The 59,077-nt window shown below is 34.5% G+C and overlaps 3 protein-coding genes across 7 annotated transcripts; 2 read left to right on the forward strand and 1 right to left on the reverse strand.

The window, feature by feature from the left end:
* Positions 1 to 3,089: 3,089 nt before the first annotated feature.
* On the forward strand, positions 3,090 to 6,793 carry LOC113119829 (cilia- and flagella-associated protein 20). Of its 2 annotated transcripts, none has more exons than XM_026289500.1 (6): positions 3,090 to 3,537; positions 4,759 to 4,838; positions 4,923 to 5,034; positions 5,111 to 5,299; positions 6,449 to 6,559; positions 6,643 to 6,793. In XM_026289500.1, exons 1-6 carry the CDS (start codon positions 3,454 to 3,456, stop codon positions 6,643 to 6,645), a joined length of 579 nt encoding a protein of 192 aa, XP_026145285.1. In that variant the 5' UTR covers positions 3,090 to 3,453; the 3' UTR covers positions 6,646 to 6,793. The 2 variants fall into 2 exon arrangements, with proteins under 2 accessions (XP_026145285.1, XP_026145284.1); XM_026289499.1 differs by having other exon boundaries at positions 3,096 to 3,537; positions 6,640 to 6,793.
* An 85-nt stretch (positions 6,794 to 6,878) lies between these two features.
* LOC113119828 (diacylglycerol O-acyltransferase 1) lies at positions 6,879 to 24,537 on the reverse strand. Of its 2 annotated transcripts, none has more exons than XM_026289496.1 (17): positions 24,211 to 24,401; positions 21,819 to 21,906; positions 17,095 to 17,135; positions 15,746 to 15,831; positions 15,529 to 15,581; positions 14,720 to 14,825; positions 14,409 to 14,537; positions 13,697 to 13,771; positions 13,464 to 13,567; positions 13,364 to 13,402; positions 13,234 to 13,275; positions 9,806 to 9,850; positions 9,351 to 9,463; positions 8,451 to 8,516; positions 8,234 to 8,321; positions 8,068 to 8,130; positions 6,879 to 7,990 (listed from the first exon to the last, which is right to left on the reverse strand). In XM_026289496.1, exons 1-17 carry the CDS (start codon positions 24,399 to 24,401, stop codon positions 7,841 to 7,843), a joined length of 1,479 nt encoding a protein of 492 aa, XP_026145281.1. In that variant the 3' UTR covers positions 6,879 to 7,840. The 2 variants fall into 2 exon arrangements, with proteins under 2 accessions (XP_026145281.1, XP_026145283.1); XM_026289498.1 differs by having other exon boundaries at positions 7,696 to 7,990; positions 9,351 to 9,424; positions 24,211 to 24,537.
* A 946-nt stretch (positions 24,538 to 25,483) lies between these two features.
* Positions 25,484 to 50,445, forward strand: LOC113119830 (TBC1 domain family member 20-like). 3 transcript variants are annotated; one of them, XR_003294523.1, is made up of 9 exons: positions 25,484 to 25,716; positions 26,451 to 26,636; positions 26,727 to 26,807; positions 27,934 to 28,120; positions 28,456 to 28,557; positions 35,440 to 35,581; positions 39,150 to 39,334; positions 49,067 to 49,502; positions 49,623 to 50,445. XR_003294523.1 is itself a non-coding variant. In XM_026289501.1 (8 exons), the coding sequence occupies exons 1-8, from the start codon at positions 25,653 to 25,655 to the stop codon at positions 49,317 to 49,319; spliced, it is 1,200 nt and encodes a 399-aa protein (XP_026145286.1). In that variant the 5' UTR covers positions 25,484 to 25,652; the 3' UTR covers positions 49,320 to 50,445. The 3 variants fall into 3 exon arrangements, 2 of the variants coding, with proteins under 2 accessions (XP_026145286.1, XP_026145287.1); XM_026289501.1 differs by having other exon boundaries at positions 49,067 to 50,445; XM_026289502.1 differs by having other exon boundaries at positions 26,456 to 26,636; positions 49,067 to 50,445.
* Positions 50,446 to 59,077: the final 8,632 nt, after the last annotated feature.

The following is a 59,077-nucleotide window of genomic DNA, read 5'->3' on the forward strand; positions in this document are numbered from 1 at the left end:
TGCAAACACTGAATGTTTTTACATTAATGTTCTGTACAGGGCACACTGGTGCTGCTGACACTGAATGTTTTTACATTAATGTTCTGTACAGGGCACACTGGTGCTGCAGACACTGAATGTTTTTACATTAATGTCCTGTACAGGGCACACTGGGGCTGCAGACACTGAATGTTTTCACATTAATGTTCTGTACACTTGTTCTGAATGTTCTGAAACTTGTATATTATATTCATTCATTACACACAGATTGATATATTTCAAATGTTTATTCCTTTTAATTTTGATGATTATAACTGACAACTAAGGAAAATTCAGTATCTCAGAAAATTTGAATATTGTGAAAAGGTGAAATATTGAAGACACCTGGGGCCACACTCTAATAAGCTAATTAATTCAAAACACCTGCAATGGCCTTTAAATGGTCTCTCAGTCTAGTTCTGTAGCATACACAATCATGGGGAAGACTGCTGAATTGACAGTTGTCCAAAAGATGACCATTGACACCTTTCACAAGGAGGGCAAGACACAAAAGGTCATTGCAAAAAGGGGCTGGCTGTTCACAGAGCTCTGTGTCCAAGCACATTAATAGAGAGGCGAAGGGATGGAAAAGATGTGGTAGAAAAAAGTTGTACAAACAATAGTGTAGCCGCACCATAGAGACGATTTTGAAATAAAACCCATTCAAAAATGTGGGGGAGATTCACAAAGAGTGGACTGCTGCTGGAGTCAGTGCTTCAAGACCCACTACGCACAGACATATGCAAGACGGGTTTCAGCTGTCGCACTCCTTGTGTCAAACCACTCTTGAACAACAGACAGTGTCAGAAGCATCTCGCCTGGGCTAAGGACAAAAAGGACCGGACTGCTGCTGAGTGGTCTAAAGTTATGTTCACTGATAGGTTAATTTTGCATTTCCTTTGGAAATCAGGGTCCCAGAGTCTGGAGGAAGAGATTAGAGGGACACAATCCATGTTGCTCGAGGTCCAGTGTAAAGTTTCCACAGTCAGTGATGGTTTGCTGTGCCATGTCATCTGCTGGTGTTGGTCCAATGTGTTTTCTGAAGTCCAAGGTCAACACAGCCATATACCAGGACGTTTTAGAGCACTTCATGCTTCCTGCTGCTGACCAACTTTATGAAGATGCATATTTCATTTTCCAACAGGACTTGGCACCTGCACACTGTGCCAAAGCTACCAATACCTGGTTTAAGAACCATGGTATCCCTGTTCTTAATTGGCCAGAAAACTCGCCTGAAAATCTATGGGGAAATGTGAAGAGTAAGATGCGATATGCCAGACCCAACAATGCAGAAGAGCAGAAGGCCACTATCAGAGCAACCTGGGCTCTCATAACACCTGAGCAGTGCCAAAGACTGATCGACTCCATGCCACGCTGCATTGCTGCAGTAATTCAGGCAAAAGGAGCCCCAACTAAGTATTGAGTGCTGTACATGCATTTGCCTGGTAACTTTACAAAAGACACTAGTACCTTAAAGGGGGGGTGAAATGCTCGTTTTCACCCAATATTCTGTTAATCTTGAGTACCTATAGAGTAGTACTGCATCCTTCATAACTCCAAAAAGTCTTTAGTTTTATTATATTCATAAGAGAAAGATAGTCTGTACCGATTTTTCCCGGAAAAACACGACCGACTGGAGGCGTGACGTGTGGGCGGAGCTAAAGAATCACGCGCGCCAGTAGGCTTTTGCGTTGAGAGCGTTTGGAGTGACATTACCTTGAGGAAAAAACCATCATCCAAAACAAACCATGGCTAACAGTCAGATTCAGCCGTTTATTTATGACCCAGAATCAGATCCCGAGGCTGAAACTTAACGAGAGCAGCAGCAGCAACGACTCGCTCCGAGCGGGGCTCGAACCCGGGTCTCCGATGGGAGGCGGACGCACTAACAAGGAGGCAGAGATATTTGAAGCAGTTTTACTCACCGCCTGTGGTTCCAACACACGATTGTGACCCTTTTTCGTTGGGATTGCATCATCCTTAAGAAATAAACGATACGCAAATCCGTCGTCAAACTGGGCCTTGTTTGTAAAACAAGCATCTTCGAAATGCAGGGAACAAACACAAACACTTGCACAACTCCGTTGATGCTCTGTAAAAATAAACTCCATCCACTGGTCCCTTAATGCTGTTTCTCTTTTGGTAATCTGTGCAGGGTTGTCTTGCCCTGGCAACCAAAAACACACTCCTTTTGTGACATTTCGCTATGCTCTCGCTCTGATCAGTGAGTCTGTGCTCAGCCTCATTGCTCTGCTATACGGGAGCGCTCGCTCTTCCGGCAGAAGTGCCTCAGGACCCATATAAGGAAATTCCGCTCCATCTAACGTCACACAGAGCCATACTCGAAAAAAACTTTCCGAAACTTGTGACAAACCGGAAGGAGTATTTTTGGAACAAAAATACTCCTTCAAACGTACAACTTAATTTTTGAAACTTTGTCCATGTTTAGCATGGGAATCCAACTCTTTAACAGTGTAAAAAACTCAGTATGCATGAAATAGCACCCCCCCTTTAAGAATAAGCAGTAGTTAATGAATAAGCACTAGTACTTAATGGAAAAGCTACTAGTATCTAAAAAATAAGTACTAGAAACATGAAAAAGATACTAGTAAGGCTTATAGATTAAATGTTACTTGGCTTGCCATAGTCAGAGCTCCTCCTGCTGTTGTCCTGTATCCGGGTTTGTTTGTTTTGCTCATGTGTGTCTGGGACTGATGTTTCTAGGTCATGAAGAACAGATATCAACAGACCAACAAAGCTGTTTATCAACTCAAAACTGCTTGGTCATCATCTAGTCATCTGTGCACATCATCAAAGGAATTTTTCATTCTTTAATGCAATTATGTGCAATCGTCTACTGTTTCCCTACATTATCAATTGCCGATGTCATGTCACTCAAAATGGTTCTCTGTTTCATAGTCTTAAGCATCTAGGATTAGTTAATTTATAAATAAATCAATGCAATGTGGTTGAACTAGTTGTCACGGTGCATCAGTATTCTCTATAAGACTTTTTTTTTGTAAATGTGTCCTAAAAATGTACGCACGAGGATAAAGAGATGTCTTCTCTGAATATTACCTAATTGTTTTAACATAAAGCTCTTTTCACACCACTGGGATCATAGAGTTCTACGTTACTTTAGCAACAGCCGTGTCAACATGAAAGGGTCCGATGTGACAACCAGATCACGTCACGTCTCCTAGCAACTCCCAAATAAACTCAAGCTCGTCGGTGTCGCTGTTGAGGAATAATCAGACCAGACGCGATATTTAAGGCGTTATTAAGTTTTATATTCGACGGTTATCTGATGAATACGTGTGTTTGTTGTTTGTAAAGCGGAACCCGAGGTCTGGAGTGCAGAGATCCAGCCGGACGCGTTCACAGCAGAATAAACTGTGAATGGTGTGGAGTCATCTGAATTAAAACTGCAGGATTATGTTCAAAAACACATTTCAGAGCGGCTTTCTGTCCATCCTCTACAGCATCGGCAGCAAACCCCTGCAGATCTGGGACAAGAAGGTGAGCAGACGGCGGGAATGATGCTAGATTGACTGATGGAGCTCAGCTGCTGCTGATGCACTGCTAACTCACACCAGTCACATATTCAGACTAGAATGATGCTCGAGTTTACACTTCATCCGCTTTAAGTGTGAAAGATATAGCCTCGGTAACGTTATACACATTCTTGCAAAAAGTACTATGATATTACCATGGTAACAACATACCATAATGATACTGTTATAGCATTCGTTCAAGTACCTACAGAGTGTTATAGTACCGGTATATGCTTTGGTATTTATTAATTAGTTATTATTATTTACATTTATTTTATTTTAATAATTTAGTTTTTAAGATTTAGTTGTCATCAACTTGAAACTACATGAAAACGATAAATGTTTCCTTGGCAAGTAGCTGAAATTAATAATTTTAGTTTGTATATTCTGTTAACGGTATTTTATTTTAAGAAACAAAAAATAATATTATTTTTAATGGGTATAGTTTTAGTTATCCATAATTTTTTCATCTGTTAATTATTATTAATTATTATTGTTTTATTTTTCTATATATTTTTGTTATTTTAAAACTTTAATTTAAACTAAATAAAAACTATAAATGTTTCTTTTGCACGTAGCTGAAATAAATAAAAATTTCTGTTAACAGTATTTTATTTTAAGAAACAAAAAATATTATTATTTTAGTGGTTCTAGTTTTAGCTATTCATAATTTTTTAGTACATCTCTTAATTATTATTATTTATTTTTTTATATTTTTGTTATTTTAAAACTTAAATTTTGTTAATTATTATAAATTATTATTATTTTATTTTTTCTATATATTTTTGTTATTTTAAAACTACTTTAAAACTAAATAAAAACTATAAATGTTTCCTTTGCATCTAGCTGAAATATATATTTTTGTAATTTTATTTTAGTTTATTTCAATTAACACAAATGATTTTTTAATAGTTTTAGTTAACTGTAATACCTCTGATATATGAATTATTTTTAAGTATGTATATATAGTTTTTATATTATTGTATTATATTGTTTATTATATATATATATATATATATATATATATATATATATATATATATATATATATATATATATATATATATATGTTAACTGAAAAATATACACACACACACACACACACATTCTGTTATAACCTGAAGGATAAAAGCTAATAACCTAAAGGATAGAGAGGTTGATGTAGGCATGAATTATGCTGTTGCAGGTCAGAAACGGACACATAAAGCGCATCACAGACAATGACATCCAGTCTTTAGTTCTGGAGGTGGAGGGGACGAATGTGAGGTGAGTCTGTCTCACACTGAATACACACACACACACACACACACACACACATGATCAGACCTGACCCGTGTGTGATCTCCACAGCACCACTTACATCACGTGTCCCGCCGACCCCAAGAAAACCCTGGGCATCAAGCTGCCCTTCCTCGTCATGATCATCAAGAACCTCAAGAAGTATTTCACATTCGAAGTTCAGGTAGAGACCCGGTTCTTCAGATCAGTCAGAGTTGATTAGTGATGTCAGACATGTGTGAATGTGTGATGGTCTTCAGGTGCTGGACGATAAGAACGTGCGGCGGAGGTTCAGGGCGAGTAACTATCAGAGCACGACCCGTGTGAAGCCCTTCATCTGCACCATGCCCATGCGGCTGGACGACGGCTGGAATCAGATCCAGTTCAACCTGTCTGATTTCACACGCCGGGCGTACGGCACCAACTACATCGAGACGCTGAGAGTGCAGGTGAGAGGCGGATCCAACCACCTCTTTTTAGGTTATTAGGTTTTTGAACTATTCCTAGAACACGTCTTCAGACAAGATGTGACCGTGTTTTATGTGTTGTGACTCCAAGGCTATGGAACTCACTTCCTTTTACATCAAAAGCAATGGGTTCTGTAGAATCTTTTAAAAAACACTTAAAGATCTTTTTGGACAAGCTTTTAATTAACAATATGGTTTCGCTGGTATTTAATTTTGTGGTATTTATTTGTACAGCTGGTGTTTTGATTTAATAATTTTTATTTACTGTAAAGCACATTGTGACTCATTTGTGTGTGAAAGCTGCTTTATAAATACATTTGACTACTTATTTCAGCACAACATCAAGAGGAAAAATATAAGACAATCTACTTTACATAAAGAGTGCTATTTTGGGACTAACTTTAGATGTGCTCAATTGCTAGATTTAACAGCTGATTTATTGTTTATGGTTGTTAAAAACTAAAACTATAAAAACATGTTTGTTACTCAAACATTTACGTTAACTAAAATAAAATGTATAAAAACTTTTTTTCAGATAGTTTCCAAAGCAGCTTATAACTTCAACCGAAATAACTATAACTTAAAAATAATTAATACAACAATAATATAGGGAAAAAACCTAATAAATATATTTACCCAACAAAATTATTAAAATGTCAATTGAAAAAAAAACTAATTCAATAATACTTAACACTGCAGACAGTGTGTATATATATATATATACAAACGATATAATATTTAAGCATAATTTAAGCATCAGAGCATATCAGATTTGTTTACATCATAATTTCTTTGTATTACAGTTGACTTAATTGTTTAGAAAATAATAATTTATATAATATAGATTTTAAAAAAGATTTATGTACATTTATATATATAAATAAAATAGTATTTATAATATTTTATTTGCTCTCTCTCTCTCTCTCTCTCTCTCTCTATCTATCTATCTATCTATATATATATATATATATATATATATATATGAAAGAACAAATAGCAGTGCTTTTAAAATCTGCCAATACAAAAATAATTTCTAATGTCTGCAAACCTTCATGATCAGAGCTGTTATTAGAAACAGCTTGAAACTAAAGCTGTAAGACTGATGATGATGACTGTCCTGGTGTCTTTCAGATTCATGCAAACTGTCGCATCAGGAGGGTGTATTTCTCCGACCGGCTGTACTCTGAGGACGAGCTCCCCGCTGAATTTAAACTCTATTTACCAGTACAGAACAAAGCAAAGGTGAGCTTCACCAGGCCTGCTCGTGTGCAGAATCATGTTTTTCTATCGGTGTGTATTAATCTTGTGTGTTTTCTCCACAGCAGTGACACAGCAGATGGGATTCCTTCATTTCCTCTCGGTTTTATCTGCACACGTTCATATTGGATGGTCTTTTTGTTGTTTTTCAAGTGCTGTTTTGGATCTGTGTGATTGGTTTCCATCTGCTGAATAAATATTTTATATGCACAAAGTGAACCCTGATTTTATTCGGATTATTTTAAGAACAAAGCCATTTTCTCTAAATATTGTCACATCATGTTTAATGCGAAACTAGATATGCTGATGTTTGAAAAGATTTATTAAACTGGAACACGAGCTGCCGAAACCGTACAGGGAAACTGTAAAAGGTCTTCAGTAACAAACTTTGGCTTTCTCAGGAAAAATCAGCTGGTTATTAAATCTATCAAATGTTTTGTAGAAAGGTACTTCAAATGTTATTCAAAAACTCTTCAAACAAGTCAAACCTGATTGCAGCAGTTACAGTGGAATAAAGTACATTTACATCTCAGTATTATCATAACCATGGTCAATTATGAGATCAAAAATACACACACAAATAATGGGAGCAAGCACCGGAGCAGTCGAGATGTTTTAGACAGATAATCAGAGAACAGAATAATTATTTCTGTATAATCTCTTCACAGTATATGAGAATATGTTATCTAGGACATCTTTCTTGGCCCTATTGCTGCTTGAATCCCATTAAAATCACATCTAAATAACACTGCAGGCAATTTAAACAGAGCAACATTACATTTTGGCTTTAACAATTTCACAGATTCATGTTGATATGATCTGTTTAAACTGAAATTTATCAGGTAATATCGAAATTAACAAAAGCAGTTACATTCTTTAAAATGTTGACAAACGTCTTGCATTTCTGAACAAAGTGCAACAGCTCAAAAATTCAGTCAATCACAACAAAGCAACAGCACGAAGAATTAAAAAAAACAACTTAACATTTATATTGCAGACACAAATGAGTTCTGAAATGCATTTGGAAAAGTACAAACACTTTGGATTTTGTGCCTTCAAATGTCAAGTATGAAACATTAGTGAGAAGGCATTGCAATGATGTGTTACTCTGGCTTGGCAGTGTTAACATCAGATTGCACGTTATAAAACACTCCTGCTCTGTTCTTTCAGATCACATTTAGCATGGGCTGAAGTCTGTTAAAAATTTAATATCTCCCTTTCTCCAAAATATATGCATTGTGTTTAGATTCAGCAGATGTGGTTGTGTCATGCCGCAGTGCTCTCATAATGCAGCACGTAATAGTCGTGGACGTACATGAGCACGGCGATCGGCTGACCGATGATCAGTGACATCCAGACGGCGGCATTGCCGTAGTTTCCCCTCAAGAATCGGCCCACGAGATAGGCCAGCGGGATCTGAAACAGGAAGTAGAATGAGAAACGAGCAATTTTATTTGATGCTCAACAAGCAATATCGAATATTTAAGGCTGACCTGTGCCATCATTCCCAGAAACGCCCAGAACCGAAACATCTTTAGAGGAACACTCACTAAATACTGGCAGAAATGACACAAAGCATCGTCAGGACTATTAGAGAAACAGGAAAAGAAAAAGTCTGACTTTAAATTGTAGTGTAGGAATGTAAGTGTGGAATGAAACCTCATGGAAAAACGCCGACAGGAAGAACACGGCTAACTGAGCGGATAACTTATTCACTCCTTTCACCAACATGGGCTTATAAAAGTGTCTGAGGAGAGACAGAATGAGAAATCAATGAACAAACTGCAGTATGACGTGAACACACAACACAAACTATATGTAATATGAACACAAAGCTCAACACATAACACATAAAGTGATGATAACCCCAGCTCACCGCAGGCACCACTTGTGAACAGGAATGTTCCAGTTCGACCAAAAATACGGAATCGTTTCAGAGTTCCTGCGAACAAAAAGCTCATTAACTACTACACTCTGGACTATACTGAAAACTTTTCTCATGAAATGCATCTGCAAGCTGTTTTATGTCTGTAATGTGATGCATTCAAAGCAAATATATAGAGTTGTATATGGATCATGCACAAATATTATTAACATACATTTAAAAGATTTTATTTAACACATTTTTGAAATGTAGTTTGACTTTTGGCTGGGAATAAATAAAAAAAGTGACTCAAAAAAAGTGAGTAAAAGGTCCATTGATTCTAATGATAGCTATAAAATAAACAACGTAATAATAATTGTTTCTCACAATTCAGAGTGAGAAAAGTGAGGAAAGAAAACTCAGAATTCAGAATGCAAGTTTAGATCAGTTTGAAATGAGAAACAAAGTCTGAATTGTGAGAAGAAAAGTTGAAATTACCTTTTTTATTATTTTATTTTGTTACAGAAACAGGCTTTTATATCTTTGGAAGAGGATAAGAAAAACAAATTAAACCATCTCGATATTAAAATCATTAAAATTAGAGAAATACTTTTGTTAAATTTCAAGAAAACTCATTATATAACAAGAAAAGTTGTTAAATTGCAAGAAATTTATTTTAGAAAATGCTGAGAATAAACTCATTAAATTATGAGAAAAAAAGTTGTTATATTTCACGAGAGAAAAAAAAAGTTGTTGTAAAGAATGCTGTCCTTGTTTTTGTTTTATGGACTTCTCTCCTCTATTCTCATAGAAGATATTTGTATAGTTATCATCCTTGGTGTAAACAGACACTTTAACACACTGCAGGTTTAGCTAGGTGTAAATCAGCTCTGGACGGAGGAAGCCACTCACCACCAGTCGCGGTAAAACTCACGGTCTCCGAACCGCATGAGCTCAGCTACGAAGTTCATGGAGGAGTGGAAATACCAATAGAAAAAGATGAGCCAGATAAAATGATTGGGCACCTGTAGAGGGACAGGGAGAAGGGGCGGGGCTTGTGCCATTAGACACTCTGAGGAGGAGGGGCCACAGACATGACATCATCCAAAGTGACAGCAGGTGTTCGTGCGAAATTCAAGCAGCCTGGAATGCTTAATTTTGATTGGTCAATCATGGCATTCAGCACTTAAATGTTCTGGGAAATGCTAAACTGTATAACTCGGTTTTCAATATTTTTTGTCAATTTATTTTTGATTTCAAGGGCCACAGTGAAAGTCATTTCAGCAGCACCTGCAAAAGCTCTAGCAACAAAAGTCCATCCACGACAACAACAGCATCTGTCTGCATTGGGTTCTCTGGACACTTACAGCGAGCTTCAGCAGACGTTCAACGATTCTAGAGAAATCCATGTCCTGTTTAAAGAGACAGATATGGAGTCAATTTAACGCCGTATATATACGCAAAAATAATTATGTTTTGCAAAAAATAAGTATTGAGGAAGATAAATTTGCTTTTAGCAAACAAAAATTAAGAATTGCAAAACATAAATTAAACAGAGGGAAAGCAATGATTTTGCAATAAATATTTTCATGGTCATATCTATTAATTTATTTGCAACGCTGCTTTTATTTCGCGTGTCAGTCTAGTTTGAGCTTGCGATACCATTTTTCCTTTGCGCTTCACTTTTCTGCACGTCTCTCTTTGTGGCACTGTTTTGACGCGCGGGCGGAGTCAATGGACGGGGACGTGTACAACACGACTCCCAGGAATTGACGTCACCGGCCCGAGACGCAGCTCATTGATCCAGGTCCTGTCATGATGAGCAGAGACTTTCGAGTGGAACGTTTATTTTTATTCAGTAGCATTAAAACATTCATGTTTTCGTTTTATTTACTTTATTAACAAATGTACACTCTTAGAAAAAAAGGGTTCATTGGGGTTCTATATAGAACCATAAGGTTCTTTACACAACTCCAAAGAACCTTATATGCTAAAAAGGTTCTATAATGACAAGAAAGAACCCTTTTGGCACAAAGGTTCTTTAGGCTATTATTCATTCATATATTACATTATTCTGCAATATTTTGTATTTGTAATTAAATTATTGTTTGTAGTAACTTAATATCACATTTTAATCATGCTGATTTTTGGAGAAAAACTGAAATGGCACTCTTCGTGTGATATTGATTAACTACATACAATTATATAAATATATACATTTTCTAATCCCCATATCTTGAATTTTGTGATCATTCACATGCATTCATAAATGTATTTGAATACACCGAATAATGCAGTGAAAGAATGCACTCAAAATGCACAAGCGCACTATATGACATCATCATGTAACTTTACATTATCCTAGATGCGTGCACTTTTTTAGGCACGATCTGTTTAGGTTTTGAATATACTTGATACTGTTAAAAGGCAAATCATTAAAACAAAAAATACGAGTTCACATATCACACCTAAACACGCAATCCCGCTCCGAACTCTCGAATTGATGCAAATGATCCGCGAAGCCGCTCCGAACTCCCGAACTGATTCAATGATTTGCGATCCCCAAACTGACTCAAATGATTCGCGAACCCGCTACGAACTCCCGAACTGATTCAATGATTTGCGATCCCCAAACTGACTCAAATGATTCGCGAACCCGCTACGAACTCCCGAACTGATTCTAATGATTCGCGATCCCCAAACGGACTCAAATGATTCGCGATTCCGCTCCGAACTCCCGAACTGACTCAAATGATTCGCGATTCCGCTCCGAACTCCCAAACTGACTCAAATGATTCGCGATTCCGCTCCGAACTCCCAAACTGACTCAAATGATTCGCGATCCCGCTACGAACTCCCGAACTGATTGAAATGATTTGCTATTCCGCTTCGAACTCCCGAACTGATTCAAATGACGCTGCTAATACACATATAAATTTGTTAATAAAGTAAATAAAACGAAAACATGAATGTTTTAATGCTACTGAATAAAAATAACGATCCACTCAAAAGTCTCTGCTCATCATGACAGGACCTTTTTTTTTTTAATGATTTCTTCTTTAGCATACATTACATAAAATGTATTAACAATACATCCAAAGTCAACAGAACTAATGGAAAAAAAGGAAAGATACAAAAAAAGAAAAAAGAAACAAAAATATCTCATCATATCTCCTCAAAAAAGAAACATTTTTTTTTTTATTAATTAGTCTTAGTGATTTAATTAAATATTCTACTTCACATATGAATTCTATAAAATTAGTTTTTTTTCTTAAGAATTCTTTGTTTGTAAAAATAGAACTTTGCTACAAGGATAAGAAAGTTAACAGATGATTCTAAAGATTTGTTTGGGTTTTCAAAAAAACAAACAACATCCTTAATGAGTAAATTACAATTCATTTTAAGTTTAGAAAAACAGTAGACACTCAAATCTTTCCAGAAAAGTGATGAAACATTACATGAGAAAAATAAATATGACAGGACCTGGATCAGAGCTGCTTCTCGTGCCACTGACATCACTTCCAGGGAGGCATGTTGTACACGCCCCTGTCCCTTAACCCGCCCCCACGTCAAAACCGTGCCACAAAGAGTGATTGTGCAGAAAAGTGAAGCGCAAAGGAAAAATGGTATCGCAAGCTCAAACTAGACTGACACGTGAAATAAAAGCAGCGTTGCAAATAAATTAATAGATATGACCATGAAAATATTTATTGCAAAATCATTGCTTTCACGCTGTTTATTTTATGTTTTGCAATTCTTAATTTTTGTTTGCAAAAAGCAAATGTATTTTCCTCAATACTTTAATTTTCATTTGCAAAACTTTATTTTCTTTTGCAAAATGTACATTTTTTGCATATATATATATATTTTTTTTTTGTAAAGTAATCTCTGAAATCAGATTTTTGTAAAGTAAACATAAGAACAACTTTTAAATGGTTAGAAACATTTCAAGACAAATACTTGCTGGACTGAATCTAATTATATTTACTACATCATTTATGAGAAAATCATGTTCAAATGTGAGTCACATAAGATCGTCAGGCTTTTGAGAAAGGTAATTGTATTGCATTGCACATATGTGACCATGGACCACAAAACCAGTCTTAAGTGTACATCTTTCAAAATTGAGATGAACTGTTTCCATTGATGTCTGGTTTGTTAGGATCGGACAATATTTGGACAACTATTTGAAAATCTGGAATCTGAAGGTGTAAAAAAATCTAAATACTGAGAAAATCGCCTTTAAAGTTGTACAAATGAAGTTATTATAATTATATATATATATATATATATATAATTATTATAATTAACAATATATCGATGGAACATGATCTTTACTTAATAATGATTTTTGGCATAAAAGAAAAATCAATCATTTTTGACCCATACAATGTATTTTTGGATTTTTGCTACAAACACACCCCAGAGACTTAAGACTGCTTTTGTGCTCCAGGGTCACATATTGTTTATTGATAACAGTAAGCATTTAAATCTTATCTTATAAGTCATTTATTGAGTGATAGCTGGTATTTATATTATTTCATGTCATTAGTCTGGCATATTTTTGTTCAGTTTGAGCTTTTGAATGAAACTGAGGTATTTGTTTTTCTTCATATTCTCACTATATAACACTATATTAGCCATAAAATCCTGATGTATCAGATATGATACTAAACAAAAACCCATATGCAAAATCATTTTTTTTTGTCTAAAGGTTCAATAAACTGTCCCTTTAAATAATTAGATTTTTTTCTGACTATTACTTTATATGATTGAATTTACAGGGTGCTTCTACCTGAAAGGGTTTCATTGAGTTCTGAATCGTCGGAACCATCCACTATTAAAAAATAAAAAAATAAAGTCATTAAAAACATCATGCCACATACACACACAAATAAGCTGTTTTACAATGACTCGTTGCATACCTGCTGCATTAATCCAAGCATTAACTGCATTAAAAACACCTGCAAGAAAGACATTATCAGAAAGTGCAGACTGTAAACGTGAGTCTCTGCTGTCTCTCACCATCTCGAGCAGTCGGCGCAGTAAGAAACGCTTCCGTATCCGCCGAGAGCGCGGGAAGTTCAGATCGTAACACAGAGTTGGGACGAAGATAAAATAATACATGTCTGTAATTAAATACATTTCAATTAAATGCATTATTTATTAATTCAATTCAATGATTTGAACTGATATTTTAATTACAAGCGAGCTGATATTCCTTGTTAAACAGGTTGAGTTGTTGTGTAGTGACTGACCTCTGTGTGTGAGGTTTGCTGGATAGCTCACGTGTGTGTATTCAGTCGGGCCATTGGCTTTGTGCACAGACGGGCCTAGAGGAGAAAATCAAACATTAACACACACTGAATACATTCAGATATTCTCTGCCAGGAGACCAGCCACAACAAGTATAACAACAGGACTCACTGATCAAATATGAAAATTCATCACACTTTTTTTTATAATGCTGATGGTGAAGCTGCATTAAATGTGCTGTTGTTCTGTGTCCAGCATGTGGCAGTACAGTACAGCATTAATGCTCACGCTCAGACACTGAGCAAACATAAACCGTGCAATGCCTCTCACATCTCAGTCTGTTTGTACAGATTTAGACAAACACTGAAAGCCCTTCACAGCAAACACCAGATGAGAAAATACAGGGTTTATGAAGTGCAGGTGCTGCAGGAGGACAAGCGGCAGGTATCACTGCTGCAAAATAAACAACTGGATGCAAATCAAAACATTGCATTCAAACCGAGAGGAATATATTGCAATGATAGTTCTAATGCATTCTATACATGCATTAAGATTTGTGCAATGATGCGTTTCACAACAATGACTGTGTACTGTATCTAGAAGCATTCATGCACAGAAATGCATGTGAATGTTAGAATTAGCTTGACGTCAGATATGAATGCATGAAAATGTGAGTTTGTGTGTGGTTTGTGGTGAGGCTGGAGGGTGACTCACAGGACTGAGAGCGGGACAGGGTTCGAGCTTTGGCCTGTCTGATCTCTCTGCACCATTTGTTGACGTCTCTGTATGAATACAGCTTCAGGAAGAGAATGGTGAAGACACTCAACGCCAGAACACTACCCACTGAAACACAGCCACGAGACAGCAATACATTTCCAACATGCCAACAAATAAATAAAAACATAATATTATAGTTATACCCACAACCCAATCACATGCTCAGAAGGCCACTGATAGAGGTTTTAGTAGTTAATGCTTGAAAAAAACTACTTTTTCCTGTAAGATTGAAGGTATAAGTGTTATACCTGGGGTTATAGAGGTCAGGCTGAGAACTGTCCCGGCCGGGACAAATAACAGAGCTGCAAGATTGATGCAGTGGAGGAATGTCCCGGTGCCCTCGGAGATGATGCCCTGGAAATTCAATTACATGACTTTATTAAAACAAACCAGCAACGAAAAGCACCTGTGCTAACAGATATACATTTAACCTGCAATAAATACTCAAATCTTCTCAGTGGAATCTCAGGAAGAAATTTCATCTCCAATACAAACGTATATTATAAATACAAAATAAATAAATAAATGTGAAAAATGTATTAAATTTTTTAAAATATATATATTCATATATAGTTTTTTCAGATTTATTAATTATATATATATTGCATAGTTTTTGTGTTTTATATATAACATATAATAATAAAAATCTGAATTTATATGGTAGATTTTACATTTATATTCTATCATCATTTAAATTTAGTTTATCTATAAATAAACAAATAAATAAATAAATAAATAAATATAATTTTTTTTTGCATTATAGTAATGAGGATGGGATATTTTCACATAGCACTATTAAGAATAAGATAAAAGTGTGCTTAACTGTCATGTGAATAATGTCATAATGCAAAGAAAACCTTAAAGGTAAAAAAGAAAAAGAAAAAAAAAGTTATAAAAATTTTAAATAAAAAGTTTTATTTATACAATTTATTTGTTTTTATTTATTTATTTTGAGGTAAAATGCGATCTGGATTCTGAGATTCACTCTTCAGTGTAACTGGTTATATTTGTAATCCATGACTGTAATCACACAGTTCATTCCCAGCATGCAACTCACCACAGAAAGCTTTCTCTCTATGTAGAACGCTGCCATTATAAAGACGTTGGAAACTGCAAAAGCAAACAGATTAGACGCGGCATATTGAAGTGAGCATGCATGGAATATTGAAGTGGATTTTTATGATCTTACATTATGCATGACAGAAAGTGTAAATGTGGTGTGAAATGATGTCTTCAGCTCGAGCTGATCTGCATGTATCACACACTCATCATACCAATGATCAGGCACGGAGCCGGCCAGCTGTACGGGTCCTTCAGGAAGAGAGAGATGATCTGGATGGGGTCCACCAGAACACCATATCTGAAGAAGAGAGGAGATCACGTCATTTAGAAGCATTTCTAATGAGAAACATGTGCTGAGTAAACACTGCCTTCAATTTTTCATCATACTGTATATAAATATATAATTATATGAATATAATTTGTGGATTTAAATCAATAATTAATTAAAAAAAATAATTTATAATTTTATATTACATATATTATGTATAAATGTATGTCAATATAATTTATATAAATGTATTATATAATTTATATATTATTTTATAATATAATTTAGAGTAATTTTTGTATATAAAATCATTACATATTTATAACAATTGTATAAATGCATTTATAATAAAAAAAAACATTTATATAATGAAATATAATAAATAATACATTTTATTATTTATAATAATTTATGATAATTACATAGTACGTGAAATCATTTTACAGAGAGAGATTTTTTCACTGTGACACATATATGTATGAATGTATAGGAAATATGTGTATATAATTTATGTCTTATAATATAATTTGTACAAACATGATATAAAAAATTATTTTATATATAAACATTATACTATTTATATATAACATATGACAAATATTTAAATATTTGTAATGGGAATGTGATTTTTTTTTCTTAAAGCATTAATGAGAATTGGTGAAAAATGTGTGTAATTGTCATTAAAAAATAAATAAATAAATAAATAAACGCCACAATGCAAAAAAAAAAAAAAAAGCTATGCAATGCAATGCAATGCTAAAAAAAATGTTTGTTTTTTTTCCAATTTCAAAACATTTCAATTTCACATTTTCTACAATTTAGCTCCATTTTATGTATACAAACAAACAAACAAACAAAAAAATGGGAAAATAAGAATGACTGTATTGCTATTGTTTGCTTAAAAGCCTCAGATTTGCTAATGCTAATGTTGAATAATGTATAGTGAGGCTGGGCTGAAAAATCCCAGAAGCCAGAGCTCATGCATTCAACACCTGGTAGAAACACCCATCAAACCGCACAGTTTCTTCATCATTACTACAGTGTCTTTCTCCAGAGGGACGAGCCCAGCGATTAGTGCACTATATGCTGCTCTGGATAAAAGTGCTTGCTTAATGACAAGTAACAAAAGACATGCATTTAGTTCCTGCCGGGCACAGTCATTATCTGTCTCATTCAGATGCTTCAGCTGGATCATTAGCCAGGAATTAGTGAGTCACTGAGCGTGAGAAATCAAATTAGCATAGCTGCTTTATTTATGAATTAAGCAACAAATGATGGTAATGATATACTTACTTTATAAGGTTCTCCAGGACCAGCCGTGCATTGGACAGAACCTGAAACACAAACAAATGAACCAATTTAATGCATCTGCAGCTCATTTGTATCCAAGCTTACAGCAAAACGAAAGGAAAACGAGTTACACTGGAGGACAACTGATGTTTAACTCTATAAACGGGATGATTCAGGAGGTTTTGTCACATTTGTGTCTGTTTGGTAGAGTATGAAGATGCGATATTAAGCGTTTGCTCTTCTGGATATGTCGATAAAACATTCCTGGTTTGATAATAAAACCAAATGACTATTCGAATGACTTAGTAGTTTATTATTGCATCTCATATCTTCCTGTCTGCTTTTTCTGTTTCTTTCAGATAGTATAGTTTCACAAAGCTAGTCAAAATATGCAGTTTTCAAAACTATATAATCTAACTTAAATAAAAAACTGCATGATTGCAGCAACTCTGTTTGGTTCATGATTAAAATCCTGCGGTTGCCTCGAAGCAAAACTTTAGTTGACTTAGTAGATTTCTTTAATTTTGTATCATTTATTTTATTTGACATTTCAATTTCACAAAGAACTGTGCCACATTTTAACTGAGAAATAATAAAAAGACACCATTTCATTTATAATTTGTCTTAAATCCCATTTTGTTGATTATCAGCTGCTTGGACTCTCATTCTGACACATCTGACCTCTGACCTTTTAGAGCAGTTTTCATGCTTTAGCTTTCTGCGCTCGAATTTCAGACCCGGCTACTGAAAATCAACTTCTGAGTGTTACATCAGCTTTATTTAAACCAAATTCACTGTGATTTGGTCGTTTTATTCATTAAAAGCATAACAGAGCACCTGAAGGCTTTAATATTTAATCAAAACACAAGGCCTGAAGACTTTGAACCACCTTCGATAATATACGACAGAAGAGGATTTGCCGAAAGACTTTCTCATTCCAAAGGCCATTTGATTAGATTTGCATTGGGAAAACTGCCAGACTCAACCCTGACCTCATTAAAGGCATATTGCTAATTAATTTAGCACATAGATCCATGCTAGGGTAATTGCTTAAAGGCTGTGGGACTCTGGTTCATTTCAGCACAAACACACACACACACACACGCGCGCTCTTTTCCAAAAGACTTGCCATTGACTTGAACCCTCAAATAGTTAGACCTAAATTTAAGATTTATATATTTGAATTGCACATAAAATTTCCATCCTTCTACATAATAATAAACATAATATGGTGCATATTGAAAGTCATACATTAATGAAACAGGTCAGATTTCTGCACTCAAAAATCATGGTTTAGTTACTAACCATTTACATTGATTCTATTGAAATAATTACATTTTCATTCAAAACAAGCAATATTTCATTAGTTAGGATGCAAGAGATTGAAACAAGTTGGATTTATTGATGAGAAACATATAAACCTGGTTATTGTGCATTTGAAACACAATCCGTTTATTAGAATTATTACAGAAATCTGACCTGTTTTCATTTATGCATGAATGACAAATATGAATCACATTAAGTTTATTAGTTTATGTTAAAACTGTGTAATGCAAATGGATGGAAATTTTTTAACAATTCAAATAAATACATCATATTTTCTGAGGGAATATAGTTTAACAGAGCATTTGGTTTTTAAGATCATTTTATTTTACATTCTTTAAAGAGTGAAATTACTATAAAACTATAAAAGACCCATGAAAAAAAAGTACAACATACAAGAATAAAAATTAAAAGAAAGAAAAAAGAAAAGACACTGAAATCACCCTGATCTTTTATATAAAATATTGTCACTTTAAAATCTCCGAGCTCTGTTTTAAAAGGTTTATCGACTATTATTAAAAATGTCTTTCTCTACGGAGAGACGAATGAGAGTTTGACTTTCAGGACCCTGCTGTTCCTCTCCATCTATTTCCTCCAGCTGAAATCACTCAAAAGCAGTCGCCTTTCTACTGGACTTTCATAATTATCCATTAACGGATTCAAAGCATTTGAGGATGTTCCATGGGAATATGGCAAAAAGAAAAATGAAGTAACAGCTAAATCCCACAGAGAGCGTGGATGTGATGGCGTTTCAAAGCGAGGATTAATACTGCTTTCAGAACTGTGATTTGCTTTCCCTGGCTTTGAAGACGCTGCTCCAGTTTCTCAGCGGTTCAGGGTGAAATAGATGTTTATTTTTAGAGGACGGGTGACATTTCTGAGCGTTCATTAAAGTAATCCCAGGAAGTGTTTGACTTTTCATTACAGCAGAGACTCGGACGCTCGCTCTGACAGACTGAGATGGACTTGAAGTCTTGTGATTGACATCTCATCATAAACAACGTCCATGTAGCATTAGCGTATACATCCTCCGCATATTAAATGTCAGAGTCATTGACACTGTATTTATAGACTGAGATGGAGCTGGCAGGATCTGTTAGTGGGTCAAAGGTCAGTCTAGAACGGCCAAAGGTTTTCAGCAAAACACTTTCCAATCTGCAATGAGATTTATATACATATTATGATGTCTTATAAGTGTATAGGTCCAATAAACAGTGTTGTTAACTAAAACTAAAACTATTATAAATTATTTTGGGTATATAAAATAAAATACAAATATTAAATTAAAAACTTAAAAAAACCTTACAACTTAAAAAGGGGCTTTGCAACTAGCTGGATTAAATAAGTTAAGGTTGAAGTACTAAAATTACTAAATCTATAACTATTAAAATAATTTTGGGTAACTGAAATAAAGCTGAAATATAATAAAAACAAATATTATATGTCAATTTGTAAGTTGCAACTTATTATTATTTTTTAATTACCTTGGAAAAGTAACTGAAATAAGTTTAGGTTGAAGCTAAAACTATTCAAAATCATTTTCAGTCACTGAAATGAAAGGAAATAATGTAAAATAATGAACTAAAATAAAATAAAACATAAAACAAAACAAAACAAAATAAATATTAGATGAAAAACATTTAAGTTCACAACCACTAAATATAAGTTGAGTACTAAAATTACTTATATTACTACTAATTTTTTTTATTTCAACTAATATGGAAATAAAATACATTAAAAGCTAAATAGAAACATTTAAAAAAAGGCAAAAATCATATAACAAAATCACTAAAACTTAATCTAAAACTTAAATTGAAAATATAAAAAATAATTCTAAATATTTATATTAATATTTATAAATATTGCAATATTATATAATTAATACTAAAATCAAGCTGAAATCAAATAAAACATAAATATTAGATGAACAAACAAAAATGAAACCTGAAATACCTGAAATTAATGAGTTTAAGTATAAAGTACTGAAATGACTACCAGTGAAATAAAAATAAATGAAAGCTAAATAAAACTAATGAAATAATATTTAACAAAATTACAAACTAAAATTAAAATACACTGAAAAGGATAAATATAAAAAAATATATAACATTATATTATATAAATAGTACTAAAATAACACTGCTGATAAAACAAGTTATGCATGGTAAATTTTGTTAGTCTTGCTAAGCAGACGAGTCTGAACTCTCTTTGACACTTAACACAAAATGAATGCATTAAACCTCAGACAGCATGCTGCTTGTTTTGAGAGGACAAACAAACATACAGCGAGAGATCGCGGAGGAATAAACACCCTCTGGGTTGAACTGTACGGTTTAATGTGGGAACTCATGTGAATCGAGGCTGTCACAACAACTTGAGCAAAACTTCAGTCACTTCTCTCCGTCTCCACTGCAGAAATCTGACTCTAACTCATACGTCTGGCATTGTTCTGCATGTCACGTGTTTATACGAGACCGGAGCCAAGGATAAAGGTCAAACTCTTACTCGATTCAATCCTAGTTCTTCTCAATAGCCCAGAATGAACTTGACGCAACTGACCGCGATGAAGGGCAAACATAGTCTTTTTGATCATTCAGTCAACTGCATGGTCAATTACTAGATCTTTCCATCTAGATTTCATTTCTGTTGTTCCAGATCATCTGAGGACAAACACCGGGAAAGATTCCAGCAGAAGAGAGAACAGAAATAACCAGTGTGATAAGACTGAAGCCATCCAAAGGTTCAAGTCCAACTGAGTGACAGTGTTTATGTTCAGGTAACAGCGAGGGCCTAAACTGAGTCATCTTACAACACCAGCACACTTCAATAAAGTCTTACTTTTACATGCTTTTTCAAACCAATAATAGCTTGAATGTGGGTTCTTCATGGTAACAGATTTGTAGAAGTGTAGCATTGCATCACTTGCTCAACAGTGGCTCCTCTGCAGTGAATGGGTGCCGTCAGAATCCACAGCCCTCCAGTCCATCAGTTAAGTGAAAAAGCTGCATGTTTGTAAGAAACAAATCCTCAAAGACATTTTTTACTTTCTTCAGACTAAAATACGAGTCCTATCCGTAATATTGCTTTCTCCATTGAAAAAGTCAACTCGTCTGAATCAGGTGAGAAATACGCACAGATCAAGCACTGTTTATAAGTTAAAATACCTTATTGATGAATTTGTTTCTTATAAACATGCAGCTTTTGGATAAACAAGATGATATTGATGGTGTGGATTACTTGTGATGTTTCTATCAGCTGTTTGGATTCTCATTCTGACGGCACCCATTCACTACAGAGCATCCATTGGTGCAATGCTACATTTTTCCAAATCTATTCTCATCTAGAGCAAACATGGGTATTTTCTGGACCTGTAATATTGGACCTTACATGTGCTGGAGACTCACCAGCATGACCACACACCAGTTGAGGATTCCTCTGTAGTTGCTGTAGCCGCTGTCGGAGCTGAGCAGCGACTCCTGCAGCTTATGGCAGCTGAAGAGACAGACAAAATGAGTCAAGACGTAGCTGATCACATGCATATGCATTTCTGGTCTGATATACCGCTATTAAAGGCTTCAGACTACAGCCCAGAAAAGTATTTGGACACTTAAAACATCTGAACGTCATTGCAACCAAGTGTCATTTGTTTTAAATGAAGAAGTTCCTGCAGCATTTGAGTGCATTTACACTCAATATGATGCAATGACATTTAGACACGGAGTTTTTTTATACTGTAAGACACTGATGTTGCAACGGGTGACGAAATGCCAGAGTTTGAGCAATCTCACTCTTAATGTGTTCGAGTATATGAGGCGTGATTTATAAAGGTTATTAAAGATTGTGGTCACGCTGATCTTATTGATTTTATAAGTGATTTCATTTGACAACAGCTCATTTCCAGGAGTGGCATTACCTGAAGAGATGTACATCAGTGTTGTTATGTTAACTAAAATGATTCAAATAGCTCTCGCTACTTCTAAAAGCTGAAATAAATATTAATATTAAAGAAAAATCCTAAAGTTAAAACATTAGAGATGTTGACAACTTAATGAAATCAAATGAGCTTAAAGTACTAAAATTAATTAACTTAAAATTCTATGAATTAAAAAATATTAAGTGAAAAAATAGAATAAATCTACAAAATTAAATCAATTTATACATTAAAATATATAAACAAAATTACGAAAATAACAAATGACTGAAACTTAAACTCAAATTACAATAAAAACTAAAAGTATAAAGAAAAAAGTAAATTCAAAATAATAATAATAAAACTATAACACTACACCGCTCATGTCCTTTTATATACAGTATACTGCAAACATGAAGATTATTACCTGAAAATACTAATATCTATAATAAATATACGTGTACAGTATATATTGCGCAGGAAGCAGTATGCTATTTGTTATGAACGTGTCTGTTATGGTTTTTTGTGACCGCCATTAAAAACCTAACTGAGTTTGACACATGCACTGAAAGGAGAACTAGCATTACATAGGTTGTTTCACTTCAATCCTCGGTTTAGGAGGCTTGAGGAAACATCATGATTAGCCTTCAGTGCTTTTAACACTATATGGTCACAGCTCCCAAGCCAAGCAGAGCAGAGTGACCCATCAACTGAAGTGAAATACTGTACAGTATGTGACCGACTGCTGCTGGAGTTATAATACTGTGATTACTCCATGTGCTCGCTTGCACCATTTCTCAGGCCTCCTGACCTCCATACACTTCCCTGCACATCAGTGTGCACATGAGGGTACAAAGCATTAAATAAACTTGTATAGAGACTACCAAATACTGAACCTATTAGCATACAGAAAATGTTTAACAAAACTGAAATCCATATGTCTGTCATTGGTTACAACTAGAAAATAAATATGCATTGATGTATAAGAATTTTATATCACTATGATCATTTGCGAGTTGCAACCAGGCAACTTGTGCACTTGTGCTGTCTTTTAAATTAATGCACTTGCTTTGGTATGTCCAATAAACAGTGCTGTTTTGAGTTGGGCTAAAACTATTAAAAGTAAAAATGTAAAAAAAAATATGAACATAAGGTGAAAAACCTATACTTAAAAAAAAAAAAACGTTTTAAATCTCTTTTGAATTAAAAGTTTGCCTTGGAAAATAACTGAAATCAATAAAAGTACTAAAATTAATCAAATGAAAGCTGAGATATAATAAATAAGTTTAAAATAAAAATAAGTTTAAAATAATTTTAACTTAACAAAATCTTTTAAAATCTTTTTAAATAAAGTAAATCTTAAACTAAAATTAAAATTAAAATATGCCAATATGCCTCTGCATATATACATTATAGTATACTGTTAATATTATAGTACTTTATGAAATCACTAGGGAACATGTCTAATAAAGTGATGTTATTGTTAACTAAAACTCTCAACAAAAAAAAAATTGTTAACTGAAATAAAATAAATAAAAAAATATCTGTTGAAAAATTTAAAAACTCACACTAAAGTTCTAAAATTACTAAAACTAAAATAAATAAAGATAAATAGAAACAATAATACAATAAAATCTAACATTGCACATAACAAAATTACTAAAACTTAGACTGGAATTAAAATGATAACTGAAGATATTGCAATACTATTGCATGAATGATACGAAACTAAAAAGGCATAGGCCTACATCCCTGGACACGTGTCTGTACAGTAGCATCATCTCGAGATCTATCTAGATTCTGGAAAGAGAGAGAGAGAGAAAGAGAAAGAGACATGTGGCTCATAAAGCAAGTCAAAAACATTGTAGTTGAATAACACATCTTACCTGAAGTCGTGGTCGCCAGCATCGCGGTGATTCTTGTGTTTATTCGCGGGTGTGTCGTGTCTCGGTCTCTGACTCTGCTCTTTCTCCTTCACCTGTCCGCTGAGCGTCTTCTGATGAGCTCCCGCCGCGTCACCGGAGATCGTGCTTCTCCGTTTGTGCTTCACCAAGCCCTTCTCGCTTCTGTCACCCATGCTCGCGGTTGTGATCAAGCAGACAGACCCGTCGTCTCTGTCATGTTCTTGCCGTTTCGCCGAGCTTTGATATCAGCGCGCTGAATCGAACAGGACGCGCGCGGCACATCAAGCGTTGCGCAATGCGCGCGCGACTCCAGATGCACCATGGCACAGTTTACTCAGTCATAAAGCCCCTTTTAAAATCATCTCCACGATTTGCCAATAGTTTGTCATAATATATTTATACTCAAATAGCTAATTTATTGTTTTAGCTATCCAATGGATACAATAAGATCAACTTGGAAAGTGTGTAGAAATCTGACAAGTTAGGCCTTACTTGTGTAATGTAGACACAAGTTCAGGTTACAATAATAATGCAGCACGTTTTCCATTTAGTATTCGCCCTATCAGAATGTTCTGAGATTACTTTTTTTTTTTTGTGCCCTGTTGAATAATGTTGTAATCCAAATTATGGTAATGATGATCATTAGTAGTACATTTAGAAGTGGCATTGTTATTATTTAATTAAAACATTATTTATTATATATTTTATAATGTCATATATTTGATGTATTATTATTATTGAAATTAAACTTATACTTATTCATAAATAATAATTGCTTCGCAATAATATATATATATATATATATATATATATATATATATATATATATATATATATATATATATATATATATATATATATATATATATATATATATATATAAGATTAATATATCAAATCATATCATATCATATCCATTTAGTCATTTAAAAAACTATTTTATCCAACGCGATTTATTATATTATATTATATTATATTATATTATATTATATTATATTATATTATATTATATTATATTATATTATATTATATGTCAAACTTAAAACCTGAAATCGCGGCGGTAGTAAGTCAGTGATATATTACATAACTCATGTAAATAAAAACACGCTGCTTGTCTGTCATCATGGGCAGAATCATGTTTCAAATGAGCCAATGGCGTCGAGCCTCTCGTTGTCTTTAACCAATAAGGAGAGACGTTGACAGCAGCCAAGGTTGGTTGAGTGACTCACTGGCGCTTAGCCAGTGAGCGTAAAGCTCGGGTGACGAGCAGTGAGCACTCACTTCACCTCTCGACGTCGGTCTGAGGAGAATCATAACCGTCACTTTCTTTTTGTTTTTACTGTCAGTTTTTAAATTAAAACTATCTCATAATCATCAGAACAGTATGCATTTGATATCCTTATTACTGTGAGTCGCTTTAAGGGATGAAAAAAGCGAGGAAGCGACTGTCGGTGAGCGGATCTCAAGCGTCTGTCAGGAAACATGAAGGTAAGTTACCGGGTTCCGGTCCAATTTTAATGTCCTGAATATAGGTGGGAGATTCATTATGGTTGGGTTAGAAGTTAGTTATCATGATGTCTCTAAGTTAGTGTTAGATCCATGAGAAAACCACTTAATGTGTTTGTGAGAGAATTATTATGTCACTGAATGTGTAAGAGATCCATTATATTGACAGCGAATGATTGACGGGTCCATATGGCGTCATCGAAGCTGAGAGAGACCTCTTATGTCACTAAATGAGTGAGAAATATATAATGAAGTCTAGCTAGTGGGTAATCTTTTATATTAATTCGGGATTCAAATAATCAAGAGATCTTACGCTGTTATTGTATTTTTTGGGTAGGTTATTGTGTTACACAGCATCATGTGACATCATGGTTTTGTTTCATATTTAGTTTTGCTGGCTTAACCACATAATTATATCTGTACATGAAGCTTTATTCCCAATAAGACTTATTTATCGTTGTCAGAGACTTTAACATTGTAAATACACAATTTAAACATTATCACTGCACTGTGCTTACATACAAGAAAATAAAAAACGCAAATATTAAATTAACATTAGTTTTGATTTAACATGTAGTGATTCCTCTGAGAACCACTGATTTAAGCCGTGCAATGCTCAGTTTCAGAGAAAATTTACAGCAAACTGGGCATTCACTTTGCTGCATGTTTAGTGTTAATTTTGCATCATGCTTCATAAGTTTGTATTTTATCTGCAGAACAGTTACCCTGGAAGAAACAGAAGCTCCTGGACATCCATCAGGCCCTGAACAGTGACCCTGTGGACATCGAGACCCTGCGGCGGGCGGCTGTGAGCGAAGGAGGTTTGCTGACGGATGACATCAGAAGAAAAGTTTGGCCCAAACTCCTCAGTATCAATGTGTACAGTCTGCCTGCCAAACCATGTAAGTGTGTGTTTGTGCATCTGGGACGTCCCACAGTGTTCAGTGTTCTTTTTTACATTTTTTATTTTTTCTTATATCCCTCATTTAAAGCCAAAGATGACCGAGAAGACCACAAAGACTACAGACAGGTGGTGCTCGATGTCAGGAGATCAATGCGACGCTTCCCGAAAGGTCAGTATCTGATAAATGAGTCAAAGAATATGACACACCATCACATGATCTGATTCAGTCACTCTGGACTGTTTGAGACATACTTACAGTCAGCACTGTTTGCATTTATTCATTTTAATGTCCAGCATGCCATAAAATCGGACATTCAAAATATAAAAATTCTGATTTGACTGATTTGTGTTTTTTTTTTATTATTGTAAATTGTGTGAGGTTTTTATAATGAAAAACTAAATAAATAAATAGATAAGCTAAACAATTTTAATTCAATAGCTTCTTCCATTTATTTTTTAAATAATATTTTAATAGCCTGGATAACAAAAATATTAATTATATTATCAGTAGAATATAACAATTAGAGTGCAATATTATCAGTATAGATTTTTGATTATTTGATTAATTCTAGATTAGAGAGTTAGTGAAATATTAACAGAATACATGTATTCATTTAACAGACGCTTTTATACAAACAACTTAAAATTCAAAATATTAATGCAACAAAGCAATTCAAAAGTTGAAAGAAATAAGATATTTATTGTAGATATGTATTTTTTTTATTAACTTTATTTTTCTTTCATATTGTTTTTAACCCTAAAATGTTCTATATTACCACAGTTAAATTAGATTTTAAATCCCAGATTTTCAATGTAGAGATTTGACCTCCTGACCTTTAAACACCCAGTTATTCCTCTTTATATAAATATTTGAAATTATGTAAGATTTTTTGTTATTCATTTTATTTATTTATTTTTACATTGCCAGGTTTAAATTTATTTTATTTAATTTTATTTATTTATTTTCCCCATTTTCACTGTGGTCACAGACTTTTGTACCTCATTGAGAACATCTAAATATTCTTCTGCATATTAATGTTTGCTTGTATAATCACCAATCTTTCCAGTGTCCTTCAGTGACGTTCTTTCACTGTGAATTCAGAACAATGCATTGATTGTGTGTTATCTATCCCAACACACATACCTTGAGCTTCCCATGTGATATTTGGAAAGTTGAGTTTTACACGTCATTATATCTACAGAGTTAGTTTGATCCTACTGGAATAATTAATTTCCATCGAACAGTGTTTTTTTTAGTAATGCGTTTGGTTTTGTGGTGGTGTGATTGTTCTCAGGCATGCGTGTGGATGAGAGAGAGGTTCTCCAGGAGCAGCTGATCGACATCATCCTGGATGTTTTGAGGAGAAATCCTCAGCTGCACTATTATCAGGGATATCATGACATCGTGGTGACCTTCCTGCTGGTGGTGGGAGAGAAGATGACCATCGCAATCATGGAGAAACTGTCCAATCATCATCTCAGGTGAATTAACCTGACCTTATGTTCTTCTTACAGTGTTATGTTTTGCTTCTTGCAACAAAAGAGAATTTAGTTTCACATAAGCATTTAAAAAATTTTTAGGATTATAAATCAAAAACTTGACTGATGCATCATCAACTTGCACATTTAAATTTGTGCATTTGCCAAGCGCTTTTATCCAAAGCAATGACATTTTATCAGATGCATTCCAAGGGAATCGAACCCATGACCTTGTAGCTGCTGCTGAGCTGCAAACATTACTTCTTTTTGTTTTGCTCTGATGTTGATAAGAATTCTTATCTTAAGTATTTTCTGTTTTCTTCTGCTGGAAACTGCAGGGATTTCATGGACCCCACCATGGACAGCACAAAGCACGTCCTGAACTATCTGATGCCCATTCTGGAGCGCGTGGACCGAGAGTTACACGACTTCATGATCAGGTAGACTGCTGATTAGTGACTGGTTATCTGTGATTGATCCACGTTCTTACATGCATGTTCTACACAGCTACAGTTTTTATAAAGATTAAACTTAGGTAGTTCTGGCTCTAAATTGATTGGATCAGGCATGTTTGAAGCTGTTGTAAATAACCAGCTGTGACTGCATATCAGTTGTATATTAATGCATCAGCCATAAACAGCCTCTGGTTTAAAGGCTTGGCAGAAGGTTGTTGTTGTCTTTTTTTTTTTTAATTGCTGTTGGTTATGGAATCCTGTTTCTGCCAGAATAATAAAAAAAACGGATTCTGCAGGTCTCAACCTCTTAACTTGCCCTTCCATAAGTTCTCAGAGTAGAAAGTCTTAAATTCATGAACTAATCACATTAAATATTGAATACGTTGCAGAAAATGAATATCTTCCTGATTTTCTTCTTCAATACAAATCTCTAAACACCCTTAAATCAAGAAGATGCATTTACTTGAGATATAAGTGTATAACAAAGTTGAAAAACTTAACAAAATTTATGTGAATTTGTGCTTGAAACTATTCTTTACATGTTCTATAAGCCTTAGATTTACCTTCATAAAACCTGCAAAACATTTTTTCTTGCAATTCTTATTTTATATCTCACAAATCAGATTTTTTATATAAATTACTGAGTGTAAGCAACCGTTAAGTCTGCTTAAAGAAATGTACTGCGTTAAATACAAGTAAAGATCTATCAGCAGCATCTGTGACATGCTGTCAATAATGACTTATGGTTATACGTTACCAATGTTATTTTATAAAGGATAAGTTCATCCATTATTGTAGTAGCCTTGAATCTAAAAGGGTGAATAACAAAACATGACATCCAAGAAAATAGAAGTACATGCCGAAGAATTGAACAGTGTGCTTCCTCTCCAAGTGTGTTACTAAAAATATGTTTGCTGTTACAAAATCAAATTGTCAAATATTTTTTCATGGTAATCGGTTTGTTTTGATCCCAGATCATTGATTTCAATGCATCTGAACAGCTGAGGTTAATATACTTCTCTGTGCTGAAGAGGGCAGCAGAGGGCATCTTAAACAACTACAGAGTCATGTGTTAACAGGTTTATCTTTGACTATTACACACTGTATGTGACTGTAAAGCTGCTGAAATCTGTGCCGTGGTTCTTGAATGTCTGTACGTTTGCTGCCAGTAGATGGGAGCTGTTTACACTGAATCAGGCGAGAGAAGAGGAGTAGCAGTGTGTAGTAGATGTACAGTTCACTTCACCTCTGTCAGATCAAATCTGATTTCCCTGCAAGGACACACACACACACACACACACACACACAGGCGCTTTATGAAATACTCTCACGAGAGACGGTTTTGTGTGCGGTCCTTTATCAAAGTCACTGTCACAGGGCTCAACAGTAAGGATTTGTTGATTTTAAGTTAGTGCTTATTGCTCTGCGATTTCATTTTTCAGTATTTATATAATTAACATAGTTTTTTTTTGTTACTGTTATAGTGTTTTTTTTATTGTAATATATGATAAATAATACTAATAATTCTGTTTATAATTTGCATTAAAATGTTTGCAGATAAAGAAGTATCGATTTTATTCGTTGATAGTTGAATCGTCATAGTTTTTGTCATTCAAAAAAAGTTTTGTCCATTATCGTCTCGTTGTCGTCATTGTTGTTGATGGACATTATGACGTAAATTATTTGTCAATGAAATAAACACTTGGTAACACGTGCTTTAGGTCGTGTAGTTTATTATATGTAGTTTATTTTTACATATTTTGTTTTAGTTGATTACTGTTATAGTGTTTTTCATTTTTGATGTTTTTCTTACTGTAATATATGAGAAATAATAGTAATAATAATGTTTATAATTTGCATTAAAATGTTTGCAGATAAAGAAATATCATGCATAATGTAATTGAGTTTATTTCTTTATTAAGAAATTAATTCTCATTTTATTCATTCTTGCAATCTCGATAAATCCCATAGTCAACTACAGTTGGGGCTGAGTAGCGTTCCGAAATTTTCGATACTGATACTGATACCTTGACTTTGATACCGATTCCTGAACAATACTTTTTTGATACCAATTTTAACAAAGGAACAAAATGTAACCAACACAGTATATCAGTGCAAATAGTTTTAATACTACATTTACACTAGTGTGTGTGTTTGTTTTAAAATGCATAGCTCAGACAGACTCCTCATTTCTATCCATTTTCCACTGATTTAGTGATGAGCATTAGCAGCTCCCAGCGCTGTCTGTCTGTTCTCATCCATGATCGCTGCTCTGACTCAGAGGTAATAACATATTTCATTTCAGCAACATCACATGGCCAAAACACACATTAGACGGCAATCGGAAGTTATTACAAACACTCGATGGTGGTTTAAAGTGAGAATATAATATAAGTAAAAGCGGAATATAAATCTTATTTATTGTCTAATGTAGCATGATGCTACAGTGGGCATGAATGGTCACGTAACACCAGTGTTAATTTTGAACCTTAAGCATTTAGGTTCATTAAGCCTTACATCTAAGGGGGCTGGCCTGGGACGCATTTACTCTAGAGCCTCATGTGTGAGCCACATCTCTGAGTGTAACCGATGACGCAGACCGATCTGTGTATTACGAACCACGAGAGCTATAAGGGCCTTTCACGCTTTAGCAGATGTAAAAACACTGATCGATCTGCGCCACGCTGCTTCTAGTCAAACACACATAGTGCTGCAGGTTTATTGGCTCACTGACGTTTATGAGATTAACTCCTTAGGTATCGAAATTTGGTACCTAATGACGAGACGGTTTTCGATATGCAATGGTATCGAGACAATTTGGTCGGTGTCTAAAAGTATCAAACTCGATACCTAGCCCTAGCTACAGTAGCTAGATAACACACACATTTCAATCATCAAAAACTGCTAAACCTCACAGAAAACAATATATTGGCATTTGCATAAAAATGCTTGTTCATAGTAAAGAAACAACATAAGGTTGTGTCGTATGAATGTAAGCCCTGTGCTGAAACTCACATAATGATCATCGTTATTGTTGATCCTAATTTAGACAGTAAAAAAAAAAAAGCTTGCATATTCCTCACATGCATCTTGAATGTTGTCAGTCTGTGTGGTTTGTCTTTTAAAACCTGATGCTTATAGATGCATGCTTTCTTGCTGTGTGAATGTTTTGTTTTAAGTGAAAACTGTTTGGTGTGGCAAGCCAACAAAGTTGTTGATATTCTTGATACATTGTTGATGTCGCCTTGCATCTGCAAGTATTCACGTAAACCTGAGGCTCTGAATTGCGTGTGGCTTTTCCGGCTTGCGTTTGTAAAAGCAGGTTATTTTAATGGCGACTCATCTAAAATGTAGAGAATAAGAGGTTCTTCATCAATATTGCATGTGCGTGTCTCGTCGCAGCGCTGGTCCACAGGTTTAATGGTGTTGCTCACTCAGGTGCTGTTGCTTTTGCTTTTATAGATCTTTCCAAACAAGTTAATAAAAATGCAGAACTTTTTAAAAGGCCATGGGTGGATGAGACAGCCTAAAAAAATAAATGTTTTTTTCCTATTTGTCTTTGTGCATCAGTCGGTCTTTACAGATAATATATTTGTGCCTAAATCCAAAAAGCATTCATACTAGAGATGCTCGATATTGGTTTTTTGCCAATATCCAATATGCCTATATTTTTTTTAATTAATTTTTTGTATTTTAGTTCTTATTTGTTAGAATTAAATGAACAATAATGAGGGTTTTTTGATAGTACATTGAAGTTTAAAAAAAAACTAAAAATAAACTATAAATAATTGCTGCATTTCCCCCCAGAAAGATGCAGTTAACCCTAACTTTGTATTTTAAGATTTAACATTTTTTACATATTACACATGATTAATGAATAAATCAGTATATATATATATATATATATATATATATATATATATATATATATATATATAATATATATATATATATATATATATATATATATATATATATATATATACACATTACATTTAAAGACATTATGGGACGATTCCGATTCAGTCCGATAATAAAGTGCATCCCTAATTCATACCCCTTCATTTTTTTTCATGTTTCCACTCCATACACCTTAATGACAAAGCAAAAACAGTATTGTCACAACTTCGTAAATGAATAATAATAATAAAAACAGAAATAGGTGCATTGCATTAGTATTTATACTCTTAACTCAGTACTTGAAGCACATTTAAAGCCTCAAGACTTTTTGGTATGATGCAAGCTTTGCACATCAGTCGGGTTGGATGGGGCAGACACACATTTTCAGGTTTCTCCAGAAATATTTGATTGGATTCAATCCCAGTTTGTGGCTGGGCCATTCAAGGATGTTCACAGAGTTGTCTATAAGCCACTCTTGCTGTTTGCTTAGGATCATTGTCCTGCTGGAAGGTACATTTTCTGCGCAGTCTCAGCTTCTGAATGCTCTAGACTAGGTTTTCATCAAGGCTATCTCTATATTTTGGTGCATTGAGCCTTTCTTCTTCTCTGATGTGTCCATTAGTGCCTGCTCCCAGCACACTTCAGTTTAGGGAGGGTGCTCTGCAGGTGATGAGAAGAGCTGGTGTCCTTTAAACATGATGTTTGGAATTGAGGTTCATTGAAGTGCAGCAACATCTGAACGCTATATGAATGCTCCTGAGCTAAATTTTGACTGTCCCAGATAAGTTTTTTATTTAATACATTTTCAAAGATGTTAAAAACCAGTTTTTAGCTTTGCCATTATTGTGTATGGAGTAATACTGTACGTACTGTAGTTTGAAGTGGGGACAAAAAGTATTTCAAAGCAGTTTAACATACGTCAGCATCACAACCAAACAAAAAAATATTGTATTTGTCAAATCTTGTAGGTCAATGAAAAGACAATAGAAATGTACAATAAAATGTACAAAATATATCTTTACACATTTTTATAAATTTTAATTTCCAGTTTTCTTAAACCAAATTTCCACATTTTGTAACCAATTAAATATGACTTTAAAATAATAATAATAATTGTCATGATTTTCTATTGTATAATTTATTGTAATTATTATGTAATAAAAAAATGAAACGTTATATTAAATATTATAATAAACTGTATAATAAACTGTAAAATTGTATAATAAAAATAAATGTATTTTACACTAAAATTACAATTGTACTGTTTACGTCTCAAAGCATTAGGAAGCATTTAAAAAAGAGAAGTTCCTCAGTGGTTTAAATGTTTAAAAGCAATAAATACATTTTATTATTTTAAATTTAATTTAAATTTAATAAATTTTAATAAATAAATAATAAAAAAAAAAATCTCATACAGTTGCCCATGCAATGCACTTACAGTTTCATGGCTGGTAAAATAAATAAATGAAATTCTGTGGCTGTAGTGCATCTGTAGTCCATTGGCGGGTCACTTTTGTTCTCGTCTTACACGTACTCGTGACCTTGCAGCACATTTACAGAGTGGAGAAAAGGCCTACAGCAGCGTTAAATTGTTTGTGTGGAATATCAGTGACATCAGAGACGGTGATGAATGAATGTGTCAGACATGCGTTCCTGTGTTTTGCACGTGCTAAATGCTTGGGTGGGTTTTTAGAGGAGTTTCAGGAGGATTCACAGGAGCTCTGCTGAGTCCTGTCATGTTTGGATGTCCATTTCAGAGATTATAGGCCCTTTCAAAGGTTGTGTTGCCATTGAGAGTGTTTACTTCTGCCGGATACATACTCTTCATGACACATACAAGCGTGCAGCCCCGTTATACATGCTTAATGCTAGTTTCTGTGTTTTTGTCATGGTCCCAAACCTCAGTTCCTGGGGCTCAATCATGAGTTTTTTCAAATATAAGCACGTGCTCTGAAATGACGTTGGAAAACAATGCCAAGGAAATGTTTCTCTTTTACATGCAGTTTAAATTCATTTAGTTTAAATAAATAAAGCTCAAATTGAAAAAAATTATAATATGAATTTATATATATATATTTTAACAATACATTTTTCAACTCGAAAGTTTATTTCATTATTACTAATAACATAATAACTAATAAGTCACTAATATTATAAATTACTAATAATTTGAAATGACTAAAATTAATAAAGACAAAATTACTTCGATTAATACATTACTTACATTACTACATTAATAAAAGTATTAATAAATTAACCCAAAAATTACTAATAGATTCATTAAGAAATTGCAGATAATTTGAGATTATTTATAGATTAATGCATTGCTAATAAAATTACTAATAAATTAATGAATAAATTACTTTTGCATTTATTTTAATTACTACAAGCTTAATGCGTTACTAATAAAATACCTAATCAATGAATGGATAAATTACTAATAAAATCATAATAGATTGATGAATTACTTATAAAATGACTAGTAGATTAATGAATAAATTACTAATGAATTAATTTAAATAATTAACAGCTTAATGCATTTCTAATAAAATACCTAATAAATTAATGGATGAATTACTGCTAAAATTAATAAATAAAAATCATAGATTAATGCATTACTAATAAAATAACTAATTACTTAGCAATTTATTATTTAATCTATTAAAGAAAACTGCTAATATATTAATTGCTAATAAAATAAATAGATTAATGAATAAATTCCTAATAATTTAGTTTTTAAAATCCTAATAGACTAATGCATTACTATTAAAATGACTTATAGATTAATCAATAAATTGCTAATTAATTAAATAAAATTGCTAATAGATGAATGCATTACTACTAAAATGACTTCTAGATGAATAAATGCTGTAAAACATATTGTTAGACATTGTTCGTTCATGTTTTCTAATGCATTAACTCAAGTTAACAGATGAGAGCTGATCACTGATTGTCTTTGTGTTGCAGGTCTGAGGTGGGCACTATCTTCGCCCTGAGCTGGCTGATCACATGGTACGGTTACGTCCTGTCAGATTTCCGGCATGTTCTGCGGCTGTATGATTTCTTCCTGGCGTCTCACCCACTGATGGCCATCTACTTCGCCGCTGTGGTAAGGAGGAGCGTCTCTGCGGTCTGTGCTTTAGTCGCTCCATCTCCAGCCTCTCAAGGACGTCCAGCAGTGCTGTGTTTGACCTTCTCAGTGTTCCTGAGAGAGAAGGGTCTCTAAAAATATATTTTAACATGACTGGGCATCCTTAAAGCTCAACACTCCTGCCACAAGATGCTGAAAAAGCCACTTTCACATTTACCATGTTTCAAAGTAGGGATGCACGATAATATTGGCACAACATCGGTATCGGCCGATAAAAGCTTAAAATGACCATCATCGGTATCGGCCGATATGAATATTTCTGCCGATGAGCCAAACCAATATTCTCCAAGTGAAATAATTGACCTGTTTTTCAGGTGTGAATGTCTGTCTACATTTGTAAAATAATACATTTATGGTAGAATCAGTACAGAAGAGATACATGGATTTCTCTTCAGTAAAATTAAAGTTTAAATATATCAGGTGAAAATGTTTATATATATATCGGTATCGGTATCGACCAAAATTATTTTGAAAATATCGGCATATCGAATATCGGCCAAAATCCAATATCGTGCATCCTTGTAACATTGTGCTGTCTTCTTCATCTGCCTGGGTGACAAGCGCTTTAGTTTAGTTTCATCTATCCAAATTGACTTTTTTTTTTTTTTTTTTTTTGGCAAGGCACATTAAGCAGGTTTTTATTTTAAAAGGGCACAGTATTATTTATAAAAATACAATACATTTCAGTTTGAATTATTTAACTACTAGTCTACTAACATTTTACTACTAAATTATTAACTTATTTCAGCTTCTTATTTTGTTTTCATCTAATATATTATTATTATTATTATTATTATTATTATTATTATTATTATTGGTAGTAGTAGTAGTAGTATGTTAATTTAATATTTATTTTTATGATTTTTAAAAAAATACTGTTTAGTTTTTGTTTATTTCAGTTTTAGTCCTTAATATTCTTCAACAAACTTTTTCATTGCAGATAGAAACCAAGGCAAAACATAATAATTATTATTATTATTATTATTATATATTAAAATAATCATATTTATAATAATAGTAATTATTATTGTTATTATATTTACATTTTTATTTCAGTTTTTGACCTTTTTAATACTTCAACTTAGTTCAGTTATTTCAGTTAATAATTTTCATTTATATTTATATGTTGTAGTAGTAGTAGTAGTAGTAGTAGTATGTTAATTTAATATTTATTTTTATGATTTTTTAAAAATACTGTTTAGTTTTTGTTTATTTCAGTTTTAGTCCTTAATATTCTTCAACAAACTTTTTCATTGCAGATAGAAACCAAGGCAAAACATTTTATATATTATTAAATTTTTTTCATATTAAAGGATGACGTCAATAATAATAATAATAATAATAATGTTTTATTATTTTCTTAATATTTCTTCCATTTGTTTTAATATGAAATAATAATTATAATAATAATAATAATTATTATTATTATTATTATTATATATTAAAATAATCATATTTATAATAATAGTAATTATTATTGTTATTATATTTACATTTTTATTTCAGTTTTTGACCTTTTTAATACTTCAACTTAGTTCAGTTATTTCAGTTAATAATTTTCATTTATATTTATATCATATTTATATATTTTATTTTATTTCAGTTACTGAAAATGATTTTTCATAGTTTCCGGTTTTAGTTAACAATAACAACATTGGTCTTTACTGGTCATGTTAAATCTCATCAGATTGCCAGTGTTGATTCACTCGTTTACATGTGAGCTCTAAACAGGTCATTTCTCATTAACTAATTAATGTCTGCATGTGTCCATCTGACTTGTCTAACAAACGGTCTCTATCCTCAAGGATGGCACTCTTTTGCTGTGAACAGTAGTTTATAGTTTTCCCATGATTACACTGAAGTTTCAGTCAGTAGTGAGAGTGCAGATCAAGAAGCTTTTGTACTCCTAAAGAGGAGTTGTTTACCATGTTGTGCCTCAGTATTTGTTAATTCACTTATTTAGGCGATCGCTAAATTCAAACAACAAACGTGGCTGCACTGAGAGGGGTTTTCTTTATTTTTCCACTCCTTCCTCATTTGATGCAGGAATCGAGGGCACTTTGTTGTAACGGGATCAGTTAATTAAACAACTCTAATGAATTCACCAGAGGTTTGTGTGGAAGTGTGCCTCTTTCTTCTGTCTCCACGAGCCGCTCCCCTGCTAGACACAACAGCGAAAGCAAAGGGGGCCAGCGGCCGTTTGAAGTCAGGAGAAGAAAGCCAGCAGGAAATGTAGTTCTTCGGTGCACTCCCACACTGCTGGACGTGACCCGGCTCAGCTCTGAGCTGCTCTTATTTGACCTGTGCTGGGAGGGACTGTAGACACCCGTGCTGGAGTCTGATCGGCTGCAGTGAACCACTGGTGTATTTTACAGTTAGTCCTTACAGGCGGCTCAGTGCTGTTTGCTTGTAAGTGAAGAAAACGGTTTAGTCTTGGTCCAAAATGTTTCTTATTCTGACCAAGAATCACCCACTTAGATGGGAAGAGACTGAGCATGTACATTTACAATCAGTCACATTTTTTTATATATATATTTTTTATTAAAACTATCTGCACATAAGAAGACATTTACTTGTTTTACAGACTTGTTTTTTGAAAATGTGTCTTGAATTAGAATTAAAATTAATTTTTCTAATTTGTCTAAAAAAATGTTTTTACTTTAAAACAAGAAAAGCTAATAAAATAATACCAAGTAAAATAAAATAAATGAATTTAAATTAACTTAAAGTAAAAAAAAAAAAGTTTTGCGTGTTTTGTGTGTATTATAATTGATTTACTGTATTGTACTGTACAATTAGAATAATTGTTAAGTTTAATTTGTCTTATCTTTGAAACATAATAGATTTGTGATATGAAGTTGTCTTATATATTAAATATATTAAGATTTATTTTCAGAGATTACATCTTGAATTAAGATTAAGAACTACATCCCTATTGTTTTTTTTATATACTTTTATATTATTCATTTATTATTTTAAGTTTATTATTATTTTCTTATTTAAACATCAATTTAAAAATGTTAAGTATAAATCGAACAGAATTACTCGTTTACTTTAAAAAAAACAAAAAGGGGTTCAGCACAAAGTTTTGTCTAATTAGTTTAGTACTGTGGGTTTACACATTGATTTCTTGTTTTTCTTTTTACTCAAATAAAACCTGATTTATTTCACAGTGGACTATATTGTTCTGTTCATGGATGTCTAGTTTACATGCTACTAAGTGATTAAAAAACTATTCTTTTATATTTTTCATATATTAGAAGTTATGAACCTTTGTCTACTTCAACAAAATTCTTCCTCAGAAGTGTAATTTTAACATTTTTAACACAGCATTTGTGTCCCAGTGGACGGTTATACTTGAATAAAGCCAGTCGATCAGATTGAATTGTCAGTTTTGTCTACAGTATGTGTCAGACGGTCAGTGAATGGACTGTGGGCGGCCCGTCTGACGCGGAGACTAACAGACCTGTGTCTCTCTCTCTCTCTCTCTCTTTCTTTCTCTCTCTCTCTCTGTCTCTCTGATCAGATTGTGTTGTACAGACAGAAGGAAGTGAAGAGCAGCGAGTGTGATATGGCCAGCGTTCATCACCTGCTGTCTCAGATGCCTCAGGATCTGCCGTACGAGGATCTGATTGGTCGAGCTCAGAGGCTGTTCATGAGCTGCCCCCCCTCTCTGCTGACCCAGTCTGCAGCGCTGCAAACACGCAACATGTGAGGCTCTCGAACACGCTTACATGCACACACGTGCACTTTAACAAAGGTTTTCACCTCTTCAGAGAAGCATAGATGCTTATAAACACTGCATGTTTTGGAGTGAAGCACTGCAGTGTGTTCATTTACACATGAGCAGCTCATAATCTGGTGTTTTTAAGATATGTTTCACTGTAAATACTGTGCCACACAATCTCTGTCAGTGCATTTGGGAATACAACATGCACCAACCAGGGGTGCGTTTCCCAAAAGCATTGATAGTTAACTAAAGCCTTTACTTCCATTGAATTACATTGCTAACGACGGAACTCAAGACCAAAGTTGCTTTTGGGAATCGCAGATTTTTTTATGAGACCGGTTTATAAACTTTTTGCCAACAAATGAGCTTTAAGAGATTCCTGTTGTTTTTTGCCAAAGGGTTTAATGTTTGAAAATTAAGAAAATAAGATTTCTTTAATTTATTAATTTCTATAATATTTTGTATTGTTATTTTACAGCTGTAAACAAATTAAATTATTTTGTTATTATGCTATAAAATAAAATATTTTATTATTGATTGATATTATTGATTTTATTAAGTAATGTTTTGAATTATTTTTACAGAATATTTGATATATTATACTATTTATTTTACAGTACAATAGTATGACAAAAGTTATATTTCTTATTCTGTTTTATAATTTTAATATTTTTTTATTTTCTTAAATATTCTATATATTATACTTTTTATGTTACAGTATGATTACAATATTGATGTCTTATTTTTTTATAATAATAATAATAATAATTTGTATTAATATTAGCATTTAGTATATACTCACAATATGATTTTATTTTATTTGTATTTATTTATTTGCCAAATTCTGCACCCCTACAAACAAGCTCAGCAAACCTGGAGATCTTTAAAAAAATTAGCATTTTATTAGCTTTTTTCTGTCTCCAAATCGTTCAGCCCTAAGTAGTGTTCTGTACTAGTTCCAGTGTTGTTACACTGTAAGATACTGTGCAAAAACACTTGTCATCTTTGGTCTGGAGGGGTGTTTGTTTTCACCCGTGTCCATCAGGTGGAGCTATTGAGTATGATATCACTTCCTTTGCACACGGTGAGACTGTTGCGCCCCTGTTGTGACGTGAAGGACGCTCAGCCGGAGCTGTCTGCGTCTCGCTCCTGTGTGTCTAAACACTCGCTGTCAATCTGACGATTGCATTCGCAGATGCAGGTGAAGCCACTTTAATGATTTATCTCTTACGGCAGAAGGAAACGATTCCTCCGGCATTCAGCGGGAACTGAATTTGAGTCCCTCCGTGCTGAAAAAGCCATCAGAGGAGAGATCTGTCTTGTTTAAGAGCTCCCCGCGTCTGCTGTCGCCTATGAAGATTAAGAGCGAGAGAGAGACACAAATGAGAAAAAGGAAGTGACAGAACTGAGGATGAGGGGCAGCGAGATAGACGGCAATGAGAGAGAGACCTGTACAAAGACAGAAACGCTATAGCGAGAGAGAAAGAGCAACAAACACAGACAGAGAGTGCAAGAATGACTCTGTATGCAAATCAGGCCTGCAATAAGGAAGCTCCGCCTCATTGGGTTATTAAAGCTCTGCCCTGATTTGCATAACTCCTCCCCCACCAGCATCTGTGTCCTCACTGCAAGCAAAGAACATACGTGTGTGTGTGTGTGTGTGTGTGTGTGTGTGTGTGAGTGAAATGAGCAGTCTCTCTTGAGGCCGTGACCTGTGACCTTGATCTCTATTGTTCTGTTTGACCCTGTGGAGTGCTGTAATGAGGAGTGACACGTACTCCCTAATGGCTTTGACCCCCAAATGTTCTTCATTAAAACCCCCTGCACACCCCTCAAGCTAACACCCGGCCCTCCGCGCGCATCTGACTTCATAAACGCAGCAACATTATATTATCACCGAGACTGATGCTCTGATCTCAGCGTTTGGGGTTTGTTAGCGCTGCCTGTTGCCCGTTTGATTAGATCTGGTGTGTTCAGGAAAGAAAATACTGGAGGAGAACTAACAAGCATCCGTGTCTTTTGTTGGATGCTGAGAGTCTGTAGACCGAGGGTGTTTGTTTGTATGCAGATTGTGTGCTGTAATTGTAGCATTGTGTCTCACAGTTGCATCTGTGTTTTGTAATTGCGACTATGTATCTCACAATTCTGATTTTATATCTCCCAACTGCATCTACTGTATTTTTTATAACTGCAGCTTTATGTCTTAGTTACAATTGATCCTGCACAAAAACCCGCCCCCCTCCCTCACGCCACACATCATGTTCTCACAAAGAGAAAAATACATTGTGGAGCAAACACTGATGACACACGGACACATGAGACAAGAGCAGGCTACTTTTGGTATGAAACAAGGTCTCAGCTTTCAAATGTGTTTATTTTTTAAACAACAAATAGCTCTTTGTGGTTCTTTAATGTGTTGAGACCGATCTCTGTAGCCCCTCAGTTCAAGCAGCACGTCAACCGATCGTCTCTTCCTCTTTACTGGTTATAGCATGAAATAAACATTAATGAACATCAGAAGGTATCTTGTTTCACAACGTGACTTTATATCTCCAAATTTTTCGTAATTCCAATTTTACATAACCCTGTATTCTTTCTTTAACCTTGTATGTCAAAACTGTGCCTTAGTATCTCACAGATCTTTCTTAATTGTGACTTTATATCTTACAGTACTTTAATTTTTTGTTGTTGATGCTATTCAATCGGAGAGATACAAAAAATTAAAAGCCACTATTATTAGTAACAAATTTGTAAAAATTTTATCTTACATTTCTGACTTTATATCTTGCATTTGCATCTTTTTGTAATTGAATTTATATCTATATTTATATCAGTTACATCTATTTTTCAGAATTGTGCCTTTGCATCTTAATTTCATTTACTTTTGTGATTGTGGCTTTACATATTGCAATCATGATTTTAAAGTCATTATTTTTTTCTAAATTCATGTTCCTGGTCTAATTTCTTTTTTTTTTTTTCATGCATGTAAAAAAAAAAAAAAAAAGCAGTGTATTGCATAATTCAAATCTTCCACTAAAATGTAATAAAACTTGCTTCGCTTCTGAAGCGACTTTCCTTGATGATGTCATATGCCACACAGGCTGTTCGATAATGTTAACCGAGGGCTAAATAGTTTCCGGACTGAGGTAGTTTTTCATATTCATGTAAAAACTCGCATTTATGTTCAAATCTTTCATAATTTAAAAAGTTAATCTGGGTAGGTGCCATGAAATGCATCAGCTACCCAGATTTAGATAAAGTACCACAGGGTGTGAAAGATGTGCCAAACTAAACGGAAAGATTTCAGGAACATGACACCCACATCTACCTAGAGCTGGTCTGAAGCCTCAAGCACGTTTATAAATCGTTTTCATACTTTGGAAAGGCTGAGGCGAATCACTCAGTGTGTTGCATGCTTTATTGCATATGAGTTTTTTAGGGCTTTTCCTATTTTGTTTATTTATTTTTAGATCTAGAGAGAGTGCAAGGGGAGAGATAGACTAAAATAATCTGAGATTCCCGATTAAACACTAGGCCATTGCTAGGTATAGCTTTTTGTTCAGTATTTCTCAATCCTTTTCCTACAGAACCCCACAAGCATGCATGCTTTGGATTATTTGACATGCCTTATTCAGGTCACGGATGCTCTTGATGAGCTAATGAGCTAATCAGTAGAATCAGGTATGTTAAATAAGGGAGATCTCAAATATGCAGTGATGGGTTTGAGAAACGCTGCATTAGATTTACATTAAAGGTGTGATCTTTGTTTGATGCATTGCCTAAAAGGTTTGCAGTTTGCAGTTTCTGCTAAGAACCAAAGTAATGTTCACCAATTCCTACACTACAATGAGCTCTTTTGATAAAGAAGGAATCACTGAACTGGCCGAATCATCTTAGGATCATAAAATTAATGAGTAAACAAACGCAGGGCTTAAAGGAATAGTTTACCCAAAAATACTAATTTGCTGAAATGTACTCGCCCTCAGATCATTGTTTTTTTATTAGAAACAAATGGCATTACATCACTTGCTCACCATTGGATCCACTGCAGTGAATGGGTGCCGTCAGAATAAGAGTCCAAACAGCTGATAAAAACATCACCGTAATCCACAATTAATCCATCAATTAATGTGTTTTGAAGCCAAAAGCTGCATGTTTGTAAGAAACAATAATAACGCTTTCTTCAGTGAAAAAAAAAAAAGTGTTACTCATGTTGTCTTACTTGAAAATCCACCAACATATTTATTTAGAGCTGATTTGGACCGTTTTTGCTTGTAAACAGTGCTTGATCTCTGCATATGTCTCTCCTGATTTAGACAAGACTTTTTAACCGGAGGAAGTGTTATGGATTATAGACTCGTATTTTAGCCGGAAGCAACGGTTTGAAGGAAAAACATCTTAATGATAGATTTGTTTCTGACAAACATGCAGCTTTTCACTTCAGAAGACATTAACTGATGCAATGGAGTGGTATGGATTACTTGTGGATTATTGAGAATGACTCTCATTCTGACGGCACCCATTCACTCCAGAGGATGTGATGCAATGCTACATTTCTCCAAATCTGATGAAGAAACAAACTCATCTACATCATGGCCTGAGGGTGTGTTTTTTCATTTTTGGTTAAGTATTCCTTTAAAGAAAGTTCAGTTAACCCACTCCAAATTTAGACTTTGTGGTGGGTGGCATTATGTGCATCCAGCTCCTAAATACTATCTATTTAACTTGACTTCAAAGCATCATTATAGACTTGGATTCCTTGGAACATTTAGGTGAACCAAAGTGGAGCTATAGAGCATATAGGAACCTTTAACCCTTTAACCTCCACTTGGAATTCCTGTGTGTGTCCAGTAAGCAAAGGCCTTTGGTGCATCACAGCATGCTTGAACGAGCAGCTCCTGTTGACGTGACAAAGAGCCAGCACTTACGGGTCATCAGGACATCAGAGCTGATTCACAAAGACCTGCAGGACACACACACACACACTTTCACACAAGCCAAGTGCAGACTGATGGGTAATTGGGCATACCATCTCAGCAGCAAGTGTCTAATAATAGGGCCATCGTGTGTGTTAGATGGAAGGACGCATTGAATTAGAGCATCCCACTGAACTGTGTTAACCCATAACGTTATGACAGCGAGAGAGGGCTTTAAGTATATGCTCTAAAAGCCAGTAACGGGCTCCCAAGGCTCTAATGGTGATCAGGTTTACAGGCATGTTACACCTGCAGGAGAGCAGGGGCAATTTTAGGGTCAGTGGATATTCAGTTCTCATCTGCAGAGCCCATAATTGTATTATTTCCAATAAAAAATGAGAAAAGAAATTTGCCACATATGCCTTTATTCTCACTTTTGATCAATTTTATGCATCTTTTTCGGAACAAGACTAATAATTAAAAATCTCATTTTCTTCAAATATTGTGTGAAATATATAATTAGTGAATATGTGGTTTTGTCATAAGATGAAAAATATATATGTGCAAATCAATTGAAACATGTAAGCATTTGCACACAGTTTTTACGCCCTAATAAAAGTGTGCATGTGATTAGTGAAGGAGACCTTCACAGAGGAGGAAGATGAGGGGAGGATTTCTGTAAAGACTGTGGAGTTGTGATGGTTTGACTGAGTGCAGCCGTGGAAATGTTCTTCCAGTGTAAACACATCCATCATCTGCTATATCTTCCTCACCACAGCAAGAACAGATTGAGCAAGAGGAAGAGAGCGAGGGGAAAAACAGAAGAATGATGTGACAGAGGTCACACAATCTGCTGCTTCTGAGAGAGGAAACGGTAAAATTAGAAACTCTTTTAGAGACAAGAGGGAGGGGGAAAAAGCGATCAAAGACCATCAGACATGTGCCACCTTGAAGAGAGCAGTCAGAGGAAACCAAAGACTAAAATACATCTCTGAAGTTGAGGGAAGAGAGATTCCCTGCAGAGCCCATCGCTTTGGGAGTTAAAGGGACAGTTCACCCAAAAAATGACAATTAGTTAACTATCCTCTTCTTTGAAACCTGTCTATACTTTGTACCTGAATCTTTGAGAAATCTTCACCTGGTTCTTGCCATACAACAACAGGTCATAGTTTCATATCTGATGAGCTTCAAAAAGGACAAAAACACCAAAAAAAGCACCATACGGAAGTCTTCTGAAGTCATGAATAACTTTGTGTGAGGAAACGATCAAACAAAGCTGTTCTCCATTCCACATGTTCACGAGAATCAGTTGTTTTTGGCACCACGGATGTCAAAATCTGGTGCAGTGCAACAAGGTACCATTTTTGCACTAGCGCTAACTTTAGATCTTTCCAGCAGTGTTATTCAACGTCATTGATATATTGTTATATATCTTTTTTTTTTTTTTTTTTTTTTTTTTTTTTTGGTATTTTGAATCATTACTTTTGGTCATTTTGTTATTTTGTTGTGTGTTTTTGGTTTTATAAGTAAAGTTAAAGTAACAAATATTGAAATAAATAACCTGATGCAATGAAACTAGGCACCATTTTTGCAAATATGTGACCCTGGACCACAAAACCAGTCATAAGGGTACATTTCTTGAAATTTAGATTTATGCATCATCTGAAAGCTGAATAAATAAACCGTGAAATATGTGAGAAAATCTCTTTTAACCTGTTAAATGTCACCGTCCCGTATACGGGACGCCTAAATTTACTTCAATATGTTACAATTATATCCTAATCTAATCATGACAAACTATATATCGTTGGAAAGGTCTAAGACTCCTAAATAGATATTTGACCATGTTTTGTTGTTAAAAATTATGAAGGAACAGTAAAAGATTAATTTATAAAAAGAGTGCACCTCAAAACATATACATCATAACAGGAGTTCTGACCTTTGTCACAAAAAATCTACTCCGCTTCCTTTTTCCCTACCACATGTTTTAGTAATCATCATAAATTATATATCATTTGAAAGCTTATATACTCCAAATTCATCTTATGAAAACCATTTTGAAATCGGACACTGCGTTACCATGGAAATCATACTTTAAAATCTTTTAGCGTGGTCCTCCCCCTTAGTGGGAGGGGTCATATTCCAAATATATTACGGTCTTTTAGAATCAAAACTTTTCATAATCTTGACAAAATACATATCGTTGGAAAGGTCTGAGTCTCAAGATTCCATATTTGGTGGTTATTTTGTCATAGACATAATATTGAGAGAGAAATTGATACATTTGTGACAAACAAATGCATCCAAAAAATTCAATGGAGTTTCAATGGCCCCCGGTGGCTTTTTGTGGTATAACGCCTAAACAAAATTGCATATGAACCTACATTTTTTTTATATCAACTTCAAATTTGGAACACAATTTATTTAGACATATGGCTTTAATTTTATAGCAATTTTGGATTAAAACATATTTTATAAAATATTTATTTTATATAAAATATAATAAAAATAAAATAATAAATGTATTTACAGTAAATTTTAACTTCTATAACTTTTTTATGCTTTCATTTTTTTAAATGATTTCACTTCTGCAATAATCTGCAGATTGTCTTCTTTAAAAAGAGACCAACCTTTGGTCTGTATTCAAAAGCGTTTATGAATTATAACAATTTAAGTGTGAATAGTGTACTTTCACGTGTATGTTAAAAAAATGGGGGTGACAGTTAAAAGGTTAAAGTTGTCCAAATGAAGTTCTTAGCAATGCATATTGCTAATCAGAAATTAAGTTTTGATATATTTACGGTAAGAAATTTACAAAATATCTTCATGGAACATGATCTTTACTTACCATAATATCCTAATGATCTTTGGCATGAAAGGAAAATCTACATACAATATTTTTTTTTCTATTTTCAGTTTTCTTTTTAATTTTAACCTTTTAGGATTGTTTTCTTCATTTGTATGTTATTTTGTTATTTTTGTTATTTAAGTGTATATAGGATTAGAAGTTATAAAATGTTCCATTGGCAACTAGATCAAATATAATGTTATATTTAGTATATTTTATTTTAAATCAAGTAATAAAACCTTTTTTCTTTTTTTCTTTTTTTTTCTTTTTTTAGTTAACGATACTTACAGCACTTTGCACAAAGCTAATATTTGACTTTAGAAGAGCTGGACTGTGGTGCAGTTCTTTTGTGTTTCTAGTAACCTGAACGATGTGGATTCTCAGTGAACTGACGCTGAATGGAAAAGCACTGCGTACAGCTCCTTTCATGAGCGGTTCAGGCCGGCTCTGAGTGACGGCGCTCTGTGGGTCTGTGTCGCTGCATTAGACTGGGGTTTACCGCTGGCTCTCCCGGGCCTCCGCTGGTAAAGGGAAAGTTTAAAAGTTAATTGCTCTGCTGTTACCTGTCAGCTATTTTCAGCAGTGGCGCATTAGCTGTAGATACTAATGAGAACTGGGGAAAACTGAGAATCAGAGGCAGGAGAGCAAAAAAAAAAAGCACACAAAACAATGAAGACTTAAAGTCGTTGAGCCCGTCAGCGTCTGCCTGTGGTATTTCTTGTACAAGAGCCACTTTTTCATTAAATGTTGAATGTATTTCTGGCAGTTTTATTATCTTGAGTGAAAGACATTTGCATTCCATGTTTACTATTCTTCCATAGAGACCGTAATGAAATGGAATTGAATATTTTATGATTTTTTAATGATGTTTTTCCTCTAAACTGTGGAGAGAGTGTCGTGTAGCCCTCAGCATGGGCTCCGCAGGACTTGGGAAAACTCTGGAAATGAGGCTCTATCCGTGTGTCTGATTGAGACCAGAGGCCATGAGTCCGCTGCAGTTCCTGCTTTCTGCTTTCTGAGGTTTCTTTTGTTCTGTACCTCACTCACTCACTCTTTTCTTGTGTTGTTCACTAACTGGGCGTTCAAACCTGACCTTTTTGTTGGTTGCTTGGTTTCTGAAATCTCTTATTGTGTGTGGTTTTTTTGATGCATGTTAAAAAAAAACGTTCTCTTATATGTTCACTAGGAAGTTGCAAAATCAAATCAGTTTTAACTGGATGTGGTTTTGAGACTTTATTTCTCTTTCAGTAAAGACTAATGTTGCTTTACCGCTGACTTGTATCACACATGATTATGATACTGTAGAGATATGACCTGGCATAGTTCTTAGGCTTAATCAGCATTTATAATTTGTTGAGTTTGTAGTATTGCTGTCGATTGACTTTAAACCAAAGTAACTGAACTAAAGCTAAAAATACTAAAGATGTATTTTAACTTAATTTAAAAAGTAGCAGAAATAAATGGAATCTTAAAAATAGAAAAAACTTTATTTTATTTTTGTTGTGGAGGCAAATTTCAATTTTTTTTTGTTTTTTTTTAAGTACTAAAATGATTAGAACTAAATTTAAAATATATTATTTTATTATTATAATCATATATGTGAAGAACTACAATTTATATAAAATGTCTAAAATGACAAATCTACTAAAACTATAATTATTCAAGTTCAAATACAAAAAAAAATGTTTAAAGTACTACAATTATTTACATTTAAATTAAATTAATAAAAAACATAATAGACATTTTCAAAAAAGAAAAGAAAAAAGAACTTAAAAAAAATACAAAAATACTACAAAATTACAAACAGTTAAATAAAAATATAAAAACCTAAATACACAAACAAAAGTCTTAAAACTTCAATGAAAATCTAAATGGAATATTAAGATAATTATTAAGATAAAATAGTAGTGAAGTGACACTGCTCTCTGTTTCTCCGTTTCTCTTCTCAGAATCGCCATCAGCACCTTCACAGACTTCCAGACGTCTACACTGAAGCAGCGTCCCGACTCCGTCCTTCGTCAACAGCTTGAAAAGCGGCATGAAACCCAGCTAGCCCTTCCCATGAGCCCCCAGCCAGCGAGCACTAACCAGCTCATCAAAATGGCAGTGTGGGGTCTGTCGGCCACGTTAGGAGCGGCGGCGCTAGCTGTGGCTCAGACCGCCATGGACTGGGCACCGGAGTTTCTCTCGCAGATCTTCTGACACCAAACGCCTCGCTCACGTGTGACAAACAGGGTGTATTGCAATTGCAGTTGTATGTGTTAAGTGATGCAAATCACCTGGAGAGAATGAATCTGCTGCTTATTTATTTCCGAACCGTGCTTTTTTTCTTATTTATAGATTTCAGCCAAGCTAATATTGGAGAAGTGGGAGGAGTCAAGCAAGGTTTTTGTAATCATAAGCATTTCTGGATGTCGTTCCATCAGCAGAATGTCAGAGAAAGTGCTCTGCTAGGCCGTTGTCAACAGCACAAATTATTAAATGTTTTTTTTTTTCTGCCGTCAGAAGTGAGTGAAGCTCATTAAGAGGAGAAAACGGGTGAAGGCTGAAAGACCACAGAGACCCGCTGGTGAACGCAGCACTTTACTACAACAACAACACAGTTTATTCTAGAGCCAGATCAACCTACACACGCTTTCAGGTCCTTCAGAAATGAACCAGTGTCCTCTGTGCACACATTATACAGTCGATGCCTTTCTCAAAAAAAAAAAAAAAAAAGATTTACTTTAATAATATTTTCACTGAGAAACTGCTAATCAATTTCACAAATAATTACAACACCAGGTATCATTAAACTACTTTTGAAGCAAAATCTTACTACTACTGTATTGTAGTCAACCAAAACCAAAACAAAACCTAAAACCAAAACAATACCTGTTCTTGTCTTAGGACAACATTTTTTTCAAATGTTGACTATTGTGGTGGATTGCTTACCAATAATAATCTGTTACTGATTACTGATGATCAGTTACTATATATAAATACATAAGTTTACCCTAATTTAATATTTTAGTATTTTTAATTTTAACTTAACTATGCTTGCACAGTTATTCAGAACGTAATGTTTGTTCATGATGGACTGCTGTTTTTGAACATATTTATCTTGTTTTAAGTATTTCTGGGCACACTGTAAAGAGTTATTTTTAAGTAGTTGTAAATTAAACTTTTTATTTCAGTGCATTTTTCCTGAAAAAAAAAGACCTATTAGTAAAAACTCAACTCATTTTCTTTGTTTCTTCAGTAGAACACAAACCAAGATTTTTAGCTCAAACTGCAATCTATCACTCTTATTATGTAAGTGGATGGGAATCACAGCTAAAACATACATAAAAAAAAAAAAAACGTAAACCAAATTAACACTGCGGCTCGTGACGATACATTGATGTGTAAAGACACAAAACAATCAGTCTGTGAAAGAAACCGAACAGTATTTATAAAATGTTTTACCTCTGATTCACACAATGTACAAACTGTTAGACCTCTCCTGAGCGTATTCTCAGCAGCAGGTGCGCGAGGTGTCCTCTTCTTCTTCTTGCTTTACAGCAGTTCACAGACGTTCATTACTGCCAGCTATCTCTCAAATAGACCATTGACTCTCCTAGTTGAGATGGTAAAGAAGGTAACCGCAGTTAGTGTTGAAGCAGCCATGTCAGGGAGATGCTGTGTGTATATAGGCGAAATCAAAAGCACTTTATTTGAAAAGCAGATGCATTTAGGAATCTTTACGATTTACTTAAACTTACTTAACACAGAGCAGCCGTGCATTTTATGGAACTAGGAGAGAAGGTTATTCTGACTTTGCTACGACAATCTGGCGCTTCTGAATCAGCTATTGTATGTAGGTTTAAGTATTTGCTCTTGACTGTTCAAATGCAGAGAGTTGCGCATTGTGTGTGTGTGTGTGTGTGTGTGTGTGTGTGGGAGAGAGAGAGGGTCACACAGTGGAGTCAGCTGTCTTAACCGTCTGTGTCTTGTGTACTGCAAACACAGACGAGCTTCATCACGGTGTCTGTCACACCACTCTATTCCTCTTTCGGACTTGAACTGATGATAAAACTAAGGACATTATTAACTGTCTTTATATTTATTTTGAAAGATGAAGCTTGCGATTATGGAAAGGGGTGTTACATTTCTGACAAGTGTTAGTGGTGTTCGGCCAATCACAATGCACTGGGTCAGCTGGCCAATCAGAGCAGACTACGCTTGTCAGAAGGAGGGGCTTTGTAGAAAACTACACGTTTGAGAGTGGCGGGGCATAGAGGACCTACAATAATGTACAGTATTTGAAAAGTAATGTTTTTTTTATTTATTAAAGCATGTCAGCATATTCTGTTACACCAAATATACAAAATAATGAACATTAAAAAAAAACATCATATGACCCCTTAAAGTAAAGATAGTGTTCCATTAAAGAAATTGTATAAATTTCCAACCGTAAATATATCAAAACTTTATTTTTGATCAGTAATGTGCATTGCTTAGAAATTCATTTGAACAACTTTAAAGGTGATTGTCTCAGTATTTTCAAATATCTCAGCCAAATATTGTCAGATCCAAACAAACCATACATCAATGGAAAGCTGATTTACTCATCTTTGATCAGATGTATAAATCTCAATTTAAAAAATAATAACCCTTATGACTGGGTTTGTGGTCCAGGGTCAAATCTTACTGTACAGTCCATTAATAACTTCAGGAAATGGACTAGTTTGGTTCACACCAAAACCAGTGACTAAAGCTTATCATAAATGTTCCTGAACATTTCTGAAGACTTCAGCTCTGTGGTTTCTCAAAGAGCCGGCTCATACCCTCACAGGCTGTGAAGTCTTCTAAAAAGAGCAATGCATATCTATCACAGTCTTGCGTTTGCAGGCAGGCGGGAGCGAGTCGATCGGAGCCCGACCGACTGCAGGAAGTGATGTGAGAGCTTCCACAGCTGGCTGCCTCTATTTGTGCCTTGGGTGTTGATGAGCGGCTGTTACCAGACGGTGCCCTCAGCCCAAAATCACCACTGCCAAAAAAAGGAAGACATAATGTGTTTGTGTGAAGTAAGTCTTCATCCCGGCAACTTTAATGTGTTTTTAATGTGATTCAGAGATTCTTGGAGCGGATTTTTTTTTTTATTATTTCCGAGTGGCTCATGAACTCTTGTATTTTGGAAGTTAGGTGCATCCGAGTCGAAATTAGCCAGCTTGGCTTTGTTAATCTGAGTTTAAATCTAACCAAAGTGCTATTTGTCAGGTTCATGTTGTTATTTTTAGACCAATGATTGTAATAAGATGTTTGGAAGGAAGTTGACTTAATTCGACTGGCCGTGGAAAACTCATTCACAAGTATCATAAATACATAGTTGAAATGATATGACTAGAAATGGTATACTGAAATTAATCAGTATGGGTATAAATGCATAAAATGATGTATGTATATGTGTGTGAATGTATAGATATGTACTTAAACTAATATTCAAAAAATGTTGGGTCTGTAAAGTTTTAACTTTTTTAAAGAATTATGTTGGGCTCACATTTATTTGGTCTAAAAATACAAATAAATGTATAAATTGTGAAATATTATTGTAATTTAAAATAGCTGTTTTCTAAGTGAATATGTGTTAAAATGAAATTTATTTCTGTGATCAAAGCTGAATTCTCAGCATCATTACTCCAGTCTTCAGTGTTTTTTTTTTTTTTCTCAAGAAACGTTGATTTATTATCATTGTTGAAAGTTGTTATGCTGCTGAATATTTTTGTGAAAGCACTGAGATATATATATAAAATATTATTATTATTCAGGATTTTAGGATGAACAAAGTTCAAATGAACAGCATTTATTTGAAATAGAAACCTTCTGTAACATTATCATTGTCTGCACTTTTCATCAATGCATCCTTGCTTAATAAAAGTATTATTTTTTTCATTACAAATACTGACTCCTAACTTTTGAACGAGAGTATGTATACTAAAAATGATTTAATAATAAACTTTATTTTATATAGCGCCTTTAAAACTAGCATCTCAAAGAGCTTATATGCATATAAAATATGAAGTTAAAAGATACATACAAAAGTACAAGCAGTAAAGAACTAACCAAACAATACAAAGACAGTATAAAAGTAATCACATAAAAGTAACCATAAAAAAGTAAGTTTTAAGGGATGATTTAAAAATACGAAGGGATTCTGCATTCCTTATCTCAGAGGGCAGGGGATTTGACTATTTACTACAGTTGTTTTTAATAATCTGTGTCTTGATGGTGGATAGCAAGGCAGCTCTTGGAGCAGATCTTTTGTCTTCATTTCTGAAAGGCCTACAGTGCTGTATGTGTGAGGACAGAAGGCTGCTGGCTTCATTGAACACTGTTGGCAGATGATCCAGCAGATATGAGAAAGAGACTTGACAGGAAAGCGATTTGGCTCCCCAGCCAAGTTTAAACAAGGTCTAGTTGACACCTGGACGCGGTGCTGTTTGATTAGAACACAGACCGCTTTACTTCTGAAGAAAGACTTCAACTTTTTAAAAGCTGGTCTGTTGGACAGTGTTCACGTGTATATATTACAATCAAACACTATGTTTAAGCTCCTTATTTGGAGTGATTTTTGGGTCAAAATAAAAGCTTTGTAAAAGATCAACCAGAATTAAACTGTATACTTTTTTATTGACATAATCTGTTGAGTTTTAAAATCCATAAATGGACCCTTAACACCTGTATGTTATTGCAAGCACACACCACAAGCCCTCACCTATTATGATTGCATTTGACACACTCAAGGTTCTTTATTGACATTGATGGTTCCATGCAGAATCTTTATCATCCATGGAATCTTTCCATTCCACAAAAGGTTCTTTAGTTGATTCTTAACCGTGAAATAGAGTTCTTTTTAGAACATTGCACTTAATTAACCAAGATGGTTAGTCTATTGCATCACTGAAATAGGACTTTTTAAACCTTTTTTCCCATCACTTGCTCACAAGTGGATCCTCTGCAGTGAATGGGTGCCGTCAGAATGAGAATGAGTGCCAATAATCACAATAATCTACCTGTAACCAACACCACTCCAGTCCATCAATTAAATGAAAATGAAAAGCTTGTTTCTTAGAAAGTCCATAATTACCTTTTTTTTTTTTTTACTTCAAATTGCTTCTGGCTAAAATGTCTATATATATCAGTAGTATTGCCTCCTCCAGTGAAAAAAAAATGAATCTGGTTAGAATCAGGAGAGAAATATGTGCAGATTAAACCAATATGTTGGTGGATTTTGATGTGAAAGGAAAACCGGAGATGGAGTGTTTCACTGGAGGAAGTGTTATTATTATGGATTATGAACTTATTTTTTTGCCAGAAGCGACGGGTTAAAGTTAAAAGCATCTTGATGGATTTGTTTCTTACAAACACAAAGCATTTGACAAGATGTTAACTGAAGGACTGGAGTGATGTGGATTATTGTGATGTTTTTATCAACTGTTTGGACTCTCATTCTGACGGCACCCATTCACTGCAGAGGATCCATTGGGGAGCAAGTGATGTGATCTTAAATTATTCCAAATCTGATAAATACCCTTGGATGGCCTGAAGAGGAGTACATTTTCAAAAGATTTTCAGTTGTTATTCCTTTAAAACTAGGAAGTGTGCACTAGGCTTTAGCCAGCGACTCTTTCAGGTCATTACGGCAGCGGCTGCAGCGCAGGGTTGCCATCTTTTTTTCCCAGGAGCATCTCGCTGTACAGCAAGGTCACGGAAAGCACAGAAAGAGCAGCAAGAGATGCACGAGGAGAGAAAGAGATGGGGAACTGCTCTAAAGGGCAGCTGGGAACTCAATGGACCCGCCAAAGGCCAGGAGAGAAGGAAACAGAGCGAATGAAGCCAAGAATGGAGGAGAGAGCGGCCTACCGGGCGTCGCGTTCAGCCGGAGCAGCGGGGCGGGGAATGGATGGGCGCCCGTCGAGATGGAGGGGCTGTCGATTAGATTTCTCACAGCTCAGGTAATGAAAGACTCACAGCACCCATGCAACGAAGTATCCCATCATTCCCTCTGCCAATTCTATGTTTAATGCATACCGGCAGGTTTAAGCAGCGAGGCTTCTCCCGTCTTTCGCCAAGAAAACTCATGGAAACTAAACCCCTGATGTGAGGGGAAATCTACAAATTTCCTGGTACTGTTGCGAGTTGGGCAGAAAACTTTAGTTTGTGTTCTGTGTTTGTAGTTCAGTTTGATTTTTTTTCTTTCTCATTTAAACTTACAAACCAGAGTTATCTATAACAAATCACTTTGACCGTTCAAAGCCTATTGCCTAAACTTTAAGGCCTTTTAAGCTTTTTATAAACTAAAAAAAAAAAAAATATTTTTTAAGTTGATCAATGTTGTTTTTCTAGTTACAAAAATTATAGTTAAATTCAATTTAATTCTGCTTCCTTATACTCAAATTGTTATTATTATTATTATTATTATTAATTTATTTATTTTTATGAAAAATTAAGCACAAATGAATAGTGTATAGGATTTTCTGCTGTGTTAATGAAATGTTTGTTGCAGTGCATCCTGGGATTGCTTTAAGTATTAATTTGATGTTCCTTTAAAACTTGGCATCTTAGAAGGCAGAATAATGTTAAAATAACTTAAAGATCATACAGTAAAAGCATGATGCTAGCAACTTCAAGGACATGGGTTTGATTCCCATGGAGCACATGAACTAATTCAAATCTATTCTGCGTCTGTGAAAAATTTTGAGTGAAATCGGCCCAGCAAGGTTTTACTGCGGTTCACTTGGGGACCTGCTAAAGCATACAGGAACCAAGCCGAGGGTTAAAGGTCATTTGCATGGAGAGCTCTAGGGTCCTCCAGAGAAAGCTGCCCTGTCTGAAGGGGTCGACTCCAGGTACCCAAATGACAGAGGTGAGGATTAATATTCATGCCCATGACCCGGTTAATTGAGGAAGACTGGAGATCTGAGAGTCTGGCCTGACTGACGGTCAGCCGCTGATAGAGAATTAATCATGAAAAACGACAGCCCAGTGTTTTTGGGCACAGGTAGGAAATGAGCTGGTGTTAATTAGGCCCCTGAGCTCCTCCAAATCTGTAATAAGCTTTCTGAGCACACCGGCGCTCTTCCCAGCATGCATCTGGCTCTCTTATTCACTTAGATTCAAGACCTAGGAAGCTTCCTTGCTGTCTAAATTCTAAGGCAACATTTCTAATTATCCTAAAGTGAGGAAATGATTTGCAACGCTCTAAATAGACAACAACTCAGCACGGCACACAAATCACACTCCTCAATTAAAACACGAGATTGAACTCCCAATATTTTAAAGTGATCATGCTGCTAAGCTAAAACCAATATACTCCAAACAAGTGTACTGTATATGTAACATTTTTCAAAGTTGTAAATAAAAAGTGCCTAAAAAGTGTCATGTTTAATTTAATGTGCTACTTGCTGTTTTCATGACTTGTTTTTTTTTTGGGGGGGGGGGGGGATTATTTGTTCAAAAAGCATGAATAGTAAATTTGCTAAATTTATGTGAAATAAATTGCTTTACAAGTAGGCCTACTGTACATTTTTCTGGTTTGACAGAATTTTAAAATATATTTCAACTGGACAATTACCAACCAAATATACTTAGAAATTAGATTGTTTTGCAGTGTAAATTAAATGTTTGTGAATATGAATGTTTGTTGCAATGCATTCTGCGATTGTCTTAATGCAAACGATTCCCTGGATGTTGCGTTAGAATTTGGCTTAATGTTGGAAAAGCCTTGTGTCTGAATCATGATATAAGATTTGTTTAAAAGCAATAAAGCATATAACCAATAAAGCAACTCCAACCTAATGGGCTTGATTTCTCCAGAATGGATGAAGTAATCAAATGTAATCCCTGAATGCAATGTAGCTAAGTCATTTTGGATAAGAACATATGCCAAATGCATAAGAGTAAATGTAAAATGTAGTCTGTTTAATGTGATGCTGTCTAAGTCACTCACTAGGTTGTGCAACACGATTTATTGTCTCAAACTCGGTTTTTTACCTCAGCTAAAGTTTCTAAACTGAGTCACATCAGTATGAGTGATCTGGACCTGACACTTAGATTTCAATAAAACCCCTACAGACTGGTTTTGAATGTCACGCTCGCTTTGTGCACGCATCCCGGCCAGCGTTGCACACCTTAGAAATGTAGTGAGACTCATTTCAGTGAATTGAGACGCCAACGCAGGGCATTACGGGACGCCACGTGGCCACGGAGCATGATGCAAACTGCCTGTAATGAAAGCAATGATGCTCGCGCAGCTTGTATCTCGTCGGGGCGTTGGGGTCCCCTGTAAGGCATGCCAGACCAGAAGCAAATGTTTTAAACGTGTCCCATTTCTTAGAGCATGCATTTATGTATGAGTGCAAGCCATAAACCTCTGTACAGAGTCAGTGACACGGAACGGCACGCGTGTAGCACACTTTACCATGCACTGTGTGTTCGGCGGGAAGATAATGTCTGTGACTCGCTGTGGCCTCGGTGACTGAGCGAGACATTAAAACAAAGAACACACGACTGCACGCTTCAGAACGAGCAGCCTCAGGTTCAGCACTGCGCTGATTGAAGCGCTTGTCAATTACAGGTCAAACTGCTTTTAGCTGAGAGTGTGAACAGAGTAAAGGCCTCTTTGTTGTTGGAATCCTTCAGACTGCAGACTTGTAATTCTTCGTAATTATTTGTGCAATTCACTATAAATTTCTGGGTGAAAATTCAGAGTAATCCCCATACCAGAAGTAACTCTGTGTTCAGTGTTTGTTTGTTAACCTTTTTACGTTGCATTGCAAAAAATAATATACTAAAATATACTAATGTACACAAACAAGTAGGCTACAAAGATAAAGCAAGAGTGACTTTTTGATATAGAAAAACTCAGTGTATTTTCTAGTAAAATGTGCTACGATAATCTGTTTTACTTACAGTTTCAGCTTTTTTAAATCACTGAACAGGTGTTTTACTTTTAATTATTTTTAGGGCTGTCAAATGCTGAGCAATTTATTGTATCCAAAAACAGAAATGTATAAAAAAAATCCTGTTTGCATAGTATATGTGTGTGTACTCTGTATATGTATTATGTATATATAAATTCACACATGCATGTATAAATTAAAAAAATATATATAATTATACAAATGTATTTTTTTCTTTAAAAAAAAAGTGTGTGTGTGTATGTGTGTGTATGTGTGTGTGTTATTATTATATACATAATAAATATACACAGTACACAAACTGATTGGATGCATTTAATCACAATTAATTAAAAGTACCAGGAATAAATTTGTCTTTTTTTACATGAACTACTTTTACAAAAAAAGACCAACTTTAAGGCACTTTAAGCTGTTTTCTAACTTTAGAACAAAAGCCAACATTTAAATTGGACAGTTTTTGCTTTTCTAGCTAAAAAAAAATAATCTAATTCCTTTAAATTTAAATTAATCTTAATTGTGTTTCCTTATATTAAATCTTAGAGTTTTCCACCTCAATTAAAATTCATGAACTGAAGTTGAAATTAAAACTTCTTTCTCAATTCAATTTTGAATGTTATAATATCTCCTGCAATAAACTGCTTCAAAAGTAATTTTGTCCGGTTTATATGATTATAAGATAATTTAACGGGGAAATTAGACCGAACTACAGACCAGACTGTGTTTTTAGGCGAGTGTGTGAATGTAAACAGCGAGGTCTCTTTGTTTGTTTACTGGCAGCTCGCCGCAGGAATCCTTCAGTCTGCAGACGGGTAATTTAGATTTAATGTATTGGCCAGAGACCAAAGACTGCAGGTAATGACTTACGCAGTCAACTTGCTGTGTTAGTTACTCTAAAAGAGTGACACAAGGAGATGTAAGAGCTGCAAACACTTCTCACAGACGCATTTTAAAGCATCACTGGCACTCTCACGGTCTGAAGACTGTTATTAAAGCTCGACAGCATGATTATACTGCCGTCTA

Source organism: Carassius auratus, chromosome 19 (genome assembly GCF_003368295.1).
Source record: "Carassius auratus strain Wakin chromosome 19, ASM336829v1, whole genome shotgun sequence".
NCBI classification, from domain to species: Eukaryota; Metazoa; Chordata; class Actinopteri; order Cypriniformes; family Cyprinidae; genus Carassius; species Carassius auratus.

Bases quoted from the DNA above. Each gene is read 5' to 3' on its own strand.
- LOC113119828 (XM_026289496.1), bottom strand. From the start codon at position 24,401: ATGGGTGACAGAAGCGAGAAGGGCTTGGTGAAGCACAAACGGAGAAGC. The intron at 13,772-14,408 runs GTGAGTCACCCT...TTTCTCCTCTAG, and splicing joins CCTGTCCCGCTCTCAGTCCT to GCCCGTCTGTGCACAAAGCC. The intron at 9,851-13,233 runs GTAGAAGCACCC...CTCTTTAAACAG, and splicing joins ACTCAATGAAACCCTTTCAG to GACATGGATTTCTCTAGAAT.
- LOC113119829 (XM_026289499.1), top strand. From the start codon at position 3,454: ATGTTCAAAAACACATTTCAGAGCGGCTTTCTGTCCATCCTCTACAGC. The intron at 4,839-4,922 runs GTGAGTCTGTCT...TGATCTCCACAG, and splicing joins GTGGAGGGGACGAATGTGAG to CACCACTTACATCACGTGTC. The intron at 5,035-5,110 runs GTAGAGACCCGG...GATGGTCTTCAG, and splicing joins ATTTCACATTCGAAGTTCAG to GTGCTGGACGATAAGAACGT.
- LOC113119830 (XM_026289501.1), top strand. From the start codon at position 25,653: ATGAAAAAAGCGAGGAAGCGACTGTCGGTGAGCGGATCTCAAGCGTCT. The intron at 25,717-26,450 runs GTAAGTTACCGG...TTTTATCTGCAG, and splicing joins GTCTGTCAGGAAACATGAAG to AACAGTTACCCTGGAAGAAA. The intron at 26,808-27,933 runs GTCAGTATCTGA...GATTGTTCTCAG, and splicing joins AATGCGACGCTTCCCGAAAG to GCATGCGTGTGGATGAGAGA.